Source organism: Chiloscyllium punctatum, chromosome 1, assembly GCF_047496795.1.
Source record: "Chiloscyllium punctatum isolate Juve2018m chromosome 1, sChiPun1.3, whole genome shotgun sequence".
NCBI lineage: Eukaryota > Metazoa > Chordata > Chondrichthyes > Orectolobiformes > Hemiscylliidae > Chiloscyllium > Chiloscyllium punctatum.
The window spans coordinates 25,566,127-25,638,215 of record NC_092739.1 but is presented as its reverse complement, the minus strand read 5'-3'; the positions used below and the strand labels follow the sequence as shown (position 1 = coordinate 25,638,215).

Here is a 72,089-nt window from a genome sequence, read left to right as displayed (position 1 = left end):
TTGCCCTTTCTTGAGAAAGGATGTATTTGCATTGGAGGCAGTTTAGAGGAGGTCCAGTGGATTGATTCCAAAGGTGAGGTGTTTATTTTGTGAAGAGAGATTGAGCACTATAGGCCTTTATTCTCTAGCGTTTTGAAGGATGAGTGGAGGTCTAATTGAGGTATGTAAGATGCTGAAGGGGATTGACAAAGTAGACATAGTTAAAAATCCTGAAGTAGGGCTGATGCCCGAAACGTTGATTCTCCTGTTCCTTGTATGCTGCCTGACCCGCTGCGCTTTTCCAGCAACACATTTTCAGCATAGTTAAAAATCACACAACACCAGGTTATAATCCAACAGGTTTAATTGGAGGCACTAGCTTTTGGAGTACTGCTCCTTCATCAGGTGGTTGTGGAGTATATGATTCTAAGACACAGAATTTATAGCAATAGTTTACAGTGTGATATAATTGAAATTATACATTGAAAACTGCCTGGATTGTTTGGTAAATCTCTCATCTGTTAGAATGACCTTTTTTCATATGTAAATCTTAAAACATTTTTTTAAAAGTTACATTCTCAAGTGTGGAAGTGACCAAGTTGATAGATGAAGGAAGGGCTGTTGATGTCATATACATGGACTTTAATAAGGCATTTGATAAGGTTCCCCATAGTAAACTAATCGAGAAAGTGAAGTCACATGGTGTGCAGGGTGGGCACAGCCTTGGAATTAGAGGGGGTCAATTTAGAACGGAAATAAGGAGACATTTCTTCAGCCAGAAAGTGGTGGGCCTGTGGAATTCGTTGTCATGGAGCTCAGTGGAGGCCAGGACATTAAACGTCTTCAAGGCAGAGATTGATAAATTCTTAATCTACCAAGGAATTAAGGGATATAGGGAGATTGCGGGTAAGTGGCGTTGAAATGCTGATCAGCCATGAATGAACGGTGGAGTAGACACAATGGGCCGAATGGCCTTACATCCACTCCTATTTCTTATGGTCTTAAGAGCGGGGAAGAGAGAAAATATTAACAAGAAAATAACTTACAAAGCAATATGAAACCTTCTTTTTCCCAAAATATCTTGTGGTTGGTTTTGTTCCCAACAATACAAAGCTATTGAAATGCCTGATTGCCATGGTCTTGTCTCGAATTTTGCTTTGACATATGCAGCTCCTGACTAGACCTTGATAAAACAGTTTCCTTTTAACATACTTTGGGGTTGAACCTCAGTTTTGTAACAATGTATCATGTAGGATAATTGTGTAGGATATTTATTTATCATGTAGGATATTTATTTATTTAATGACCATACATGAAGATAAACATGACAAACTCTGACTGAGCTATCACTGACCAGATGGCTGACATTGATCAGCAAATGACGAATTGTAGCCTCAGGTTAAAAAAAACATAGTGGTGCAGCAAGGTCAGACCTTTTTATTAATCATTAAAGATCAACTGATCAAAATGGAAAGCAACATTGCAAATATAGTGGATTATCTTTCTTCAAATTTGTCAATCTTGCATAATGTGGCTCTGTTGAAATGATGGAAAACATTTGCTGATCTGAGAGGTCACTGATGATTTTTGGCAAATCAACTGCAAATACTGGTTTTCTTGTAAAAGAAAAATATTTGTTGTGATTTGGCAATATCAAACGTTCACGCATATTGATGTCTTCATTGTACTTTATATTAAATTAAGCCCAATTTTAATGAATTAAGATGAAACTATGGGAACACCAATGGTACCTCTTTTCTGGGGTACCTTTTCTTCACTGAAGAATGTTGTAGAAATGTGGAAGGAAAGCATGAAATGATGAACAAGGCCAGTGTATCTGTTGAGAGCAGCTTTCTACATTTTCAAACAGAGTTCAAGATGTTGAGATGAAATTCTTGCTAGGCAGTGGCAAGATGCTGATTACAGGGATTGTCGCTAGTCATCACCCTCATCAACAGCAAATCTCATTTCATTAATGTGAAGCTTCCTCTTATACCACCATCTGGGAGGAAGCTAGATGATGAGAATTCCCAACATCAAAGTCTGGTGACTCCAGCTTGCTGCTTGGACTACCAGCTTAGACACCCAACATCAGCATTTCAAAGCATGCTCCAAAACTGCAGCCACTTGTACTCCTCTGGGCACTGGCATCCAACACATGCCAGCCTGCCTGCATCACCAAGGCACACCTCTGATCCACTGCTAGTATGCTTCCGCACTGTATTGTGCATGTTGATTCGCACCACAATTATCATTGCACTCAGCTCACAGACGGGACAGTCTGCATCTTAAGACTGCTTGCTTTCTTTCTATCTCATTCAGTTAGCATCTACACAGAATTCCTACTTTGTGTTGTCTTGCCTTTCCTTGCTTTGACAGTTTGCCCCGTCAGCCGGAGCACAAAGACTCATAGTACTGTGGTATTTCTTCCCAGACATGAAGCCTGGCAGCTTGTCATGGGATACTGCATGTACTTCAACCAAATGGCCACTCCTCAAAGCAATGTCAAGGGAAACACCTTTTAGTCAGAATCCTGACATGGTAATTCCAGGTCACCCTCCAATTTCTGACCTTGGACACTATCAGGCCACTTGGATAGACTCAGGTCTCTGTCTACGTAGGAGGCGAAGAGCCAGATGTCCGGCACTTCACCACCTATCATGGCTCCTTCTGTTCAATTGTGGGCTGTTTTCCCATGCACTGAGAGAACAGGAGGGACTGGATGAGGTGGAAGTAGGTGGTATAGCTGTCACTGCTGGTGCAGGTAGGGGAAAGGTATTGAACTGCCTGAGCAAGTCAATGGATAGAGTAGAGGGCTTACAGGGTTAGCAGCATGGGTGGAATGGATTGCGAGGGTGAGTTGGTGACAGTGACTGAGGGAAGATGTTGCAGGCAAGTGAGAATGGTAGTGCATGGACCTTGATGGGAGGTATGTACAATGGCAGATGCAAAATGAGTGTGAGGTAGCAGGTAGAAGATGGTGGTATTTACGCTCATAGAGTGAGAAGATCGTTGATTTATTTCTTATAATACTGGGCATTCTTTCTGATGGTTGAGACTAGTGCAACCTGGGTGACAACTTTGCACCAGGCTGGCAGGATCTGGTGTTGTGACCTGCATTGACAGTCCTTGGGGTAGTGGACTTGCTCCCCTGCACCACCTATGCACAGCGACTTCTTGTTTCCTGTCCAGAAAGTGGGCCACCAATAAGCCTTATCTGCCAAGACGAGGGCAAATGCCACAAATGATGCTTGTTTGGCTATGTAATGGCATCTGAGAATGTGCCATTCAGCATGTCCATTCTGTTTTTTGATTTAATAAGGTCAGATAAGAGTCTGTGAGGGTTATTTTCATTAGAAGAAAGGAGATTGAGGGGGAACCTGATTGAGGTCTACAAAATCATGCAGGGTATAGACAGGGTGAAAAGAGATAAGCTTTTTTCCCAGGGTAAGGGATTCAATAATGAGAGGTCACACATTCAAGGTGAGAGGAGAAAAGTTTAAGGGGGATACAAATAGAAAGTACTTTGCACAGAGGGTGGTAAGTGCCTGGAATGCATTGCCACCAGAGGTAGTAGAGGAAGGCATGGTAGGTTTGTTTAAGGTACATCTGGACAGATGCATGAGTAGGTGGGAAGCAGAGGGATACAGATCCTTAGGAATTGGGCGATAGGTTTAGATAGTGGATTTGGATCGGCACAGATTTAGAGGGCCTTTTCCTGGGCTGTAAATTTTCTCTGTCCTTTGTTCATATCAACTCCACTTTCCCACCTTCACCTCATCAACGTTGACTCCCTTGCTAGCTACTAACCTCTGTCTTAAAATTGCTACTGTCCCCACCTCTGTTTCTCTCTTGTGGAGAGTTCCAAAGACATTTGACTGTCCGAAAGAAAAGATTCTCCACACCTCCATCTTAATTGGACAATCCTTAACTTTTAAACTCTCTCACCCTAATTCTAGTCTTTCCCAAAAATGGGAAACTTCCTTTCACCATCTACATTTTCAAGTCCCTTCAGGATATTATAAATTTCAATACAATGAAATTTTCATTTCTCTAAACTCCAATGGAGTAAGGCCAAGCCTGTTCAACCTTCCCTCATAAGGGAGAGCTCCAAATCCAGGTGTCAATTGAATGAACATTCCCTGAACTGTCTCTAACACACTTACTTATAGAATGAAATCAAAACCATACACAGTATTCTACTTCTAGTCTCACTAACATCCTGCATTAGTATAGCAAAATATTTCTACTTCTTTAATCCATTGCCCTGGCAATAAATTAGAGCATTCTATTTGCCTTCCTAATTACTCACCTGCATATTAAGTTTGTGTAATTCATGTGTTAGATAAGCCAGATCCCTCTGTAATTACTCTCTATTTAAATAACATGCTGCTTTTAAAATTTTTCTTGTAAAAAATGGACAAGATCACAATTTGCTTTATTATACACTACCTGCCAAAGAAGAAGAATGTCAACAAGGGACAGTTTTAAGAAACACCTATGTTGTTTCTGATTGCCACTAAGGGACCATATAAGGGCCTTAGTTGGTAATGGATTAAGGAACTCCCGAATGGACAATCTCACCCAGAAATTAACGATTGAGTTGGTGAGAAGGAAGCAATTCAAAAGGGCCAGTTAGCCCAATTATTATCCCGCTTTCCATCTTTCTCATCAGCTTCCAGGAGGGGATTGTTCAGTCCTCCTTTTATTTTATTTTATTTATTTTTTGCATGTAACTGCCTAGGGTACAGGGCAAGAATACAGCAAGGAGTTGCTGGTTAATAAAACTGATAGGCTGGAAAATCTAGAAGCAGTGGAGCTATATAGCTGCTGGTTTGCTTATGTGACAGACTTGCACTTCCAGCTCTTATTCAGAGAGCCAGCTATCATTGCTTTTTGGATAGTTTCTAATTCTTTGGAAGTCACTTGTTTATTCATTTTGATCTGATCTTGCTTACCTTTGTGGCAGCACAGGAACAGTTTATAATGATGAGGTAGTTACACAATGGTAACGTCAACGGGCTAGTAATCTTGCGGCTAATATTCTTGGAACATTGATTCAAATCCCACCATACCAACAATCATTGACTTTTGTAAAAACCCAGTGGCAGAGATAGATCCCCTTGAACCCGACTACAGTGGACTAAGAGATTGCATGTCTTCCTTCCAGAAGAGAAAGTCAAGTGCTAACTATGAGGAATACATTTTGTGAAGAGAATGCAATGGCCATATTTGTGGCATGTGACTGATTGTGATATGAAAAATATTTGAATATGTTGAGGGTGAGTGCAAATATTGATTGTTCAGATAGGAATGTAAGGAGGTGACTGAGGGAGAGTAACGAATGGAGCTATTAACCATGTAGGTTTGAGGAGTGCTGTACAGAAGAGTGCTGGGGAAGTCAGAGCATGAACATGTTACAGCACTCACCTTCCCTGCTCTGTGCCCGTGTTAATCAGCATGGCAAGGCAGCAGTAATAAGTGCCTGGTATCTTTGACTGAGGGGACAAAATGCTAAAAGGCAATGCAAAGTGAAGATGCTGTGAGCATCCAGATGGGCTCTGAGTGAAATAGCACAATGACAGTGAGCAATGAGCCAGAAGATGCAGTCTGGTCAAGTCTATGAGCTGGGTACATATTCCTGAGCCAGAGTATGAGCTGTGGCTTTGCAATGATAGTTGCTGCTGTAGCATTGAATTGAAAACATTTCCTGTAAGTTGATTGGAAATGTGCGATGAGGATTCTTAGACATTTGCACATGTCAAATGCGAACATCCATAGACATGGAATGCATGTGATTGGTATCCCTTGGGACATGCCATGTGATATTGATGCCAGGTTTCCAACATGGAGGTTGTTTGGAGCAAGTGGTCAGCTGAATTGACCAGGTACATGTCCTGGCTTCCTTGTAAAGCTTTTCCATGCCTAGTTTGTTTAGCAAGTTTAGTAAGATGGGTGGCTAAATATTAATGAGGCGAGTTGTGGCATTAACAAGTCATTTAATATGTGTTAATCTGATCAACTGGCATTTCATTGCTACTCAGTAAGAATCTTGCCAGGCCACTTGCAAACAGCAGAAAAGGTGGAGTGAGATGATGTTAATGTCAGGGTGGGCCTTGCTGCACTGGCCATCCAATTGTGCCATACATCTCACCATGGGCTTCCCTGGCCATCTTTCACATTCCTATAACAATTCTGCCCTTTGAGTCAATTCTTAGAACTGATTAGGAAGTTACATAGTTGCTGTGTGAATCCTTTGGAAAGTGTTGTGTCAAAATGTCTTCCTAATCTCAGAAAATTGCACTCTAAAATCCAATAGAAAATCTAAAGCATAATAATAGTTGACACTTTTTGTTGACCACCTTTATGTGTTATTATCAAAGGAGACTGAACATGAAAAAAGATTTTTAGAAAACTTCAGCAATTACAGTGTTAACCTTGTCAATAATGACAAACTGGAACAGGACGCCATTTTCACCTTACTCATCCTGAGTACTATTGATTAATTGTCCAGTTCCTGGAACCTGCAATTAAAATATGCCAACAGATATGATGCAATACATGGTGCATTTAAAAAAAGTCTGATTTATATTATTGAAACAACAGTAATCCCCAGACATTTGAATATTTGTCAGTTTGTAAGTTGCAGTTTATTGCAAATTTGTATGTGTTGCAATAGTGAAGGGTGATACTATTGTTCTAATTATTAACCAGATTACATATGCAAGTGGTATTGTTAAATATTAACTAATTGATAAAAATTGATCATGTGGCAACCAACTCTTCCAATCCCCATCCTCGATTTCCCAAGTCCAGTGGCTGAAATATATAAAAAAAGAATAATACTGGAGCAAGGCTTTGAGAGAAAAGACAAGTCGTGGGAAACCAGCAAAGAGAACACAGTACTTTAGCACCATGAAACTGACTTTGGTGCTTTTGTTCTGCATAACAGTAGTTCAAGCACAGTCTGATGACTATGATTATGGTTATGATGACACTCAGACGGGTCAGGCTGAGACACCAAGTGCTGAGTCACCAACTGCTAAGGTAAGAAATGGGAAAAATGCTGTGCTGTATTGTGATTTATAGTGATTCTCTGCACAGTGCACACATTTGTGCTCTAGCATTCTTTTGCTAAGTTCAAACATTTATTTGTTTCTAACATTCAGAAATAAGGACCGTATTTCTCTCCCATTGTTGATCAAGTTGAAATCCACAGAATGAGTAATAAAAGAGTACTAGTAGGATGCCCCTATATGAGTTAAAATTGCCTATGTCCTGTGGCTCAGTTAACATGGCATTATACATTTGTACGAAGGAGATAAAGCTATTCAGTAATACACAATGGCATCTGAAATAATGTAAATTTGATTTTGAGTCTGAGGTCACTATCAGATATAAGTCTCAACTCACAAAGTGTTCTCACTTTTGCACTAGAGGGCATAGATTTAAGGTGAGAGGGGCGAAATTTAAAAGGGACCTAAGGGCAACTTTTTCACACAGAGGGTGGTGCATGTACAGAATGAGCTGCCAGAGGAAGTGGTGGAGGCTGGTACAATTACAACATTTACAAGACATCTGGATGGGTACATGAATAGGAAGGCTTTAGAGGGTATGGGCCAAGCGCTGGCAAATGGAACTAGATTAGGTTAGGATATCTGGTTGGCATGGATGGGTTGGACCAAAGGGTCTGTTTCCATGATCTACAGCTCTATGACTATGACTAAATAAAATTGAACATTCAAAAGTTTGCAGTGGCTGTAATTATCTCCCATGTGTCAAACATAAGTGCAGAGTTCAGTCCCTCAAATAAACTGAATAATTCCTTAATTAAAATAGGAATCGCATGTGGATTCATTAATCCTTCATGGGCTAGTATCATGGAACTTAATTTCCAGCCTAACACTATAACGTCAATAAATAGCCTATCGACTAGCAAGCTAACATTAAAAGTTACATCAACATTATAATGCTAGCCAGAAGATTTTTCCACATATGTTTAACTAGCTGAGGCTGCTTTGAGATTTTCCTTAATAGAGGTAATAGCTGAGCTGGCTTTGTAACTCAGTGCCAGTGATTTACTGAATTGTCAAAGCAAGTGTTGGTTTCATATATCAAGACAAAATGGGCTCAATTGTCAGAGTTAAAGATCACACGATACCAGGTTATAATCCAACAGGTTTATTTGAAAGCTTTCGGAGCATGCTCCATCGTCAGTTACCTCATGGGGCAGGATCATGGAACACAGAATTTATCGTAAAAAATCAATACAACTGATGCGATGTATTGCACAAACGTAGATTGCCTTTAAGTCTTAATCACTTTAGAATGGGGATGCAGGTTTCAATTGATTCAAATGCAAATCCAAGAATTTCTTTCAAGTCACAGTCCTGAGTTAACTTAAGGTTTTATCAGTGGATGAAAACAGGTGCAATCTCAGCTCAGACAATGCATAAAAGGCATGAGGTTAGAGTCTGTCTGTATCCCAACCTTCAGTCAGATGCACACCCTCTCACAGGCATATACTCCGTCACACTATCAAACACACACAAGGCACGCATACACTCACACATACCCTATCTCTCTCTCTCTCACACACACACACACACAGACACGTACACACACGGACACACACACACATTAACCCTCTCCCTCACACACATATACATGCATGTGCACACACATATGTCCATGGGGTGCATTTGCATTTTCAGATCTATATTTGCAGATACATTCTATTTTGTTCCAAAGCACACAATCTTTAGGCAGTCAGTCCATGTGACATTTTATAAATTCCTACTTTGGAAATAGAACCAGTCTGACTCAAGGTTGGGATACAAACAGACTCTGATCTCACACCTTCAGTGCATTGTCTGAGCTGAGATGTCACCTTTTCTCATTCACTGATAAAACCTTAAGTTGTCTCGGGACTGTGACTTGAAAGAAATTTTAAGATTTACATATGAATCCTTTGAAAACTGCATTTCCATTCTAAATGTTTAAAGGCTGAACAGCAATCTAGGTTTGTCTAGTATATCGCATCAATTGTATGACACTTTGATCTTTTACCATAAATTCAGTGTCCCATGATCCTGCCCCACTAGCTCCCTGACAAAGGACCCATGCTCCAAAAGCTTGTACTTCCAAATAAACCTGCTGCACTGTAACCTGGTGTTGTGTGATTTTTAACTTTGTCCACCCCAGATCAACACTGGTATCTCCACATCAATTATCAAAGCCTTTCTAACTCTCAGATTTTTGTTGAATTAAAATTAATAAGTAAGGAGTCAGAAAGCAGTCAGCAATGTGATGCTTTCATGTAGCTCAATGTTCTTTTCCATATCCTGCAAAGATAGTACATAATCCTCGTGGAAACAGACAATATTTTGGAGACGAAAGCATCTACAAAAGAACTCAACCACTTCCCAGTGGTAGAAGAACTTATGAAAGAAAAACGCGCTATAGAAATCAGCCCACTCCATCCACACAACGATCTGCCATTGTTGAGGAGAATATAAACTTGGATGCAGGAGAATGTACTCATTTAAATCCGGAAAAGGTAAGGCCCGCCAATTTCCAGGATGTAGTGCAGGATGTCAACTGAATCTAGCATCTAGAAAGCTTTACCACCAGGATGGAGCTCTCAAGCTTGAGTTGATGGGTGGTGGGCCTGTGGGGCTAACTTTACCAGCAATGACCAATTGAGTGGCTGCTGCCAGCATTACCATCTACAGTACTTGAGGATAGTAGCCCACTTTTTAAAGCTGGACCACTTTGCATTATCTGGCAGCAATGGATTTTCATTGCACTGCAGCCAATAAAGGGTGGTGGGCCCTCAACATCAGACTTGACACCAATACCAAACCTGAACTCACCTCCCCTAGTGATAGTGAGTGTGAGAGACCTCATGAGTTTTTTTCTGATGTTTCAAATTTTTCAGAAAGTCTTCAGTCGCTTACTCCATCTTGTGACTCTATCCATTTATCCTGTCTACATCAGCATTACATCAGCAGCTCGCAAATCAGACGGTGGTGCTGCTTATCTGTCATTGTTTCAGGATTTCCTCGTAATCCACCCCTCACCCGCCAAACTCCTGTACCCCTGTAATTAGACAGTGTACAGTCTTCTTCAATTGAACAGCTAGTGTACCTTTAGCCATAATTGGTCTCTTGGTCAAAACTTGCATCAGACATGTGCTAGTGTGATGTATGGACAGGAACTGGAACTGCTTCTGGCATCAGAGCAAAGATTCGGCCAGGGTCTGTCTGGCAGATGAGCTGAAACACTGTTTATGTTTGCCTAGGGTGGTTTGCCTGGATGGCCTTTGATATGGAGACGATATGGAGTTGAAATCTCATTTTAGGTTTAAATAGGAAATTGCTGGCAATATGATAGATCCTGAGGGAATAACTGCAAAAATGGATTGATTTAGTGGCATGGTGATAACATTTGTGGGTGATGATGGTGGTTTCAGTCTTCCCAAAGGGAAGAAAGTGTAGTTTAACCATTGATGGATGTCGGACAAACAGTATGAGACACTGGAGAGAATTGGTGGAGAATGAAGCTTGGTTGTCAAGGTGGTCAGGAACACTGCAGGTGTAAATGTACAAAAAGCTAGTTGAAAGCCAACGTAACTGGCTGGGGAGAGTCTGTATTACATTATTGTCAATGTCAGTCAAACGGTGTCTCACGTTTCTTCACCTCAGTTCCTTCATTGTGCTGACCTAGGAATTTATATCTTCCTGTCATTGTGCATCACATTTGGAGACTGATGCCTTTTACACAAAGTCACATGAAACTTTGCATAGGCGTCAGAAAAAAACTAGATCCATGCCTCAAATTCTTTAAAATAACAGAATTTCCCAAAGACTCAATTGCCTGAGCAGTAGTGTATGCTAGTAAAATGCTCTAACAAGGAATCTAAAGGTCTCCAATTAACTTGTTCATGGCTATTGCCACTGCATCTTGCGAATCAAAGGCCAACCTCCAAGAAGCACTTGAGGGCTCATGCCCCCAACATGTGAGACATGATTTGTTGTCCATAAGCACAAAGTAGGAATACAAAAGGGAAGTGATGATGGGCCAATTCATCAATATTTTGGCATTGCACAGATTACTTTGTTGAAGCATCTGCCTAGCAATGTCACTAAGACTGCTATCGGTGCTCTTGGGGCTGTACTTTGAAAGATCCAAGAGAGATAGACAGGAAGGACGTTGAGGAGTCAAGAAAGTAAGTGCTTTTCCTGTCACAGGAGTGACAAAGGGAATTTGTGCTTGGCAGCCTATGGATTTCTGTGTGGAGCTAGTAGCCAGGAGGACTGCAGTTTTGACCAGTGTGGATTCTGAGTGAAAGGCCTTGCCAAAGAAAGGGTCCTAGTGAGCATTTGGCATCTGGCAATGACCTGAACCCAAAAATACAGGAAGGCTTGGGATAGGTCAAGCAGAGCACAGTTTGGTTGAACTCTGTCTTGCTTGCTGCTATCTGGAGAGGGGTGACTAACATGGCCCAAGTATCCAGATTACTAAGTACCTGTTTACCTAATTAGGACCAGAACAGTTGAAAGCTTTGTATTTGGAAGTGATATGAGAGATGCAAAAATTGTGAGTTAGTTATCTTTTATCATTTAAATAAACTGAATGTCATTCCAACTAAAAGCTAAAAACTTTTTACCCAATAATACAACAAGCAATTCAATTTTCCTGATCTTTCTGATATAAACTTTCTCATATCCCTTTATCGATTTCCATTTAAGGGAACATTGTGTCCAACTGGCTGTGAACTGAGGACTAGGCTTCTGAAGGAGGAAAAGGATATAAAACAAGCCATTGATAACTTAGCAGTGGAAGTTTCAAATCTTACTCAGTCTACAAAAACGATGCATGTTTACATTGAAAATGTAGATCGTGAAATGCAATGGCGAGAAACACAGTACACAGGTACAGATTCCCTCTATTTTAGGGAGCAATCCATTCTGCCAACATCGGATTGTTCAATCAATCCTGGAAAATAAATCAGTGTCGCGGTACCAATGGAAAGTTTATACAATTCATAGTAATACATGTATGTCTCTGCAGGGAATTATAAAGTACTGGATTCATACAATACAGAGCTGGAAAACTATTTTGCATTAATAAGTAACACAGTAAACAACCGCATGCTTTCATCAACCATCAATACGATGCATTCTGTTTTGGAGATTCTCAACCAAAAGCTGCGTGTTCTTAAAGGAGCAGTATTGACACAAATAGATCACTGTAAGATGCCGTGCACTGTTACTTGTAATATCCCAGTGGTATCAGGAAAAGGTAAAGATTTGTCATAACGTTCAACTCCTTTTTATTGCTATATTTCTCCATTTTTTCACATTACAATATGAGTTTGCATGCATCTTTATTTTGCAGAATGTAACGACATTTATGAGAAAGGTGGTACAGAATCTCAAATGTACTTAATCAGACCAGACCCGTCTAAAGCACCCTACAAGATTTACTGTGACATGGTAACAGCAGAAGGAGGTACCTATCTTGTACATCATAAAATATTATTTTCTAGCAAATTATTTTAGCTTCTGTATGTCATTTAATTATATGAATGACTTATAAGAGACTTAGATAACTTCCAAATACTTTTTTGATTTGTAACAATAAAAATGTTTTCCAGGGTGGGCACTGATTCAAAACAGACAGGATGGTAGTGTTGATTTTGGCAGATCTTGGGATGCCTACAAAAATGGATTCGGTAATATTGCATTCGATTCAGGAAAAGGGTTTTGCGTTACCCCAGGTGAGTTTGTTAAAATTGCTCATAAACATTAACGACTTGTTCAAAAAAGCAAGACAAAGCTTGCTGCAGTATCAAGTCCAACGTAAAATGAAAATTTTCAAGGAAAATCATTACAAAATAAAGGTTCAATTGTAGTCATTTAAAACAAAAATCTTTCTTGAGGTATAGGTAGCACTGGCTACAGTAACATTTATTGCCTATCACTAATTGTCCAGCATGTGGTTAAGGGTCACAAATAGATAAGTGTGGCAAAATTTCTTCCTGAAAGGATATTAGAGAACCAGATAGGGTTTGCAACAATCAACAGTGGTTACATGTTCACCATTAGGCTAACTTTTATTCTAAACTTTTTTTTAAAGTTAAAATCAAATTTCACCACTGCCATGATAGGATTCAAACCTACCTATGCTATGGTTGTCAGATCAATGACATTACCACTATGCCACTGTCACCTTCTGTTTTGAGCATAAATTTGTCCTCATATAGTCCTTGAGCCCCACAAACAGACTCGAAAGCTTTGTAAATTCTGTTTTAATTCTGTCTATAGGAGCTATTTTATAGAAAATTTTCTATGAAGTCCTGAAAATAAATTGGCTGCTTTCCGAATCTCACGTCCACAAGTTTTCCATGACCTGGAGAAAACAAACAGAAATGTATAAAATCAGGGGTATATCTACAGTAAACAAGCATTTAGGTGTGTTTAATCCTCAGGGGATTGGCTACGTGGGTTTCCTCTGGGTGCTCCGGTTTCCTCCTACAGTCCAAAGATATGCAGGTTAGGTGGATGAACCATGGGAATGCTCTTTGGGGAGTCAGTGTGGATTCAATGCGCCATTTGGCCTACTTCCACACTGTAGGCATTTTCAGATTCTATGGTGAGAAATCTATTAATGTTTTCAGCTGATACCTGGTATTCACAAATAGCCAGTTGAACGTATGATATGGAGGAGCCGGTGTTGGACTGGGGTGGACAAAGTTAAAAATCAAACAATACCAGGTTGTAGTCCAACAGGCTTTATTTTTGGAAGCACCAGCTTTTGGAGCACTGCTCCTTCATCAGGTAGTTTTGGAAAAGGTGCATTGAAGGTGAAGGCAGGGCAGGTATCAGTGGGGAAGCACTTCGGGCCCAGCGACCATAATTTTATTAGTTTTAAGATAGTGATGGAAAAGGATAGATCAGGTCTAAAAGTTGTAGTTGTAAATTGGAGAAGGGCCAATTTTGACTGTATTAGGCAAGAACTTTCAAAAGCTAATTGGGGACAAATGTTCACAGGTAAAGGGATGACTAGAAAAGGGGAAGCCATCAGAAGTGAGGTAATGAGAGCCGAGAGAAAGTATATTCCTGTCAGGGTGAAAGGGAAGGCTGTCAGGTATAGGGAATGCTGGATGTCTAAAAAAATTAGAGTTTGATTAAGAAAAAGAAGGAAGCATATGTCAGAGTAACGATCCGAAAGCTAGTGTGCTTCCAATTAAACCTGTTGGACTATAACCTGGTGTTGTGTGATTTTTAACTCTGCAAGTATAAGTCTGCAAATACAAATTCACCCCAAAGACTTATATGTGTGTATGTGTATGCATGAGAGAGAAAGAGAGAGACAGAGTTAGTGTGTGCATGTGAGTGTGTGCGTGTGATTGTGAGTGTACGTAAGAGGGTATGTGTTTGTGTTTGTGCAAGTTTGGTCAAATGTGTGTGTGAGTGTGATGGAGTAAACGACTGTGAGTGGGTGTGAGTGTGGGACATGTATGTGTGTGCGTATGAGGGAGAACGTGTGTATGAGAGAGGGTTTTTTGAGAATGTGAGTATGTAAAAGTGTATGAATGTGTGCTTGTGTGTGTGTGAGAGAGTGGAAAGTGTGGTGTGGTCACCTGTAGTGTGACATGAACCTAAAGTCCCAGTTGATGCCATCCTCATAGGTACCAAACTTGGCTATCAACTTCTGCTTGGCCATTTTGCGTGGTTGCTTGTCCCAAAGTCTGCCTTGGAGGATGGTCACCCTACCATCAAGACCAAATGGCCTGGTCTGCTGAAGTGTTCCCTGACAGGGATGGAACACCCTGTCTGGTGATTGTTGTGCAGTGTCGATTCACAAGTTGTCATAGTGTCTGGTCTTGCCAATGTACCATGCCTTGGAGCATCCTTGCCTGTAGCGTATGAGATAGACAATGTTGGCTGAGCCACATGAGTACCTGCCACGTACATAGTGAGTGGTGTCACCATGTGTAATGATGGTATCTTGTTGACAGTCTGACACGTCTTGCAGTGGTTGCCATGACAGGGTTGTATGATGTTGTGGTTGATGAGGGAGAACGTGTGTATGAGAGAGTGTTTTTTGAGTATGATGATGTTATCCTGAAGGCTGGGCAATTTTCAGTGAACAATTGTCTGTTTAAGGTTTGGCAGTTGTTTAAAGGCGAGAAGTTGAGGCATGGGAAGGTCTAGGCAAGGTGCTCATCCTCATGTGTTGCTGGCTGCGAAGTACATGGCATAGTGGATAAGGGTAGTGGACAATGTATCTATGTTTACCTACCTTTTCAAGTTCTGATGGACTTATCCGACATTTTTCAGGACTCCTAATTTTTGCTTATAATTACCATCATTTTAATTTTTATCTTTTTATATATTCTCAGATGATTTATATTTGGAAGGAGATCAGCTCCTAATACTCTACTTTTTTTATTTGTTCATGTAACATGGACATCATTGGCTTCAGCCAATATTTTTGCTTATTCCTAATTGCCCTTGAGAAGGTACTGGTGAGCTGTCTTCACGAACCATTACAGCCCACAGTGTTGTTCGGGATGAATAGTGTTAGATGCAGGGTAAATGTAGGGTGTGGATGGGTGCGCTTCGGCGGGTCGGTGTGGACATGTTGGGCCGAAGGGCCTGTTTCCACGCTGTAAGTAATCTAAAAAAAAACTTGTAATGAAGTAATAGGTACAAATGGTACTTTTGTTTTGACATTAGTATCTGGTAACCTTAACTCTTCAAAGCAGCGCATGGCTTTGCAAATAGATCAGAAATGTAAAGAATTAAATCGAAATTATAAAATATTGTGCAAGTCAATTTCAATGCATATACTTTGTTTTAGCTATTGTTAATGTTCTTGCTTTCTCTCCTGAAGGTGTTGACTGCCTCCAATAATGTGTTTTGGCAATTTATTTATTTGAAGGAAGCATCACAGATGAGATAATCTTATTTTTATCAGATGTTCTTTCATTTACATTATCCAGTGGTTTTCCCTCCTGAACCCAGGAAGTGCAGCACTAATTTTAATGTGTATCAAATTCAACCAAAAGCTGACTCATGCTAAGATACAATAATGGCAGGGCAAGACTTCTCACTCATTTTAAAAAGTGGAAATATGTATTAGTGAGATCCATCTCCTCAACTTCCCTTCTGTCCCAATGAAAAAGTTGACTTCTTCAAGGGATTTGGCTCAATTTTTTAATTGTGAAATATTATAATTTTTACTGCACGCGAGCGACTTTGCTGCAAGCGGAAATGCTGCTGGCTATGCAACTGTGGGAAGATGTATCTGAAGCTAAATTTAATCTTATTCTCACTAGACATCCCCATTTGTACATTTCTAAGGATTGGCCAATAGATTATTAAGAGAATAAACCCTGAAAGAATAAGCCAACTGAGATCTTTTAACACAGCCCCAATCAGGAATTGAGAATAGGGTAAAAATCCGATCTGGGTGAAAATCCTTTTTGTGTATTAGAGCGCAATATACTTTATTCTTTCTGCCGTTCTATGGAATCAAAGTTGTTCTGCTTCTAAACTTTCTTGCAGGTGAATACTGGCTGGGAAATGATCGAATCAGTCAACTGACAAGATCTAAGCCTACAGAGCTCTTTTTTGAGATGCAAGACTGGGAGAATGAGCAACTTAGAGCGTATTATGCCTCATTTACTGTACAAAATGAGGTCAACAATTATCGCCTGTCAGTTAATGGCTACTCAGGAACAGCTGGCAATACTCTTTTGGAAGGGGCTAAAATGCTCATCAGCATTAACAGGACAATGACAATTCATCAGAACATGAAGTTCAGTACATATAATAGAGACAACGATGGATGGTAAGTCTTGGGATAGAGGTTGTGCTTATTTCTTTCACTATTCAAGTTTTTAACCAGTTTTGCCTGGGTTTAAAAGTCTAAGAGGCAAATGTTGCCTTTGGTATTTAAATTCAGAAGTTTCCTTGCCAACACATATATCCAAAATGTAGGTGCACCAGCAATATTCCAGCAGTTAATTTTACCCATTGGAAATAGAGCAATCAGCTTCCTATATTTTTATAGCCTGAAATTCGCCTTTGATATTTCTTTGTCTCACTACCAATCATACAATGTTAAAAATATTCAAAATACTCATCCTTTAATTTTGCCTTTGAACACCTTCCCTATTCTTTTCTCTTTGCATCACCGTTCCTCATGTGAACCACCTTGTGATATTTTGGTACCCACCTTTTATTTGGGAGCAAATTGACAAAGTCTGGAGCTAGGGCCAGTGGAACTGTGGCATGACAGAGCTGGGGGATTTTTGATTTGGTACTTACAAGATACTTGCTCAGCCTAAATTGGAACTGGGTATGTGTAATCACATTGCTTTGATTTAGATGAAGTTATCTGACTGACCCTCAGCTAAGAATTGATTATTCTGGATTTATTATGAATGGATTAGTGACTTTTTTAAAACTTGCACAAAATAATTCTATCTGAACATGTTATTTAGTTCATTAACAGAGCAAAATTTCTCTTTCCAAGTTTAGCAGTGCTTTTATGTTACAACCTCAGTGTTGGTATATGTAGCAGCTGCAAAAGGTACAGGATGTAATTTGAGTATCAGAACCAGAAACAAAAAATGCAAGAGATATTTGGGCAGGTTGGGAAACATCTCTGGAGAGCGAAAAGTTTGATTTTTCAAGTCAGGTATGACTCTTCATAACATAAACAGAATCTGCTTTGGAATGTGATTCTGTTCTCTGGGCAAACGTATTGATTGACCCTCTTGAAAAGTCCAATCTGAGGTGCTCTAGCTGCAATTAATATCAATTTAAAAATTCAAATAAACTTGGTAAACATTCTAGCATAATGCATCTTACATTTTAAAATTTTATTTCTTTGCCTTTTTAAGTGGCCTAAGAATTAACCCTAATGTAATGCTTGCCTATTTGAGTGGTAACACTTAAAGCATTTATCATGCTTGGATTTTTCAGTTTAATTTCAAAATCTAGAGGGCTCATGGAATTCTGGATAAGTCAGAAATATGGCCTTTAAAATTATGCCACGCAATAGTAACATATAGTTGTGTAAAATGTCAAGGTGAAATTTAAAATAGAGGTGAACCAATTTAAAATAAATAATTCTGGACCTCTGTTTATAAAATCCTATCAAACTATTAGCAGTAGTATCGGGGTGGGTGGCACAGTGGTTAGCACAGTGGTTAGAGATCTGGGTTCAATTCCCGCCTTGGGTGACTCTCTGTGTGGAGTTTGCACATTGTCTGTGTGGGTTTCCTCCCACAATCCAAAAATGTGCAGGTTAGCTGAATTGGCCATGCTAAATTGCCCGTAATGTAGGGGAATGGGTCTGGGTGGGTTGCGCTTCAGTGGGTTGGTGTGGACTTGTTTGGCTGAAGGGTCTGTTTCCACACACTCTAAGTAATCTAATCTAATAGCAGATAATACATCTGTTTCCAAAAGAACAAAATCCACTAAGGAGTTATATTGGTATGTGTTACTAAAAACCGCATTAACACATTGTCTATTGTAATCTTGTCCTTTCCTTTCCTTTTACTAATCTAATGGTAATTTGTACCATTTCAATGTATTTCAACACAAATTGGGGATCTGACATCATTTTACCATTGACAGGGAACCTGGAAACCCAGACAAACAATGTGCCAGAGAAGATGGTGGTGGCTGGTGGTATAATCGCTGTCATTCTGCAAATCCAAATGGGAGATATTATTGGGGCGGAAATTACACAAAAGCTTTGGCAAAACATGGCACCGATGACGGGATTGTGTGGATGGACGCAAGAGGATCTTGGTATTCTATGAAGAAAATGAGCATGAAAATCCGGCCATCAGTCTCATCAAGTGGTGCACAGGAGCAAATACCTCAATCATTCTTTGAACCCAAATCATAGGATAAAAAGCCCAGAAATGCTTTAAACAAAAATAAATTTTATGAAGATTTCATACTTCTTTAAAATTTCTAATCTCTCAGTATGCTATTGAGAAGATTATGGTTTGAGTATTCAAGTCTAAAATGTTTGTGAATTCCTGAATGCATTAAAATATGTAAACCATTAAAAGATTGGACAGATTTTTACCATAACTTTGGGATCTCCACTTTGGTATGAAATGAAGAGTCATGTATTCAGTTTTAGCAGTGAGACTGGCTGCACAGCTTTCCAGGATTTGCCCTCCCTATTGACCGCCTCCAGGTTTGTATCCAACTAGAAATGATGGGTAGACTCCTGTTCTGCTGGTCCAATCAGAGAACTGGGAACTGGACTCTTAACAGTTCTGTCTGGAAAGGTGGGTACTCATGGAAGTACCTCTAAAGAGAGACCACAATGAAAACCCTTTGGTTGGAATGTTTGGACCATAGGGGCTACCCTTTCTTCATGTGGCATCTGCAATGAACCATGGAATCTATCGGTCCAATGGCCCCTGGGATGCCATAGAGAGATGCCTCCAGAAATGGTGGGTAGGCCATTTTGAAACAAGAAAATCATTGGAAAGAATCAATCCCAATTGGTCACCCAACACTTAGATTGACTGCTTGCGTCTGCAAGTTTTCAGGAGCAGGAAAATCGACGTTTCAGACCGGAGCCCTTCATCAGGATTCCTAATGAAGGACTCTAGCCCAAAACATCGATTTTCCTGCTCGGATGCTGCCTGACCTGCTGTTTTTTTCAAGCAACACACTCTCAACTCTGATCTCCAGCATCCAGAAACCTCAATGTCCCCTCTGCAATTTTTCACCCTTCTTCACTGTGGAGGGTATAGATCAGGGAGATCTCTCATAAAGCTTTCTCCTATTCTCTTATCTTGCGTCCAAGTCTATCACTGTGGAACAGTGGGTAGACTCAATAGGTCAATATGCCCATTGGCAAAATGATTTCCATTGTTGATTGAATGTTGAAGATGGAATCTTGTATTTGCAACAGCTCCCATTATAACTGAAACACCAGGCAGGGCATAGGCAATCTTGGATCCATAGTCATTTTTATATTGGTCCAATTTCACACTGCATTAGTTTTACAGTATATGAATAGGCATCCAATCTGAATCTACACTACTCATTCTAGAAAACTTGTGTTAAAATAATGAATCTTTCAAGCTACCACCCTTCACTAATGGGAAAAGTATTCAGTTTGGTTTTGTTTTTCATTCTTTCATGATGTGCAGATATCTTTGGCTTGTCCAACATTCTTTGTCCATCTGGAATTGCCCTTTAACAGGTGACAGTGAGCCACTTTAGAATCATAGGGTCATACAGCATGGAAACAAACTCTTTGGTTCAACTCATCCATGCTGATCAGGAATCCCAATTTGACCTAGCCCCATTTGCAAGCATTTATCCCATAACCCTGTAAACCCTTCCTATTTGTATATTCATCCAGATGTCTTTTAAATGTTGTAATTGCACCCATCTTTACTGCTTTTTCTGGCAGGTCATTCCATATGTGCACCAACCTCTGCATGAAAAAGTTGCCACTTAGGTCCTCTTAAATCTTCACCCCTCACCTTAAACCTATCTCCACTAGTTTTGTTCTCCCTGAGCTTTGAAAAACATTCCTTCATTATGAGGTCAACCTTCAGCTTCCAATACTCCAAAGAAAAAAGCTCAAGTTTATTCTGACTCTCCCCATAATGCCAACCCTCCAGTCCTGGCAACATCTTTGTGAATCTTTTCAGCACTCTGTCAAGTTTCACAACTTCCTTCTTGGAGAAGAATGACCAGAACAAGATGCAGTATTCCAAAATCAGCTTCACCAGTGTCCTGTACAGCCACAATGTGACATCTCAACTCCTATTATGACAATGAAGGCAAGCGTGCCAAACACCTTCTTCACTACCACGTCTCCTAGCAACTCTAGTTACAAGCAACTGTGCACCTGCACCAGTAGGACTCTTCATTTGGCAACACTCCCTGCAGTCTATCTGGTGTAGGAACATCCACAACTCTTTGGGAGGGAATTTCAACTTTTTGAAGATAATGAAGGATTGATGATTTGGTTCTAAGTCATGGCTTGAGAAATGGGCTGCTGTACCTGTTAGGGAGGCCTACACTCATTGGCTGAGCAGCCTGTCAATCTGGATGGTCTGTACCCGAAGCAGCCAATCCAGTACACAGAACATGCCTAATGACAAGATCATCAGCCAATGATTGTTATTGATGTTGTTAACTATCCAGCTAAGGGCATGTTGTATGTGCCACCAGTGCTGACTTCAGTGACTTTCATCATGAGCATTGGTCATGTGTGGCAAGGCTGTGATGGGGAGTCATCATGATAGCGTTTGGGAAGTCATCTTGCTTCAACATGATGACTGAGACACTTGCAGCAAAGGAATGGCAGGGGAAGAAAGCACCATGACTGGTGCTAGGTAGTGGGCATCCAGCCAACATGATTTGGGTGTGGTCACACACCAATACATGCTGAATGAGTGATAACCAATTTGATTTCATTACACCTCCCCAGTGATATGTGGGCTTGCAATGTTCTTATCAAGGCTCTCAACACAATGGTGAAGCAACTGCCCTGGCAAAGCCAAAGTTGCATGGCTGTTTTATCCTCCCATGTCTGTTTATTTAAATCCCCTTTCCTGGTGTACTGGGCCTCTGTGTCCTCTTAGATGGAAGGCAATGAAAGGCAAATTAAAAGATCTCAGCAGCAAAAATGGAAATTGCTGGTGAAACTCAGTAGGACTGGCAGCATCTGTGGGAAAAAAGGCAGTGTTTCACATTTTGAGTCCAGCTTGGAAGAAATGGCATTTATGCTGAAGATGAATTTGGGTGGAGGAGCATGGGTGTAGGTGCAATGAGGGGTGAGCCCAGAGACAGAGAATGAGAGGGAGAAATATGAAGGGGATTGTCGACAGCAGGCCAGGCTGGACGAGAAGCTGAATAAGTAATAATGAGAGCTGAGAGTGGGAAAGATTAGGGGAGTTGTGCTGAGTGCAATCCATGTCATGACAGGACCAAGCAGTGGGGGTGGGTAATGCAAAATGGAAGGATGGAATCAGGCTCTAAAGTTATCGAACTCAAATTTGTATCTGAGAGGGTACAGGATCCACAAAGTGGAAAGTGAGATGATGTTCTTCAAGCTTACACTTGCTACAACATTACAGCAAGCCTGAGGCAGAAAGCCTGATGTGGCAACATGGTGGTGTGTTGAAGTTGCAGGCAACTGGAAACTCTGGGTCACTTTTGTGGGCAGAGTGCAGGTGTTCTGCAAAACAGTCACTCAGTCTGCATTTTATCTTTCCAGTGATGAGGAGACCACATTGTGAGCAGCAAATGCAGTAGACTAGGTTGAGGGAAGAACAGGCAAGTCGCCACTTCACCTCCAAGGTATGTCTGAGGCCTTGGTTATAGAGGAGGGAGGAAACAAACGAGTGGGTGTTACACCTTCTGCGATAGCATGGAAAGATGCTGTGGGGATCTGACGGTGGGGAGGTGTTAGGAATGGTGGTGGAGTGGAACAACATTTTCCAGAAGCAATGGTGTTTGCAGATTGGTAAAGGAGGGAGGAGAATATATGTCTGGTCATGGCATACTGCAGGAGTTGGCAGAAATGGTGGCTAATGATTGTTTGGATTTGGAGGCTAGTGGGGTTGTAAGTGAGGACCAGCGCGACCTATTGCAGTATGGGAAGAAAGGGAAGGGGTAAGTGATGAAGTGCAGGGGATGGTTGAGGGCCAGTAAACAATGGTGCTGGGGAATCCTTGGTTGAGGAAAAAGATGGACATTTCTGAGGAGCTCCTTTGGAAGTTGGCATTGTCAGAAAAGGTCAGCCTAGAAGGATCAAATCTGTAGAAATTGAGGGAGATGGTTTCCTTGATGGCTGTTCTCTCACTGCTCTGAAATTGTAAACTGAGGACCTGGTTCAACCACCAGCTCTTTGGTAAATGCAGTCACTTCAGACACTGCAGTTGGTTGAGAGGGAGGTGGAAGTTTTTTATGAAAATCCTAAGTGGGTAAAATCTCTTGCAGAAAGCTGGTCTCCGACTCCTCTCTCTGTGAGCTGTTTGTGTTCCATACCCCTCTTGTCTGTGAGTTAGCGGCAGGAGAAAAAGAAATGAAACTGTTTGAATTACGATTAAAAGCAGGAGAAGAGAAAAAGAACAAAAGGCTTTCGCAGAACAAAACAGAAAAGGGCAGAATCACTTTGGCAGAACAAAAAGCAAGAAAGAGAGAGAGAGAGAAAAGAAAGACAGAAGGAGAAAGAGGAAAGGAAGAAAGTGAGGGAATTCGAACTTCAGAAATTGGCACTTAGACAGGAAAATCAGTATAAAAGGATGGAGATGAAGGCTGAAGGTAAGCTTACTGAGGAAGAGAGTGAGGGTAACCAAAGCCATGGCATCCAAAGGCCTGGTGGGAATCTGTCTAAATATATTCAAGCATTGCCTAAATTTGATGAAAAGGATTTAGAAGCATTTTTCATCTCATTTGAAAAAGTGGTCAAACCAATGCAGTGGCCAGTGACCATGTGGTTAGAGCAGAGAGTTAAAACAGCAAAATTGGCAGCTGAAATAGCTGATGATTATGAGTTGGTTCATAAATCAAAGTTTGGCTTCCAAAATCAATTTCAATCCATGAGGAAAAGAAACTGGGGAAAAGAGAAATCCTCATATGGAAAGGGAAAGTTAGGTCTCAGTGAAGACCATAAGGATAACTTACCACAGGTTAAAAAGGAAACCTTTGAAGGGGAAAGAGAAGTTAAAAAAAACTCTAGCAATAAAGTAGGCCAAATGAAATCACAATGTTGGTGGATGAGGAAAAGCACTAGGAAGCCAAATATAGGAAAACAGGATAAGTCAGTGAGTTTTATTGGACTGATAATGGAAAGCACAGTGGGCTAAGAAGCTGCACTAGAATGTACAACCTGGTCAGAGGTTGGTTAAAGAGGAAGTACTAGATCTTCTTAAAGCACATGGAACACAGAACATAGAATGTTACAGCTCAGAACAGGCCCTTCGGCCCTCAATGTTATTCTGACCTGTGAATCCATTCTGAAGTCCATCTAACCTGCATCGTTCCATTATTATCCATATGTCTGTTCAATGCCCATTTAAGTGCCCTTAACGTCAGTGAATTTACCAATGTTGCAAGCAGGCCATTCCATGCCCCTATTACTCTCTGAATAAAGAAACTACCTCTGACATCTGTGCTAAATCTATCACTCCTCAATTTAAAATTATGTCCCCTCGTGTAGACTTCACTATCCGAGGAAAAAGGCTCTCACTGTCCACCCTAGCTAACTGTCTGATGATCTATTACATCTCGATTAAGTCACCTCTAAATTTGCTTCTCTCCAATGAAAACAGCCTCAGTTCCCTCAGCCTTTCATCACAAGACCTTCCTTCCATACCAGGCAACATCCTAGTAAATCTCCTCTGAATCCTTTCCAAGGCTTCCACATCCTTCCTATAATGCGGTGACCAGAACTTCACCCAATACTTCAGGTGTGGCCTTACCAGTGCCTTGTACAGCTGAAGCATGACCTTGTGGCTCTGAAACTCAATCCCCCTACCAATAAATGCCAACACACCATATGCCTCTGGGTGGCAACTTTCAGGGATTTATGCACCTGGACACTGAAATATCTCTGTTCATCCACACTGCCAAGAATTTTACCATTAGCCTAGTACTCTGCATTCCTGTTATTTCTTCCAAAGTGAACTACCACCCACGTTTCTACATTAAACTCTATTTGCCACTTCTCAGTCCAGCTCTACATCTTATCCATGTCCCTCTGTAACCCACAACATCCTTCGGCACTGTCTACAACTCTGCATATCTTAATGTCTTCCGCAAATTTACTAACCCATCCTTCTACACTCAGGTCCAGATCATCGATAAAAATGACAAACAACAGTGATTAGATTACCTACAGTGTGGAAACAGGCCCTTCGGCCCAACAAGTCCACACCGCCCCGCCGAAGCGCAACCCACCCATACCCCTACATCTACCCCTTACCTAACACTACGGGCAATTTAGCATGGCCAATCCACCTGACCTGCACATCTTTGGACTGTGGGAGGAAACCGTAGCACCCGGAGGAAACCCACGCAGATACGGGGAGAACGTGCAAACTCCACACAGTCAGTCGCCTGAGGCGGGAATTGAACCCGGGTCTCTGGCGCTGTGAGGCAGCAGTGCTAACCACTGTGCCACCGTGCCACCCACAGATCCAAAACAGATCCTTGTGGCACACCACTGGTAACTGAGCTCCAGGATGAACATTTCCCACCAACCATAACCCTTGTCTTCTTTCAGCTAGCCAATTTCTGATCCAATTCACTAAATCACCTTCAATCCTGAAACTCCGTATTTTGTGCAATAGCCTACCGTGTGGAACCTTATCAAACACCTTACTGAAGTCCATATACACCACATCAACTGCTTTACCTTCATCCACCTGTTTTGGCACCTTCTCGAAGAACTCAATGAGGTTAGTTAGGAACGGCCTACCCTTCACAAAACCATGTTGACTATCCCTAATCAAATTATTCCTTTGCAGATGAGTATAAATCCTATCGCTAATAACCCTTTCCAACACCTTACCCACAACCAAAGTAAGGCTCACTGGCCTATAATTACCAGGGTTGTCTCATCTCCCCTTCTTAAACCACATTTGCTATCTGGCACTACTGTCTTCTGGCACTACTACTTTTTTTTTAAAAGATCAAAGCCAAAGGCTCTGCAGTCTTCTTCCTGGCTTTCCAGTGAATCAGAGGATAAATCCCATCCGGCTCAGGGATCTTATCTATTTTCAGATCTTACAAAATTGCTAAAACATCCTCTTTGTCAAGCTCAATCCCATCTAATCTAGTAACCTGTATCTCCATGTTCTCACTAACATTGCCCTTTTCCAATGTGAATGCTGAAAAAAGTATTCATTAAGAGCTTATATTCTCAGATTCCACACACAACTTCCCACTACTATCTTTGATTGGCCCTAATCTTACTCTAGTGATTCTATTATTCCTGATATACCTATAGAAGGCCTTAGGGTTTTCCTTGATCCTATCCACCACCAGCTTCTCTTGTTCCCTCCCTGATCTTCTTAGCACATTCTTTAGATCTTTTCCGGCTAACTTATAACTCTCAAGCCCCCTAACTGAGCCTTCATGCCTCATCCTCACATAAGCCTTCTTCTTCCTCTTGGCAAGAGCTTCAACATCTTTAGTAAACTATGGCTCCCTCTCTCGACAACGACCTCCCTGTCTAATAGGTATATACACTTATCAAGGACCCGCAGTAACTGTTCCTTCAATAAGCTCCACATTTCAAGTGTGTCCATCCCCTGCAGTTTCCTTCCCCATCCTATGCATCCTAAATCTTGCCACATCATAATTGCCTTTGCCTCAGTTATACCTCTTTCCCTGTGGTATATACCTAACCCTCCCCATTGCTATTGTAAACATAATCGAATTATGGTCACTAACACCAAAGTGCTCACCTACCTCCAAAGCCCTGGCCAGGCACATTCCCCGGTACCAAATCCAATTTGGCATCACCCCTTGTTGGCCTGACTACATACTGTGTCAGAAAACCCTCCTGCACACATTGAACAAAAATTGACTCATCTAAACTACTTGAACTATAGTAGTCCAAGTCAATACTGGGGAAGTTAAAGTCCCCTAGAACAACTACTCTGTTATTTTTGCTCCTATCGAGAATCATCTTTCCTCGACATCCCTGGAACAATTCAGAAGCCTATAGAAAACTCTCAACAGGGTAACCTCTCCTTTCCAGTTTCTAACCTCAGCCCAAGCTACCTCAGTTGCTGAGTCCTCAAATGTTATCTCAGCTGATGTAATACTACCCTTGATTCACAAGGCTACACCCCCCTCTTTTACCATCTTCTCTGTTCTTGTTGAACCATCTAAATCCCAGAATCTGCAACAGCCATTCCTGTCCATCCTCTAGCCATGTCTCTGAAATGGCCACAACATCGAAATCCCAGGTACAAGTTCACCCACCTTCTTCTGGATGCTCCTGGCATTGAAGCACACACATTTCAAACCAACATCCTGACTGTCGGTGCACTCTTGTGCCCTCACTACCGTCAACCTCTTGTACATTGGAACTAAAATTCAGGTTTCCATCCCGATGTCGCATTAGTTTAAACCCCCCGAAGAGCATTCGCAAATTTACCTCCCAGGATATTGGTACCCCTCTGGTTCAGGTGAAGACCATCCTGTTTGTAGAGGTCCCACCTTCCCCAGAAAGAGCCCCAATTATCCAAGAAGCTAAAACCCTCCCTCCTGCACCATCCCTGTAGCCACGTGTTCTGCTCTGCTCTCTCCCTGTTCCTTGCTTCACCAGCATGTGGCACAAACAACAAACCAGTGGTAACAACTTTGCTTGTTCTAGCTCTAAGCTTCCACCCTAGCTCCCTGAATTTCTGCCTTAGATCCCCACCTTTCTTCTGATCTATGTCATTGGTGCCTATGTGGACCACGACTTGGGGTGCTCCCCCTCCCCCTCAAAGATCCCAAAAACATGATCAGAGACATCACGAACCCTGGCACCTGGGAGGCAACACACCAATCGTGAATCTCTCTCGTTCCCACAAAACCTCCAATCTGTCCCCCTAACTATGTAGTCCCCAACGACGAAAGCTCTGCTCCTCTTCCCCCTTCCCCTCTGAGCAACAAGGACAGACTCTGCGCCAGAGACCTGCGACTCATTGCTTTTCCCTGATAATCATCCTCCCCTCCCCCAACAGCTTCCAAAATGGCATGCTCGTTGTTGAGGGGAACCACCACAGGAGACCCCTGCACTGCCTTCCTGTTCCCCTTCCTACCCCTGAAGTAACCCATCTACCTTCTTCAAATGGCTGTGGAGTAACTACCTCCTTGTAACTCCTCTCAATAAACCCCTCTGTCTCCCGAATGATCCGAAGTTCATCCAGCTCCAGCTCCAGTTCCCTAACATGGTTCTTGAGAAGCTGGAGTTGGGTGCACTTCCAACAAGTGAAGTCAGCAGGGACACTAGAGGTGACCTCCCACATTCTGCAGGAGGAACATTCAATTGCCCTAACCTCCATTCCCACTATTCTAAATTCCCAAATAGACAGCTGAAAAAATAAAACATGAAAGAAAACACTTGTCACCTTACCAACAGACGCACAGAACTTTTAAGGTATTTGACGCACATATACTTGTGAAGGTAAAGTTTACTTGCATAGGCCAGGAGCAGCAAGTAAAGAAGTTACAATATGAAGAGATACAGGTTCCTCTCAATCTTTGATGGTGAAAGATGAGGAGATATGTGTCTCTGAATAACTATTACCAGAAAAAATGCTAGGAACAGAATTTCAAGGTGAGACAAGAAGTGCTCAGTTATGTAAAGTGAGATGTCCAGTGAAAGGTGGAGAAGTCATGGTAGGAATACTGGACGAACTCTCAGCTCCAGGACTACAGTTTGTCCCTACTAACAATAAAGCTGGTTCACAGCTATGAGTGCTACCTACTGTGGTTGAAAAGTCAGTGGAAGCTCAGGCAACTGAACTATTACAGGAAGCATGTCCTGGGACTTTTCCTAATTGTGTGGTAACAAGTTCACAAAGTCATCAGTTGAAACAGGAGAGATCAAAGAGTACCGATAAGCAAGTTGAAGTGGAATTAGCAGAGACTCTGTTTGGTCAAATGGTTGAGACAAAACAGGAGCAAATAGATGACAAAGCAGACATCTTTAGTTCAGAGAAATTAACAGAGTTACAGCTAAAAGATGAGAAACTAAACCAATTATTTCAAAAAGCACACATAGATAGACAATCTAGATGCATCCTGGTATGCTGCTATCTTAAAAATGATGTTTTAATGAGAAAATGGAGACCATCAAATTTTCAGGCAGGTGAAAAATGGGCAGAAGTCGAAGAGGTAGCAAGTTGCAAAAGGCATTGCAAGATTTACAATTAAAAATCCCAACTTCAAAGCCATAAATATTTTCTTCCAATCCATTGTCAAATTGGGGCTAAGCTCCAAAAGCTGGAAGTATCCAAAACTTTAAAAAGGAAAGAAAGAAGTTGGAAGAGGTGAATTAATAAGTGTTATTGAAAGTTTATAAGTACCAACAAGTAAGATCTTTGTTGAAATGCCAACATGCAACACATAAAAACTATCAACATTGTTATTGGTGCAACATGTTTTAAAAATCTTCATTGAGCTTTACATTGCCAAAATCATATTTTACATCTTTGTTATGCAACTGAATTGCTGGTTACCATAAACCAGCTTTGAGCCCTTTGTGTTTGACACTAATAACCCTCACATAAAAAACTGCTGCCCACAAACCAGCAGCTATTAGCAAATATATGATTTGCATTCATAACATATTAACAATAACAAATTGTATTTAGCATATTAAAACATTTCAGGGCAGCTCATGGGTGCATTATAAAGCAAGGATATGACACTGCATTACATAGGAGATATTAGGATAGATTACTAAAATTCTGGTCAGAGAAATATGTTATAATTTATTATAGCAGGAAAGCATCGTGCAGAGGCAAAGCGGTTTATGGAACAAACTCAATACCCAGGCAGCTGAAAACACAGCTGGTAAAACAACTAAAGTCAGCAATGCTAAAGAGATCAGACTGAAAGAATTACAGATATATTGGATAATTGTGAGGCTGGAGGAGATTACAGAAATAGGGTGGTGTGGGACCATGGAGGGATTTCAAAGCAAGAAATAGAATTTTACAATCAAAATGTTGTTTGACTGGGAGATCAATAATGTTGTTTAACTGGGAGATCAGTGAGCACAGGGATGATAAATAAAAGGGATTTGGCATCAGTTTGAAAACAAACAGCAGAAGTTTGGAGATATACTTAAGTTTATGGAGCTGAGAATGAGAGAGGCTGGCCAAGCATGTGAGAATAGTCAAGTCTCGAGGTAAGAAAGGAATGAATATGAATTTCAGGAGAAGTTGAGCTGAATCGGGGTGGAGTCAAAAAGTGTGGTGCTGGAAAAGCACAGGCACTCAGGCAGCATCCCAGGAGAAGGAGAGTCGATGTTTCGAGCATAAACTCTTCAACATCTTCACCCCCACATTCCTGATGGTGAGTTTGTGCTTGGAGCATCAACTCTCTTGCTCCTTGGGTGCTATTTGACTGGCCATGTTTTTCCAGGACCACACTTTGGAAGCATATTGTGAAACCTGAAAGGGTTCAGAAAATATTTAAAAGGATATTGCCAGGGTTGGAGGGTTTGAGCTGAATAGGCAGAGGCTGTTTTCCATGGAGCGTCAGATGCTGAGGTTTACAAAATCATGAGTGGCATGGATAGGATAAATAGACAAGGTCTTTTTCCTGAGGTGGGGTATCCTGAACTAGAAGGCATAGGTTTAGGATGAGAGGGGAAAGATATAAAAGGAACCTAAGGGTCAACTTCTTCACAAAGAGTATACTGCCAGAGGAAGTGGTGGAGGCTGGTACAAATGCAGCATTTAAAAAGCATTTGGATGGGCATATGAAGAGGAAGGGTTTAGAGGGATATGGGCCAAGTGCTAGCAAATGGGACTAGATTACGTTAGGATATCTGGTCAGCATGGATGAGTTGGAGCGAATGGCCTGTTTCTGTGCTGTACATCTCTCTATGACAATCGTATTGCCAGTGGGTTTGAGAAAGACGGTGTTGTGGGTAGCGCATGAACTATCAGTAGGAGGTCATTTTTTCTGGAATGTTTCCAGACTGTGTGGTAATGAGGACACAAAGTCACCAATTAAAACAGGAGAGGTCAAAGCGTGGCAATGAGAAAGTTGAAATGGAATTAGCAGAGACCTTGTGTGATCAGATGGTTGACACAAACCAGGAGCAGATAGGTGACGAAGCAGAAATCTCTAGCTAAAATGAATTAACTGAGTTACAGCAGAAAGATGAAAATTTAAAGTGATTGTATCAAAAGGCACACATGGAAAAAGTATCCAAATGTATCCCTGAATGCTACCATCTTGAAAATGATGCCCTAATGAGGAAATGAAGACCATCACGCATTCAGGAAGATGAGAAATGGGCAGAAGTTTATCAAGTCGTATTGCCAGTGAGCTATGGAAAGGAGGTGTTGTGGGTGGCAGGTGAGCTATCACTAGGGGGTCACTTAGTAGTATGAAAATCTCAAGCTAAAATACTTTTTTACTGACCCGAATAGCACAAGGATACAGTTGAATTTTGCCAGACATGTCAGGTAATTGGAAAACTAGAGTCTTAATTAATTGCATAGGACCACTACCTGAAACAAAAAGTGGGAATCAGTACTTGTTAACAATAATGAATATATCCACTGGATTTCCAGAGGCCATTACATTACATAATATCACAGCTAAAAGGATTGTCGAAGAGTTACTCAAATTTTCCACCAGATACGGACTGCCCAAAGACATACAATCAGATCAAAGGTCAAACTTTACATTAAAATTATTCAAGGAAATTATGAATAACTTTGGAATAAACAATTCAAATCTACTGCAAAACTTACAGAATCGCAAGGAGCACTAGAAAGGTGGCATCAGACATTAAAGACCATGTTGAGGCCTTATGGTCAAGACTATCCAGATGATTGGGATGCCTTTTGCTTCAGAGATGCACCAAATGAATCAACTAAATTCAATCCATTTAAATTAATCTTTGCCTATGACGTGAGAGGATTGCTAAGATTGATTAAGGAGAAATTGATAAGTCACAATTTAGAGACCACATATTTGAACTATGTGTCAAACTTTAGGGAACAGTTAAATAGAGCAGGGCAGTTGGCTAGACTGCATTTAAAGCCTCACAGCATACAATGAAACAGGAAGCGGACAAGGTGTTAGTGTTACTTCCAGTGATAGGTGAACATTTAAAAGCAAGATTTGGTGGACCTTATCAAGTCAATAGGAAATTGTGTGAGGTGAACTTTTTGATAAGAACTCCACACAGAAAGAAATCTCACAGAGTGTGTCATGTGAATATGCTCCAAAGGTATTTTGATAGGGAAGGAAAGCCAAAGGAGACTATGTTATTGGTTGCAACCCAGAGGGAGGAGCCAAGTTCAGAGGATTCTGAATTGGACATTCCTCAAATTAAATTGGACAATAAGAAAGTTGTCAAACATTGCGAAAAGTTACTGAGTTACCTTCCAAAGGAAAATCAAAATGACCTGAAAAAGTTCTTACTATCACATGGGGAGATCATTGGAAATAAGCTGGGAATTACTAACCTAATTATGCATGATGTAGATAAAGGAAATGCTGATCTGATTAAGCAACCTCCTTATAGGCATAACCCTCTAAACTTGGCACAAGTTCAAAAGGATGCTCCAAGATAACATTATTGAAGTGAGTTACAGTGACTGGAACTTATTCATAGTAAAACCAGACTATGGCAAAGTCAATGCAGTTATAAAGACTGATGCTTTTCCAATTCTGCCCTTAGAAGATTGTGTTAAAAAGGTGGAACAAGCAACTTATATTTCTAAATTGGACTGGCTCAGAGGATACCTTTGTCAGAAAGAGCAAAGTGAATTTCAGCTTTCATAAAGCCAAATGGGCTATATCAGTTTAAAGTCATGCCTTTTGGTGTGAAAAATGCGCCAGGCAGATTACCCAATTGTGTCGGATATATTGATGAGGTGGTAATTTCTATTCATACATGGAAGGAACACTTGCAACATTTATCAGATTTGTTTAATGAACTTCGGGAGGCAGCATTAGTGATTAACCTGGCTAAAAATGAATTTGCCAAAGCCCAAATCACCTTCGTGGGCCATGTTATCCGATATACACAAATGGCCCCACGGACTGCAAAACCAAAGGTAATTGGGGAGTTTCTCATACCATCGAAAAAAGGGACAGCACTATGATTCCTGGGGTTGAGTGTATTTTATCGGAAATTAATACCACTTTTTAGCAGTGTAGCTACTCCACTCACTGAACTGCTAAGGAAAGGCAAAAAGTTTCAATGGCCAACAAACTGTCTGAAAACATTTGACAGCCTGAAAGCTGCGTTAACCACTGCCCCAGTATCAGCCACATTAATTATGCAAAGCCATTCAAGGTGGCTATCACTGGAAGTGATGTGGTGTAGGTGCTATGCTCTCACAAGAAGACAATAGCAAGATAGAAAGACTTACTGGATATTTCTCCAGGAAACTGAATATTCATCAGCAGAAATAATCAACAGTTGAGAAGGAGACTTTGAGCTTGGTGTTGGCATTGCAGCATTTCAATGTTGATGTTACCAGTAATATTCCTCAGACAATCATATACACTGACCATAACCTGCTGAAGCATGTGGAGAAATTGAAGGACAAAAATGCTAGCCTGTTTAAATAGACCTTGTTGTTACAGTCAATTTGAAAATTGTGCATGTGGCAGGACAAAAATTGTGATTGCCGACAATTGTTGAGATTTGAATGAGAAACAAAGGCATTCGGTGGCAAGGAGTAAATGGACTAAAATAAAATGAAGTGGTGCATGTTTGCATGTTATATGCAATGTAGTATATATGTGTATTGTAGTATACTAACAATGTATGATTAAGGGGTTTGAAGAATGAAGCCATCTTTAGATATTGATGTTTATTTAAGGGGGGAGATAGGATGATGCTACTTCTTTACAAGGTTATGTTGTCCTTGGTTTTTTTTTCAGAGGTGTTATAAAGGCAAAGGTTCCAATATGTCTGGGTTTATATACTTGAAGAAGCTTTTAAGTGTGTTTTTTTTAAAAACACATGTACAATGAAAGGGAGTGGCCCGTTCTCCCAGTTTAGGGTTTGGCTTGGTTTGGCTGAAAATGTGTTGCTGGAAAAGCGCAACAGGTCAGGCAGCATCCAAGGAGCAGGAGAATCGACGTTTCAGGCATGAGCCCTTCTTTGACTACGTTCAGACCACATGGACTCCATACATTCAGACCACACGGACTCCGGACTACATTCAGACCACACGGACTCCGGACTACATTCAGACCACACGGACTCCGGACTACGTTCAGATGCAATCTTCTTCCTGACCTCTCTGCCCCCCACCCCCACTCCAGCCTATCACCTTCACCTTATCACCCTCACCTTAACCTCCTTCCACCTATCGCATTCCCAATGCCCCTCCCCCAAGTCCCTCCTCCCTACCTTTTATCTTAGCCTGCTTGGCACACTTTCCTCATTTCTGAAGAAGGGCTCATGCCTGAAATGTTGATTCTCATGCTTCTTGGATGCTGTCTGACCTGTTGCGCTTTTCCAGCAACACATTTTCAGCTCTGATCTCCAGCATCTACAGTCCTCATTTTCTCCTTGGTTTGGTTTTAGCAAGCTAATTTGTTTACAGCTACTAGTTGGGTTTTAACTGGGAACCCAGAGAAACAGCTCAATGCTGATTCTCTCGCTGTCATCTCTCCTGTAAAACCTGTGTTTGATTTTACCTTTTTTACCAAAGGGGTGTTTATGGGATGTTGCAGGTATTTTGAACAGCATAATTAAGTTCCATTTTTGTGTTGATTGGGTTGGAATGTGACAGAATACTGCCCATGTGCTTGAATGAGTACACTCCCAATACCACTCAAGAAGCTTGACACCCTCCACGACAAAGCGACCCACTTGACTGGAGCTCCATCCACCACTTCAACTTTCACTTTCTTCACCATCAATGCATATTGGCAGCAATGTGCACCATCTACGAGATGCTCAGAAGTAGCTCACCAAGGTTGTTCCAAAAGCACCTTCCAATCTCATAACAGCTACGACTTAAGAAGACAAGGGCAGTAAATGAATATGAAGATCACCACCTGCTTCTCCAAAACTAAATGTGATTCTGTAATTGGATCACACTTACTAAACAGCCCCAATTGTACTAACAATTACATTATCAATCTACAAAGATTTTGATCAGAATTGCAAGGTGACTCACTTGTGCTTGATACAAGTCACATTTATTTGTACACAGACCCCTGCCCTCTTTGGAAAAGGAACATATTTAGCCCATTAAGGTGTGTCATGGTAAATGGAGAATGGTTGTGACAGCTGGGTCCACGTGGGATGTGGGCATTGCAAGCTAAGATTTCTTCATCAGTCCTTAATCTTCTTGAACTAAATCTGGAGCTACATGGAGGTCAGGCCAGATAAGGACAGCAAATTTCCTTCTCCAAAGGATATTAGTCAGCCAGATCTTTTTATGTTAACTGATGATGGCTTCATGGTCACCATGATAAGGTTTGAATCCAATCTCAGAGTTTATTCATGAATCGAATCTAAATTTCATGAGTTGCCGAATGGAATTTGAATCTGTAACACTTGAGTTTGCCCAATAATACTACCACTACGCCACATCACACCTTGAAGGAAACTGTTGGTTAGAATACTCAAAAGGAGTTGCAAAACCTTTGCATACAATTATCTTCTCCTTATAAGACCATAAGACCATAAGACCATAAGACATAGGAGTGGAAGTAAGGCCATTCGGCCCATCGAGTCCACTCCGCCATTCAATCATGGCTGATGCGCATTTCAGCTCCACTTGCCAGCGTTCTCCCCATAGCCCTTAATTCCTCTAGACAACAAGAACCTATCAATCTCGGCCTTGAAGACATTTAGCGTCCCGGCTTCCACTGCACTCCGTGGCAATGAATTCCACAGGCCCACCACTCTCTGGCTGAAGAAATGTCTCCGCATTTCCGTTCTGAAATGACCCCCTCTAATTCTAAGGCTGTGTCCACGGGTCCTAGTCTCCTCGCCTAACAGAAACAATTTTCTAGCATCCACCTTTTCAAAGCCATGTATTATTTTGTACGTCTCTATTAGATCTCCCCTTAATCTTCTAAACTCCAACGAATACAATCCCAGTATCCTCAGCCGTTCCTCATATGCTAGACCTGTCATTCCAGGGATCATCCGTGTGAATCTCCGCTGGACACGTTCCAGTGCCAGTATGTCCTTCCTGAGGTGTGGGGACCAAAACTGGACACAGTACTCCAAATGGGGCCTAACCAGAGCTTTATAAAGTCTTAGTAGTACATCTCTGCTTTTATATTCCAACCCTCTTGAGATAAGAGACAACATTGCATTCGCTTTCTTAATCACAGACTCAACCTGCATGTTTACCTTTAGAGAATCCTCGACTAGCACTCCCAGATCCCTTTGTGCTTTGGCTTTATTAAGTTTCTCACCATTTAGAAAGTAGTCCATTCCTATATTCTTTTTGCCAAAGTGCAAGACCTCGCACTTGCTCACGTTAAATTCCATCAGCCATTTCCTGGACCACTCTCCCAACCTTGCTGTTCTCATAAATCTCTCTGTCTCAGGTTGTCCGTAGTGATATTAACATCCAGGTAATTAGTGTTAAGTGGCTTTTTTTTCTGTTTCAAGGGGCATTATATTTAAAACAAACATTTTTTTTAATTTATGTATTCCTTTGTATGATCATCAGACATCCCAAACACTTCCTTGCAAAGGAAATACTTCTGAAGTGAAGTCAGAGACAATTAGGAATGGGCAACAAATCTTGCCTTTACCAAAAAGCGTTAAAAAAAATGTAGAAATGCAATTAATTTGTATCCAAACAAGGAAGCAAGAATCAATACTGGCCAAGACACTGGGGTACCTCCTCTACTCTTCCTCAGATGAATGCCATAGAATATAACAGGGCAAAAAATGTTTTGGTTTAATGCATCATTTGAAAGAAAGCACCTCCAACAGCGCAACATTCCCTCAGTAATGCACTAGAATGTCTGCCTGATATTATCTCAAGTTAAATATAAATTCTGTGTATCAGGGCATTAGGAGACTGGAACAGGCTCATGGTAATGCCATAGATCTGCTTCCTAAAAAGTGTAAGTTGCACAGCATGGGGCCGATTCAGGTTGACTGAAGATCAATCGATAGATAAGATGAAATTCAATTAAATTGATAACATGAGACACAGTAGAGATAGGCTTTCAACAATCTATCAGTTATATTAAAGCAGATATATCTCAAATTGCCATGTATTTAATACTGATATGCAACAAAACAGAATTCCAAAGAAGTCTTAGCTTAAAAACAGTTCTTGATCCTGCCTTCTCATTGACCAATCTGCCTTCAAACCCAAACATTGAATGTAGCATGAAACTGCACAACAAAAGTGACTCCATAATCTTTGAAGTCCAGAGCATGATTGCTACTAATTGGACTGAAACCTTCACATAACATCCAATTAAGACTAATCCTTTCGCCACTTACGTCCTGCTTTTCCAGGAGTCAATGAATACTAAGACTGAGGACAATTTTTGGTGGGTTATGATATTGAATCTGTTGTCACAATTGAATCCCACTAGGTCTATTGAATCAAATTGCTTTTTAGTCTTCATGGCTTTGTACCATTTTGAAGATATTGGACCTTGAATGCCCAATTACACAACTGGCATGTGTTCTTGATTGTAGTTGAATGAAAAATGAGTGAACAATGAAGACATTGTTCATGATTATCTGTTAGATGAAATATGATTACCCATTTATTTAATGTTGGTGCAGATCTTTCAACAATTTATTCAAGTGTTCCAATATTCCAGATGAAACATCCAGATGAGAGGTCAATTTTTCTGTGCAAGTCAAACATAACACTTATACTAGTTAACAACTGAAACTGAAACTCTTGGTCTAACTTGAAGCTTTTGATCGAGTTTTCACTCTTACCACCTTAAGGGAGTAGTCGCCACCTTTGAAAGGGACCCATACCACTCCATTTTCTATTTCATATGGCATGTTGTTACGGGGATCATACAGTCCCCCATTGTAATAAATTCCATTTAGATTAGCCGATTGACAACTGTTGTACCACCAACCTCCTCCATAAAATTCTGCACAGTTCTCCTCCCATTTATCATTATCTCTGTCATAAGTACTAAATTTCATGCTTGCATGGGAGGTATGTTCACTATCCAGAGATATTCCTGATATTAATGCATCCCCAGCATTTCCTCCATAGTCAGCAATGTTCAGCCTATAGCTATCTGATTCAGATCCCACAGTTACAGTGTATTCAGCAAACACCTCATTCCCCGACCAGTCCTCTAGCTCTACACGAAAGATGCTTTCCTTCTGTGTCAGTAAATGGAGGACTTCATTTCCCAGCCAAATATCTCCATGGCCTTGATCATCAATGCTACCAAACCCTTGTTTGTACTCAGCCCAAGATCGGTTAAAGTGAACTGATCCATCCATTCGCTGCTGAACCAATACCCAACCACCCAGTCCAGTGCTCTGATCACAGTAAACTGTCACTACGCCAGCAGAGCCAGTAGGTTTTATCTTGAATAAACCATCTTCATCACCAAATGCATGCTTTTGTATGATGTCATTGCAATCTGAAAACAAATGTTAAAATGCATGTTAAATTGGACATATTGAAAGTAGTTGAACAGCAGTTTGAGTTGGACACAAATAAATAAGCCATTGTTAAACATATATTCCCTGTAATCTGGTTGTCAGCATCACAAAACACACTTTCCAGAAGGCTTTTTAGATATTTTTAAACAATTAAATTCCATACTCAACAGACATTTATATACCTTATACCTTATCAGCTTATGAATTTTTTTTTACTGTGTTTGCAAAACAAGTTACAGTCATCAATCAGGATTGCCTATCCATGAACAATGTATAACACAGTTCATTGATTTGATCTGCATAGTGATCCGTGGGGAAAAAAGGCAACAAATTTTAACTTAAGTTATAATTAATCATACCTTTGCCAATGTAGTCTTCAATCTTCCGTACTTTAAAGCTAGGGGCATGCAAATTCGGAAATTCCTCTCCAATTTCATCATCAAAAGATGAGTTTGAATCCAAAGTAACTTGGGTGGTATTGGAGACTTTTGAAAAACCCTTAGAATCCTTTGTATTGGTGGACTGATGGCCACAGCTACCATTAACAGATTCAGTATGAGGTGCATTGTCTTTGGAACTTGTCACCTCTTCAGTTGAAGCGCAGGTATGTCTTCTGTTGTTAGTTGTTATAGAATTGTTAAAATGCCCTAAAGTTGAATAATTGAGGAAATCACTAGAACGGTTGGCCTTTTTTTGAGTTAAATTAACAAAAGAGCCCTTACTTCTTTGCTGCAATGATATTTTTTTTAAATTTATTTGTCCTGAATTGAGGAATGACAAATAAGAAAAAGCACCTTGATTGACTGTCTGTATGTCATTATGTTTGGTGAAAGTTTGATTTATGACAATTTTAGAACCAGATACGGAGTGGTTTGTTTTTGTGGCATAAGAACTATATGAAGAGGTTGATTTGGCTGAAACATTTGTGAAAAGTGGCTCTTCAATTCTGTTATCAAGGCTATCATACTTTAGGGATGTATAGGTTTTCTCTGTGCTATTTAGTCCATGGGTTAAGGGCACAATGCTACCCTTCATGCTAGTTGTATGAGTGTCTACACCTTTGATAGTGGATATAATGTTTGGAGTCATTGGCGTAGAAGTTAAGAATGAATCTTTGTAAAAGTCAGGATCTAGATGTGAAGTTGCATGTGGTACATCATTCTCTATGGTAATTAACCTAGTGTGGACATCCTCCCAGAACCTAGGATATTCATGATCAATATCAAATTTGAAACTAGTTCCTTTCTTAGATTTCTTCATCAAATTCATTTTCAGCTTATGTATTGGCTTGACATCCACAATCCTGTCCAGTTTTATGCCTGTCATTGATTGAAGCAATTTCTCCATTTGGGCATTGCTCTCTTTGTTGACTTCGTAAACAACTGCTGTCGCACAAGACCCTTTGCAAGATTGTGTCTTGATGTCAATGTCAACCTAACAAGAAGAAAGAATATTCAAATCAAGCAACACTAATTATTAATGGGAAGAATGAGAGTTTCTATTTTACTCCTTGCATCCTCAAAGCTTTATAGCCACGGAATTCCCAAAGAGCAACTTGATAGTGAAAGGAATAGTGAAAGAGATAACCTGGGCAGCACGGTGGCTCAGTGGTTAGCACTGCTGCCTCGCAGCACCAGAGACCCAGGTTTGATTCTTGCCTCAGGCAACTGTCTATGTGGAGTTTGCACATTCTCCCTGTATCTGTTTGGGTTTCCTCCCACAATCCAAAGAGTTGCAGGTCAGGTGAATTGGCCATGCTAAATTGCCCATAGTGCAAGATGCATTAGTTAGGGGTAAATCTAGGGTAGGGGAATGGGTCTGGGTGTGTTACTCTTTGGAGGGTTGATGTGGACTTGTTGGGCTGAAAGTCCTGTTTCCATACTGTAGGGATTCTAATCAAGGATTCTCTTGGATGAATTACATTACTGAGTCATTATTGAAGGCCTACAAAAATCAGCAGCGTATCAATCAGCTGTTTAAAGGAAAACATGGACTGACTTTAAGATTATTGAGTGAAATTATTCTTTGACAGTAATACAAAAAAAAGTTGGTAGTGAATTGGTCACCCATTTTACACAATGCCCACTGATTTTTCCCATTAACTGGCCTCAAGAATAAAGAGACAGTGGATGCAAAATTAATTGTAAGCAGCACGAAACAGACAGCCAAAGGAAGGCCTTTACACGGAGACTTGTGAGACAATGGAATTCACTTCCAAGGTTAGTGATTGAAACAGAAGCATGTTTACATTGGGTGAATTGGGGATGAAGGGAATGTGGACCAAGAGATATTGAGAACAGGGTGGGGAAATGTAATTGACAATTAGATAATTATTATTATAAATTATTGGATCAAATGGCCCATTTTGTCATTTTAATCTTTGGCCCTGCTTTTCACAGAACAAGAGTGATTCTGCATAGCAGAAAGGACTCAAATCTGGGATTCATATTCTCTTTCCAGAACCCCCAATTTTCACTGGTGATGATTTTAACACCCATTCCGGACAGCTCCATTGCAAATGATACACCTCTGAGCACTGTGCAGATTTAATGGAATTCGGCCATATTTACAGGGTTAGATTAGGTTAGATTCCCAACTGTATGGAAACAGGCCATTTGGCCCAACAAGTCCACACTGACCCTCCAAAGAGCAACCCACCCAGACCCATTCCCCCACCCTATTTTTACCCCTGACTAATGCTAAATTGTGTATTGTGTTAAGTGCATGACCAATTCACCTGACCTGCACATCCTTTGGACTGTGGGAGGGAACTGGAGCACCTAGAGGAAACCCACTCAGACACGTGGAGAACATGTAAACTCCACACAGTCAGTCGCCCAAGGCAGGAATCAAACCTGGGTCCCTGGCGGTGTGAGGCAGCAGTGCTAATCACTGAGTCACAATGCCATCCTTATGAGTTATGGTTCAATGTCTCTCAGAGCAGCTATGAACCAGAGTCTAGGTTTGGGAACCTTCTGAAAGTTTATGTCATGTTTCTTACCTTCCACCTTATAGCTTATGTCAGTTCAATGGCAACTCCTTCCCATCACCCATACCCATGGAACCTTATAGTTCACATGCCAATACTATAACACATGGCCCACCCACTCCCATGCCCTTAAACAGCATTATGACGCTTGATTGAAAACACAGACTCTTATAATAGGATAATGTGAATAAGTCTGTCTGTACAGGTCCAAAAGAACTGTTGACTTTGACATCTCTGAGGTAATAATTTGTTTTGTCTATAATCTGTTCTATCATTGTCTCAATGTCAATTTGCATAAGATTAAGAGGTGTCAGGTGCTTAAAGTTTCTAGATAGATAGATAGATAGAACAGTACAGCACAGAACAGGCCCTTCAGCCCACGATGTTGTGCCCACGGATCCTCATGTATGCACCCTCAAATTTCTGTGACCATATGTATGTCAAGGAGTCTCTTAAATGTCCCCAATGACCCTGCCTCCACAACTGCTGCTGGCAACGCATTCCATGCTCTGTTATTGATACTTCAAAGGTTGGTTTTTTTGACACATTTGTCAATCACTATTGTTGGAAAACCACTTTTTCTCGAGATCGTTACTTTTTTGAAAGTTGCTTTCACTCATTCCAGTGTAACTATGATTGATGAATTGGCTCATCATATAATGCACATTGGGAAGTTAGCATGGGGAATATAAGGGTGTGTGATGGAGGCATGAATTGGCATTGAGTTGGCATGAGTGCATAGAGTGCCTAGTGGATGTGATGGGGCAAGAACTGTAGTGCCTAAGATGTAACCAAACACCTGGCCAAAGTCTCAGAGAATCAAGGCAAATTGTGAAAGGGATAATAACCATGCTACCCCAGTACTCAGCAGCTTTCATTGCTACTTCAGGTCTGTTTCTGGGTGTAGTGGGCCTGCCTCTATCCTGCACCCATGTGGTTGGACTGAAACAGGGTGCAAAAGAGCCTATATACTAAGATGATATTTCTACACAGTTGGGAAATTTCCTAAATCGAGCTACCTGTCTTGGCAGTCAACATCTAAACATTTACGCCTTTCTATGTCTTCCTTAACTAAAATGAAATCCTTGAAACCCAGTTCCAAAAACATCTTATGAAAATAAAAATGTATTTCATGGTCCTTGGTCCAAACATATTAATCAAATGATGGGGTATTATCTATGTTCATTGATAACATATATTACACACAGTTAATTATAATCTGTTATATTTTGTGCCATTTACATGTGGGAGAAGTGTAAGATTTGCAAGAAGACCATAGAGGTTTTGAATGTTTAAAGATCAGAGCTGACGTTATTGTTTGACAAGTTAGATCTCATACTGAACTCTGACTTGATGGATTTTCTTTTTACTTTGATGACTGCTAAATAAGAGCCCATGGTGTTATGAACAAGGTTCTGGCATGAATAGAATGGTTGGCTGACTGGCAGAAGGCAGAGAGTGGACATAAAGGGGTCTTTTTCAGGATGGCAGCCATTGATTAATGAAGTTCTTCAGGGCTCCTGGTGGGACCACAAATGTTTGGCTTATATGTTAAAGTTATGGACAAAGGAAATGAAGACATTGTTGCTAAGTTTGCAAATGGCACAAGGATAGGTGGAGAGACAGATAGTGTTGAGGAGACAGGGATGCTGCAGAAGGACTTGAACAGGATAGGAGAATGGACAAAGAAGTGGCATCTTATTGTTATAAAGTTGGTGGGGCCAGGTTAAATGAGTCACTCAAAATAGAGCGCATGGAATATAATGTGGGGAAGTGATAAGTCATGTAGCTTTGGAAGAAAACATAGAAGCACAGATTATTTTTAAATATTGAGATGGGAAGATGTTTATATTCAGAGGGATCTTGGTATTGTTATACATAAGGCATAGAAAGCTAACACATAGGTACAAAAAACTAAGATAGAAAACAACATTTTCCTTTGTTATCAAAATTATTATTTATTATTCACTTATTACCAATGATTCAATGAAAAAATCCCATCGTCACCTTCGTAGGGCAACTATTGGATGATTAGCAATAAATATTGTTCGGTCAGGGTCACTAAATGTTGAGAACCAATTAACAAGTGGCTGCCAGTTTTAAGGAAATTTTCTCCCTGGATGGATTTCAACACTGCCAAAGCAATTCAATGTTCAGAAAAACTGGAAGTTTGAACAGAAATTGTGACAAGGATTTTTGAAAATCCCATTCAATCAATTCTGCCAGGTATGATGTTAATGATGAAGAAAGAATCCTCAGTATTCTTATATAACCGACAGACTTTCATACCTGCAACTTTCAAAATGAAAAACTTACACTGTCAAAATAAGTAATAAATAGACTGCAGCGGTTCAAGAAAACAGCTCACCACTACCCTCTCAAAGGCAAGTAGGGACAGGTAATAAGTATTGGCCCAGCCAACAATGCCCACACCCCACAAATGTGTGAAAAAAATCCTTACCTCCAGTCTTAAGACAACCTTGAATTGTTCTAATATGTTATTTTTTAGTCGTTTTAACCTGAGATTTTGATCTTTAGTTTTGTTCTGCAAGATGGTAAGTCTGGAATTCAGATAATCCACCAACTGATAATAAGTGTCCCCAAGTCCTAAAAAAATGACAAACAAATTCTTGTAGCTGGATTTTCATAGAGTTCTGCATGTGTATATTTAAAATAAATTAATAGTTTGAACAAAATCCAAATGAACTTTGAAGTTGCATTTCTTGAATTGAAATTGAATGGGACTGGAATTATGAGGGGAAATCCTCAAAGAATGTGCTATTGTGATCATTTGAGTTTGTCAATCAATTTTAATTCATGTGGAGATTAAAGCTGAAATCTTTAAGAAATATGAGCAGAGGAACCACTCACCACCCATACTGCTCAGAGTCTGTCTGATTCTGTTGACAGCTTCAGTCACAGTAATATAAGTGTTCCTAAATGCTGTGGAATACATGTCTAACATTCGTTGAAGCTCTTGGATCCTGTTATCATTTTGTTGATTCTCAGTCTTGATTAATCCCTGCATTCTGCACCCAGATGGACATTTAGAGCCCTATTGAATTAAGGCAAAATTGTAACATATTTTAGCTATTTGTGATATATAATTTCTCAAAAAAAAGAAATGACAACTGTATCACTTACCCAGTCACCATACGTACAAATCTGCCATTTCTTTTCTGGACACTGTGTAGGTTTAAATTGGTCACCACTTTGAGGATCTCGTGGCTCAAAGGAGGACTGGGACTGAATCTTCAATCATAATAAATAAAAAGGGCATTGTTTTCATATTCAACACTGATTTGCAAACATTGACATGGTATGTTCTCTTGAACAATGGGAGCTTATGTGTGAAAATAAAATGCACTCATCAATAACAGATGCCATTGCTTTACTAAACTTACAATCATGATCAGACAACATTTATGGCTTTGCATAATAAAATGTAGGATATTCTTCTAAACATTGGAGATATTTTCATGTTTTCACTGTTCAAAACAAGCATTTAAAAGAACCTATTTAATTACAGACAGAACTATGGTGGGATATACTTCCATCGGGCAAATTTACAGAAACAAGGGGAGCTTACATCTTCTTTGACTAGGTGTCAATAGAGTGGAGCTTATCACTTGCCTGCTGTTCCTTCAAAAATTTCATAATTTCAAAATATGAGCATTAAATATATATCTTATGATTTCATGCTAGTTTGGAGTGAAGTAGCTTGAAGTTATACTAACCGGCAACCACCTGCCAACTATACTGAGTTAAAAAACCAAGGTGCATGGCACAAGGAAATAGACTCCATGATGAATAATTTATAATATTAGGAAATAGCAGGTGAGAGTGTCCACTTCCTCCTCTCTGATCTTCTGAAGAAGCTTCAGCCTACCACCTTGGCTTTGTACCAGAGTGGAGTTATAATGCATTTGGAACCAAGTCAGATTGTTACGAGATGACCTTCGGTTTTTGTCCCTACCTCAGGATACTTGATATTTCTATGGAACCTCGCTTCCATGTTCTACCACAATTTTCACATCAGCAGACACCCCAAACTACATTGTATGTGTGGAAATAGCTGTATAACTGAAACCTTAGCAACACATTGGATAATAATTGCATATGTTTTAAGCTCTCTTCACTGGAGATGATAATAATGACATAAGATATGACAATAACTTTTAATTAAATATTTTGTTTTCCATGGAGATAATGTCATTACACTCAAATAACAAGAAAATGTTTTCCTTCAAAAGTTGATTCTTACACTTTCCAAACCTACATCCTGTTGCAAATGCCAATCACAAGGACCAACCTACAAAGGAATATAGCACCCCATTTCACTTCATTACATTCACCTAATTCAATACAGATTAACAGCGAACATGTTTCAAAAAGAGCAGTACTTCTGAACTGTTGCAGTTCACAACTACTTTCTAAATTTGCTACTAAGGAGTCATTAGGTTGGCCTACACCCAAGATATAAATCAGAGCCCATGGACCTTCATAATGTTTCCTCTGTCTATGATTTAATCATAAGGAAAACTTACCCAATCAACTAACATGAAGCATACAAACAAACCAAAAGCTTGTTCAGCTCTCATCTTTCTAGCTCTGCAGCAAGGCTTTGAGGAAATGTCACTTTTCTCTCCCTTACCAAATTTCAAACCTACAAAATCAGAATCAGTCAGTGTTAGTGGGAAGCCTGTTTACCTGAATTGTGGAGAACCTGTTGATCATTTACCACCCATGCCTTTCTGACATTCTTGGTTTTTACTGATGTTTGTTGACACACCAAAGGTCAATAGATGCTAAAGTCTGTGAAACCTTTAAGCAAATACAACATGGAATTTATGTGGCAACTCCACAATGCTTTTAATATAGATGCCTCCACATCAAGTGTAGGTAATAGCAGAGTGGTATTGTTTCTGAATGTATAAACCAGACATCAATGTAATGTTCTGGGAAATTGGACTTGAAATCCATCATGTGCAATTTTAATTGACAATAATTTGTAAGTAATAAAACAAATAATGACCATGAATTGGTCGAGCAGCAGAAGAAATATACTCCAAAATGATCTATAAATTAAAGTTCCAGTACAGCTACAGCACTGACATCTATCCAACAATGTGGAAAATTACAAATTAAAATTACTCTTGATCATCAGTAAAATGATAGAAGGTGTTATCATCTGTACTATCAAGGAGCACTAGCTGAGCAATAGCCTGCTGATTGATGCTCAGATTGGGTCACTCCAGGACCACTCAACAAAAAGAGCTGAGGTGAGATGAAAGTGACAGCCCTTTTACATCAAGGCTAATATTTGACTGAGTGGAGAATCAAGGTGATCCAGCACAGCTGGAGTCAGTGGGAGTCAGTTCAAAAACTCTCCGCTGTTCAGAATCATACCTATCCAAAAAAAGCCAGTTGTACATAGAACAATACAGCGCAGTACAGGCCCTTCGGCCCTCGATGTTGCGCCGATCAATGCCCACCTAACCTACACTAACCCACTATCCTCCATATACCTATCCAATGCCCGCTTAAATACCCATAAAGAGGGAGAGTCCACTACTGCTACTGGCAGGGCATTCCATGAACTTACGACTCGCTGAGTGAAGAACCTACCCCTAACATCAGTCCTATATCTACCCCCCCTTAATTTAAAGCTATGCCCCCTTGTAATAGCTGACTCCATACGTGGAAAAAGGTTCTCACTGTCAACCCTATCTAACCCCCTAATCATCTTGTACACCTCTATCAAATCACCCCTAAACCTTCTTTTCTCCAAAGAAAACAACCCCAAGTGCCTCAGCCTTTCCTCATAGGATCTTGTAGTTGCTCGAGATCAGTGATCACAGCTCCAAGAGACCACTGCAGCAAATCCTCAGGGTAGTGTCTTTGACACAAATAATCTTCATTGTTTAATCAATTACCTTTCCTCCATTATAAAGTAAGAAGTGGAGATAGAGTCAGAGTCATGGAGTCCTACAGCATGGAGACAGGCCAGTTGGCCCAAACTGATCCGTGTTGATCAAAATGCCCATCCATGCTCACCCCCATTTCCCCTTCTAAACATTTCCTATCCATGTATTTGTCCAAATGTTTTTAAATGTTGTGAATGTACCCATCTCAATCACTTCCACTGGCGGCTCATTCCATATGCGTACCGCCCTCTGTGTAAAAAGTTACCCCTCATGTTCCCTTTTATTGTTTCCACTCTAACCTTAAACTGATGCCCTCTAGCCTTTGATTCCTCAACCCTGGGAAAAGACTGAGTGCATTTACCTTCTCATAATCTTATGCACTCCTATAAGATTCCCACCTTAGTCTTCTAAGCTCTAAAGAAAAAATCCTAACTCATCCAATTTCTCTCTATAACTCAGACTGAGTCCTATAACTGAGTCCTATAACTCTCTATTACTGAGTCCTGGCAACATCCTTGTAAATTTCTTCTGCACTCTTTAAAAGATTGGAGCGACTGGGCTTGTATACCCTTGTGTTTAGAAGACTGAGAGGGGATCTGATTGAGACATATAAGATTATTAAAGGATTAATAACATGCTTCCTATAGCAAGGTGACCAAGACTGAACACAAGACTCCAAGTACAGCCTCACCAAAGTCCTGTACAACTGCAACATAACTTCCCAACTTCTATACTTAATGACCTGACTAATGAAGGTCAGTGTGCCAAAAGCCTTCTTCACTGCCCTGTTCACCTGTGACTTCACTTTGTTTGCCAGTAATTGCACCATGTCCCATTCATGACTCATCAGATACTGAAGCAGTCATGCCAAAGATGCAAGACCTGGGAAATATTCGGACAAGTGGCTGGTGAGATTTGTGCCACAGAAATGCCAGGCAATGACCATCTCCAGCAAGATGTATTATCACACCTTGACACTAAATGCTATTACTATCACTGAATCCCATCATGGGGATTCCATTTACCAGAAACTGAAACTGGACTAGCCATTATTACTGCATTGGCTAGAAGAGCTGATCAGAAACTAGGAATACTGCAATGAGTAACTCACTTCCTAACTCCTCAAAGCCCATCCTCCATCTACAAGGCACAAGTCAGGAGTGTGATGGAATATTCCTCACTTGCCTGGATGGTTGCAGCTCCAAAAACACTCAAGAAGCTCGACATCAACTAGGGCAAAGCAATCCACTTGTTTGGCACCACATCCACAAGCATCCACTCTCTCCACTGCCAACAGTGTAAACTATCAATAAGATGCACTGCAGAAATTTACAAAAGATCTTTAGACAGCACCTTCCAAACCTGCAACCACTACCATCTAGAAGGACAAGTGCAGCAGATAGATGGGAACACCATTACCTTCACATTCCCCTCCAAGCCACTTACCAACCTGACTTGGAAATATATTGCCATTCCATCACTGTCGTTTGGATAATATCCTGGAGTTATCTTCCTAAAGGCATTATAGGTCAACCCACAGCACCATGGACGGTTCAAAAGGCAGCTCACCACGACCTTCTCAAGGGCAACAAAATCTCTGCTGGCCAGCCAGCGACACCCACACTCTATGAGTTAATTAACATAGAAAGTACAAGATGCAAGGTGCCTGGTGTCACTAACTAATAGTTAGTGCCATCAGAACGAAGCTCTTGAATCTCCATTCACATTTCAACCCATAACTGCACAGCCCTAGAGGAGAACCTTTGACATACAAGTGTCCATGTTATAGGAGAGATTTGTTTTTATCACTATTAATACGTGGGACATGGACGTTCCTGAATTTTGTCTTGTAGATGGTGGACAGGCTTTGCAGAGTTAGGACGTGAGTTACTCGCTACAGTATTCCTAGCCTCTGACCTACTCTTGTAGCCATTATATTTTTTTAGATTAGATTAGATTACTTACAGTGTGGAAACAGGCCCTTCGGCCCAACAAGTCCACACCGCCCCGTCGAAGCGCAACCCACCCATACCCCTACATCTACCCCTTACCTAACACCCCTTACCTGCACATCTTTGGAGTGTGGGAGGAAACCGGAGCACCCGGAGGAAACCCACGCAGAGAATGTGCAAACTCCACACAGAGAGTCGCCTAAGGCGGGAATTGAACCCGGGTCTCTGGCGCTGTGAGGCAGCAGTGCTAACCACTGTGCCACCGTGCCGCCCACGGTGGCAAGCCCTACTGACATTCTATATAATGGTAACCTCCAGGATGTTGATAGTAGGGTTCAGTGATGGCGACACCATTGAATGTCAAGTGGTGTTATTTTTGGAGAAGATCATAGCCTGGCATTTATATGGTGTAAATGTTACTTGTCACTCATGAGTCCAAGCCTCGATATTGTCCAAATCTTGCTATCTTTGAACATGGATTACTTTAGTATTTGAGGAGTTGCAAATGGTGCTGAACATTGCACAATCATCGGCGATCATCCCCACTTCAGCCCTCATGATGGAGGGACAATATGTGCCATGCCTACCACCATAAGGTCAACATGGGAAGGGTGAGGGCAGTAACAAATTAAAAATACTAGATATGAATGCACGAAGCATTAGAAATAAAATGGATGAGCTTGAAGCTCTTTTGGAAATTGGCAGATACGATATTGTGGGGATAGCTGAGACGTGGCTTCAAGTGGACAGGGCCTGGGAAATGAATATTCAAGGCTATATGTGCTATCGTAAGGACAGACTGACGGGCAGAGGGGGTGGGGTGGCCATGTTGGTAAGAGATGACATTCAGTCCCTTGCGCGGGGGTACCTAGAATCAGGGGATGTAGAGTCAGTATGGATAGAGCTGAAAAGTTCTAAGGGTAAAAAGACCCTCTTGGGAGTTATCTACAGGCCCCCAATCAGTAGTCTGGATGTCGGATGTAAGTTGAATCAGGAGCTGAAATTGGCTTGTCGCAAAGATGTTACTACAGTTGTTATGGGGGATTTCAACATGCAGGTAGACTGGGAGAATCAGGATGGTATTGGATCTCAAGAAAGGGACTTTGTGGAGTGCCGAGATGGATTCTTAGAACAGCTGGTGCTGGAGCCGACCAGGGAGAAGGCAATTCTAGATCTGGCATTGTGCAACGAACCAGAATTGATCAGGGACCTCGAAGTGAAGGAGCCATTGGGAAGTAGTGACCATAATACAATAACCTTCAATCTGCAATTTGAGAGGGAGAGGGTGCAATCGGTAGTGACAATATTTCTGTTGAATAAAGGGAACTATGGAGCTATGAGGGGGGATCTGGCCAAAGTTCAATGGTGCAATACCTTAGCAGGGATGACAGTGGAGGAACAATGGCAGATATTTCTGTGTATAATGCAGAAGATGCAGGATCAGTTCATTCCAAAAAGGAAGAAAGATCCTAGGAGGAGGCATGGGTGGCCGTGGCTGACAAGGGAAGTTAAGAAACATATAAAGTTAAAAGAGAAAAAGTATAACTTGGCAAAGATAAGTTGGAAAATGGAGGACTGGGAAGCTTTTAAAAACTACAGAGGATTACTAAGAAGGAAATACGCAGAGAAAAAATGAGGTACAAAGGTAAACTGGCCAAAAATATAAAGGAGGATAGTAAAAGCTTTTTTTAGGTATGTGAAAGGCAAAAAAATGGTTAAGACTAAAATTGGGCCCTAGAAACAGGGGAATATATTATGGGGAACAAAGAAATGGCAAAAGAATTGAATTGGTACTTCAGATCTGTGTTCACTGGGGAAGAAGCAAGCAATCTCCCTGAGGTAACAGTGGCTGAAGGACTTGAACTTAAGGAAATTTATATTTGCCAGGAATTGGTGTTGGAGAGACTATTAGGTCTGAAGGTTGATAAGTCCCCAGGGCCTAATGGTCTGCATCCCAGGGTACTGAAGGTGGTGGCTCGAGAAATCGTGGATGCGTTGGTGATTATTTTCCAGAGTTCAATAGATTCGGGATCAGTTCCTGCAGATTGGAGGGTGGCTAATGTTGTACCACCTTTTAAGAAAGGTGGGAGAGAGAAAGCAGGAAATTATAGACCAGTTAGTCTGACCTCAGTGGTGGGAAAGATCCTGGAGTCTATTATAAAGGATGAAATTACGACACATCTGGATAGTAGTAACAGGATAGGTCAGAGTCTGCATGGATTTATGAAGGGGAAATTATGCTTGACTAAACTTCTGGAATTTTTTGAGGATGTAACTCTGAAGATAGATGAGGGAGATCTAGTGGATGTAGCGTACCTGGACTATCAGAAAGCTTTTGATAAAGTCCCACATAGGAGGTTAGTGAGCAAAATTAGGGCGCATGGTATTGGGGGCAAAGTACTAACTTGGATTGAAAGTTGGTTGGCTGACAGGAAACAAAGAGTAGTGATAAACGGCTTCATTTCGGAATGGTAGGCAGTGACCAGTGGGGTACCGCAGGGATCAGTACTGGGACCGCAGATTTTTACAATATATATTAATGATATAGAAGATGGTATTAGTAATAACATTAGCAAATTTGCTGATAATACAAAGCTGGGTGGCAGGGTGAAATGTAAGGAGGATGTTAGGAGATTACAGGGTGACCTGGACAGGTTAGGTGAGCAGACAGATGCATGGCAGATGCAGTTTAATGTGGATAAATATATGGTTACCAACTTTGGTGGCAAGAACAGGAAGGCAGATTACTACTTAAATGGAATCAATTTAGGTAAAGGGGCAGTACAAAGAGATCTGGGTGCTCTTGTACACCAGTCAATGAAAGTAAGCATGCAGGTACAGCAGGTAGTGAAGAAAGATAATCGCATGCTGGCCTTCATAACAAGAGGGATTGAGTATAGAAGCAAAGAGGTTCTTCTGCAGCTATACAGGGCCACACCTGGAGTATTGTGTGCAGTTCTGGTCTCCAAATTTGAGGAAAGACATTCTGGCTATTGAGGGAGTGCAGCGTAGGTTCATGAGGTCAATTCCTGGAATGGCGGGAATACCTTACGCTGAAAGACTGGAGCGACTGGGCTTGTATACCCTTGAGTTTAGAAGACTGAGAGGGGATCTGATTGAGACTTGAGATTATTAAAGGATTGGACACTCTGGAGACAGGAAACATGTTTCCACTGATGGACCAGAGTGTTGAACCAGAGGACACAGCTTAAAAATACGGGGTAGACCATTTAGGACAGAGATGAGGAGAAACTTCTTCACTCAGAGAGTGGTGGGTGTGTGGAATGCTCTGCCCAGAGGGCAGTGGAGGCCCAGTCTCTGGATTCATTTAAGAAAGAGTTGAATAGAGCTCTCAAGGATAGTGGAATCAAGTGTTATGGAGATAAGGCAGGAACAGGATACTGATTGAGGATGATCAGCCATGATCATATTGAATGGTGGTGCAGGCTCGAAGGGCAGAATGGCCTACTCCTGCACCTATTGTCTATTCAGCTTTAGCCATCGCTTGGAACTCTGTGTGCTTCTGCAGAACCACATGTCTTGGCAGAGAACAGCAGGCCCTTACAGCTCTCATTCAGATCTTTTGTGGTTCACCTCTTGTCTTCAGTGATGGAAATCTCCTGCCATGCCTGGTTGGTCACTGTGGGCAGATTCTGCTGACCAGTCAAACACACTATCCTCAACCAGGGTCTGAAGGCCCTTTCCGCTGCAATGACACTAACCTCTTTGTGATATTTGGGCAACACGATGAAGAAAACACAAGGGTATGCAAACTTTCAGGTTTGATTGGTGTCACATATAGTTTCTGTTTGCTTTCATACAGGACCAATGTTCTCTTGTTCAGTGTGGGTGTAAATCTGCTTCCCTGTCCACCCACATGGCCACAAAGAACACAAGGAACAATGTCTGCCTAAGCCACAACAGAAACTACCCAGAATGCCTCAGCCTTGACCAAACAGGCTAACTAAGACACCAGGCAGCAGACAGGAGATGACTCAAGTCACTTCCAGACTGGGGAATACACTTCCCGAGACAGCCCGACAATAGACTTCCTAGCCCTCAGTAAATACAACTGCTCCTGAAGCCCTCAGGGCAACCAGGCTCCTCACACATACTGGAACTCAACAAAGGGTGCCCAGACTGAGATGCACCAAGGTAACTCACCAGTGACCAAGCTACAATGGAAACCCACCAAGGCCAAGAAGAAAGACATTCGCACCTATTCTGACACAGGATCATAATCTCCTGTTTCAATTACGGATTGATTGCTACTCCCTGACAGCTGATTGTTCTCCCATCGGTTCCATTCTTCTCTTGATCAATCTGTAATTCACACCATTGTACTGTATTCCTATAAAAACTACCTGCACTTACTGCTCAGGGAACAGACTGTCAGTTCTGTGTCAGCCTCGTCAATTTCTCTTCCAGCAATATCGCTTGTAATAAACAGCTTGTCAATTTCACCCGATCCACACTTGTGTGGTCTCTGTTCAATTGAGTAATTTCTCCAACATTCAGTAATGCCGATTATTGGCTATTGGAAGGCTATATGAATGCACGGTGCTCTGATGTCTACTCTGGCCACTCCAACATGGCAAGCGGTACTCCCCAAATATAAATTACTGTGCTGACTCACTCTCTCTAACTCACATACTGGTCTGCGATGACCTTATGCAGTTCTGAGACTTCTGGTCAAGGATCATTTGTGGGGCCACGCCCTTAAAGATAGGTGGAAAGGGATGAGGTGGAAGAGACATGGGTCCTTCCTACATTGTCTGACAATTATCTCCTGAGGCACTATACTGATCTGAGTGAACAATATTGCAAATAGTTAACGATGACACTTTCATAACTGTCTTGTGAAGCTTTTCCAACCTTAGCTTTCCAGACTGCACTCCTTTATGAAAGGGAAATTATATTCCAGTAATCTCTAAACTTTCTAATCGGAGGCCATGATAGACCAATTCTTCCAGTGTAGGCAACCATTCTGAGAGGTAAAAACAATGACTGCAGATGCTGGAAACCAGATTCTGGATTAGTGGTGCTGGAAGAGCACAGCAGTTCAGGCAGCATCCAAGGAGCTTCAAAATCGACGTTTTGGGCAAAAGGAAGGGCTTTTGCCGGAAACGTCGATTTCGAAGCTCCTTGGATGCTGCCTGAACTGCTGTGCTCTTCCAGCACCACTAATCCAGAACCATTCTGAGAGTTAATATCTGCCTGACCCCTCTCATAGACATCTTCTCCCAAGATCAGCAATTTTTCTAGGTTCTCCCTCCATGGATTGATTGCTGACACAGAGTCCACCTTCATTTGACAAACAGCTGCAACCTTTTTGTACAGGTGTATTGTTACATTATAATCCTTCACGAGTGCAATGATTGTACCAGTCAGCATTTCTTGTGCATTTTCTCCTTTCAGAGAGAGTAACAGTTGACCACCCATCCACACAAGAAATATCACAACCATTTCTTTTTCTTAGATTATGAACATCAACAGAGGGTTTCCTTCAAGGCCCAGTCATAGGAAGTTAGTGACTAAATGCAGCAGCTTAAAATCAGAAGGATACAATGAATAAGTGAGAAAGGCCTGCTTCAATAAATATATTATTTCTGACATACATGGTACAAGTTATGCATTCAGACCAAACAAATATGGTGAAGAAGGATTATAACCACAATAAATACTCAGGATGATACCTGCAAGATAAACTGATTCAAAGGTTACTCATTATTGCATTATGTTTTGAACTGTGAACATATTATTTTGTGAATAGCATTTCCATAATCACAAAAGCACAAGAATTATTATGCTCTATCAATTTCTTAACAGTTTCCTGTGTTAACTTATCATTGTAGCCTTCAAATCCTATTGAAAAGCAAGTATGGCATCAACTCTTTCTGAGTTAATGAATACAGTATTTATTGTTTATTTTTCAAAGTTAATTTCACAAATATACTTGTGTAAGAAAGTAATATTCTTGGTTCAGACATGCTAATCTGCAAAAATGTCCTTTCAGTTTTAATTGATGCCATGAACTAAATAACTGACTCAACTACATTGTTCATGGCACTCATTAATTTACAGTCCTTGAGCCTTCCAGCAAAAATACAAATCAGGTTCTTTTAGCTTTTTCATGTGTTAGGGTAAATCCAGTGATTTACCAGAGGGCAATTAAGAGGCAAACACATTGTTGTGAAGTCACATGTCAGCCAGACCAGTTAAGGATAACAAGGTTCCTTCCCGAAAGGACATCAGTGAACCAGATGGGTTTTTCCAACAACCAGCAATAGTTTCATGGTCATCAGTAGACTCTTAATTCCAGATTTTTATTGAAATCAGATTCCACTATCTGCATGGCATGATGTGAACCAAATCCCCAGAACATAGGCTAGGGTTGTTTTCTCTGGAGCGTTGGAGGCTCAGGGGTGAATTTATAGAGGTATATAAAATCATGAGAGGCATGGATAGGATAAGTAGGCAAGATCTTTTCCCTGGGGTAGGGAAGTCCAGAACTAAAGGGCAGAGGTTATGTTGAGAGGAGAAAGACATAAAAGAGACCTAAGGGGCAACGTTTTCACGCAGAGGGTGATGCATGTGTGGAATGGGCTGCCAGAGAAAGTAAAGAGGCTGGTACAATTGCAACATTTAAAAGGCATCTGGATGGAGATATGAATAGGAAGAGTTTAGAGGGATATGGGCCGAGTGCTGGCAGGTTGGACTAGATTGGGTTGGGATATCTGGTCGGCATGGATGAGTTAGACTAAAGGGTCTGCTTCTGTACTGTACATCTCTATGACTCTAACATGACGAGGGTCATGAGGTTAATAGGTTATCAATAATGCAACTAGAACATCGCCACCCATACACCTTACTTCCTACTGTACACAGTACTCCAAATATTGTTTCACCAATGCTTCTTTTTATTTGCAATTTCACCAATTGCAAGAACATGTCTTTATGTTTATACTCCATTCATGTAGCAATAAACACCAAAATTCCATTTACTTTCCTTATAATCTGCTGTAACTGAATACTAACGTCTTGCACCCTGTATGGACGTCGCTCTGTACTGAATTGTTTTGAAGTTTCTTTCCATTTAGGTAATAAATTACCCCTATTTATTTTTCCAACTAAAATGGATAATCCTCTCACTTATTCATGTTTAATTCCTCCTGTCAAATTTTGGCCTATTCACCTAATCTATCAATTTGTAAAATTCTTATTTCTTCAGTGCAACGTGCTTTCTTACCTGTTTAGTGTCATTACAAAATTGGCTCCAGTATGTTCTAACCTGCGTCTGAGTTATTAATATACATTGTAAATAGTTGGGCCCCAAGGATCAAACCCATGGCTCCCTACTAATTACAGCTTGCCAACCAGAAATAAACCCATTTATCCTGACTCTCTGCTTTCTATTGGTTAGTTAATCCTCTATCCAAGCTAACATTTTAGCCCCAACCCCATGTGATCTTACCTTGTGTCTTAACATTTTGTGTGGCATCTTACTAAATGCCTTCTGGAAGGCCATACATGCTACAGTCACAGTCCCCCATCGAATACCTACATTGTGGAAGCAAGCTATTTCGCCCATTGAAGACACACCAAACATGCGAAGAATATCCTATCCAGCCCCATCTCTGCATCCTATTCTTGTAACCTGGCATTTCTCATGGTGAATCCACCAAATCTACAAATCTTTAGACTGTGGGAGAAAACCGGAGGACCCAGAGAAAACCCATGCAGACACGGGGAGAATGCAGAAGCTCCACACAGACAGTCACCCAAAACTGGAAGCAACATGAGGCAGTAGTGCTAACTATTGAACCACTGTGCCACCCATCTTGAAGAACTCTGGTAATTTAGTCGAACATGATTTACCCTTTATATTACCATGCTGACTGTGATAAGTTGCATTTTAACTTTCCAAGCTTCCTACTATTATGTTCCAACAATTTCCCAATTTATCAATAAGTTATGCTTAGTTTGGCAGTACAGTACAGGCAAAGACTTTTGCTCGTCGCTAACAGAAATAAATCAAATCCTCAAAATGATGACCAGAGCAGATTTTCATGAATATCCTCATATTTAAAGAGAGGAGTTTCTTTTGTTTGCCACATGGGATTGACCAAGTGAATCATTGGTTTCATTCCCTGTTCAGTTTGTTTATGACTGAACACTTTAATTTGGGCATGAGGTGCTCATATTACTGTCTTTACAAGATGAGTCACTGAAAGCATGACTCAATGATCCATACAGAGTAGTTAGAAAAGACTGGTAAATTAAATGATTAAATTTACATCCCAGACTGAAATGAAAAGAATTGGCTGTGGCACATCAATATGTTTAAGGAGGAGGGGATGTCTTAGCAAATATGTCAGGTAGTATGGACAGTGAATGATGAATGAAAACAGGAAGGATGCCTTTTCCAAATCAAAATACTGACAATCCAGTTAGCTAACACTGCACTATTACACAGTGCCAATTTTAATGCAAGAAGTATCAGGATTAAGTGTGATGAACTTAGAGCAAAAATCACTACTTGGGACTACGATGTTGCTGCCATTACGGAGACTTGGATATCACAGGGGCAGGAATGGTTTTGGATGCTCCAGGGTTTAGATGTTTCGAAAGGAATAGGGTGGGAGAGAAAAGAGGTGGGGAAGTGGCAATGTCAATCAGAGATAGCACCACAGCTGCAGAAGGGGAGGTGGCCAAGGAGGGTTTGTCTATTAAGTCAGTATTTGGTGGAAGTCAGAAACAGGAAAAGAGCAGTCAGTTTATTGGGAGTTTTCTACAGACCCCTCAATAGCAACAGGGACATGGAGAAGCAGATTAGGAAGTAGATTTAGGAAAGTACAGAAGTAATAGGGTTGTTTTCATGGGTGACTTCAACTTCCCTAATATTGATTGGAACCTCCTTAGTTCAAATAGTTTGGATGGAGCAGATTTCATCAGGTGTGTCCAGGAAGTATTCCTGACTCAATATGTATATAAGCTACCTAGAAGGGAGGCCATATTGGATTTGTTGCTTGGCAATGAACCAGGTCAGGTGTCAGATCCCTCAATGGGAGAGCATTTCAGTGATAGTGATCACAACTCCCTCACCTTTACTATACTCATGGAGAGGGATAGAAGCAGATGGTGTATGGGAAAGTATTTATTGGGGGAGGGTGAATTACATGTTATTACACAGGAACTATGGAGCATAAATTGGGAGCAGATGTTCTTGGAGAAATGCATGACAGAAATGTGGAAGTTGTTTAGGGAGCACTTGCTGCAAGTGCTAAACAGTCCACTGAGGCAAGGAAAGGATGGTAAGGTGAAGGAACCTTGGATGGCAAGAGATGTGGAACATCTAGTCAAGGATGGCAAGAGTTGGCAACATCTAGTCAAGAAGAAGAAGGACGCTTACTTAAGGGCAAGGAAGCAAGGATCAAAAAGGCTCCAGAGGTGTACATAGTAGCCAGGAAGGAGGTGAAGAATGGACTTAAGAGAGCTAGAAGTAGGCATGCAAATGTCTTGGCAGGTAGGATTAAGGAAAAACTCAAGGCGTTTTACATTTATATAAGGAACAAGAGGATGGCCAGAGTGAGGGTAGGGCTGATCAGGGATAGTGGAGGGAACTCGTACCTGGAGTTGGAGGAGGTAGAGGAAGTCCTTAATGAATGCAATGCTTCAGTATTCACGAATGAGAGGATCCTTGTCATTTGTGAGGACAGTGTGAAACAGGCTGATACACTCAAACAGGTTGATGTTAAGAAGGAGGATGTGCTGAAAATTTTAGAAACATGAAGACAGGTAAGTCTCCTGGGCAGGACGGGATACAGGAGAAAGTGAGGATTGCAGATGCCGGATATCAAAGTCAAAGAGTGTGGTGCTAGAAAAGGAGGGGGAATGAGAATACCTCTAGGACACACAAACGAAACAACCCACTGCCCTTGACTGACCAATATAATTTCCCCTCCCACTCTGCCGAGGACATGCAGGTCCTGGGCCTACTCCATCGCCAAACCCTAACCACCTGATGCCTGGAGGAAGAAGGCCTCATCTTCTGCCTTGGGATCCTCCAGCCACATGGGATCGATGTGGATTTTCCCAGTTATTTCATTGTTTTCTCCCTTGTTCAAGAAAGGGAATAGGCATAACTCTGAGAATTACAGACCAGTCAGTCTTACATCAATGGTGGGCAAATTTTCAGAGAGGTTTTTGAGAGATAGGATTTATGATTATTTGGAAAAGCATAGTTTGATTATAAATAGTCAGCACAACTTTGAGAGGGGCAGGTCATGCCTCAAAAGTCTGACTGAATTATTTGAGGATGTGACAAAACACATTGAATAAGGTAGAGCAGTGGATCAGGTGTGTATGGATTTTAGCAAGGCATTTGATAAGATTCCTCATCTTAGGCTTATTCAGAAAGTAAGAAGGCATGGGGTACAGGGAAATTTGGCTGTCTGGATACAGAATTGGCTGTCCCATAGAAGACAGGTTGGGAAAGGAAGGGAAGTATTAACCTGGAGCTTGGTGACCAGTGGTGTTCAGCAGGAATCTGTTCTGGGACCTCTGCTTTTTGTGATTTTTATCAATGACATGGAAGAGGAAGTGGAAGGGTGGGTTAATACATTTGCTGATGACATGAAGGTTGGTGGAGTTGTGGATAGTGTCGAGGGCTATTATTGTTTGCAACAAACATTAACAGGACGCAGAGCTGGGCTGAGAAGTGGCAGATGGAATTCAACCTGGAAAAGTGTGAAGTCATGAATTTTGGAAGGTTGAATTGAATGCTGAATACAGGATTAAAGACAGGATTCTTGGCAGTGTGGAGGAACAAAGTGATCTTGGGTTCCATGTCCATAGATCCCTCAAAGTTGCCATCTAAGTTGGTAGGGCTGTGTAAAAAGGCGTACAATGTGTTGACTTTCATTAGCAGGGGGATTGAGTTTAAGAGCCACAAGGTTATTCTGCAGCTCTATAAAGCCCCGGATAGACCACACTTGGAATGTTGGAATATTGCATTCACTTCTGGTTGCCTCATTACAGGAAGGATATGCAGAGGAGATTTACCAGAATGCTGCCTGGACTGGAGGGCATGTCTTATGAAGAAAGTTTGAGGGAGCTAGGGCTTTTCTGATTGGAGTGAAGAAGGATGAGAGGTGACTTGATGGAGGTGTACAAGACAATGAGAGGCATTGAAAGAGTGCATGGACAGAGACATTTTCCCAGGGCAGAAGTGGCTATCATAGGGCGGCATAATTTTAAGTTGTTTAGAGTCATAGAGTCATAGACATGTGCAGCACAGAAACAGACCCTTCGGTCCGACTTGTCCATGCCGACCAGATATCCCAACCCTAGCCCTACCTGCCAGCACCTGGCCCATACCCCTCCAAACCCTTCCTAGTCATATACCCATCTATATGCCTTTTAAATGCTGCAATTGTACTAGCCTCTATCATGCTTACACCTCTTCCCACCCTATCTCTTGCAAAAATGCCATCCCATATTCCCAATTTCTCCGCCTCCGCCGTATCTGCTCCCAGGAGGACCAGTTCCACCACAGAACACACCAGATGGCCTCCTTCTTTAGAGACCGCAATTTCCCTTCCCACGTGGTTAAAGATACCCTCCAACGCATCTCGCCCACATCCCGCACCTCCGCCCTCAGACCCCACCCCTCCAACCGTAACAAGGACAGAACGCCCCTGGTGCTCACCTTCCACCCTACAAACCTTCGCATCAACCAAATCATCCACCGACATTTCCGCCACCTCCAAAAAGACCCCACCACCAGGGATATATTTCCCTCCCCACCCCTTTCCGCCTTCCGCAAAGACCGTTCCCTCCGTGACTACCTGGTCAGGTCCACACCACCCTACGACCCACCCTCCCATTCTGGCACTTTCCCCTGCCACCGCAGGAACTGTAAAACCTGTGCCCACACCTCCTCCCTCACCTCTATCCAAGGCCCTAAAGGAGCCTTCCACATCCATCAAAGTTTCACCTGCACATCCACCAATATCATTTATTGTATCCGTTGCTCCCGATGTGGTCTCCTCTACATTGGGGAGACTGGGCGCCCCCTAGCAGAGCGCTTTAGGGAACATCTCCGAGACACCCGCACCAATCAACCAAACCGCCCCGTGGCCCAACATTTCAATTCCCCCTCCCACTCTGCCGAGGACATGGAGGTCCTGGGCCTCCTTCACCGCCGCTCCCTCACCACCAGACGCCTGGAGGAAGAACGCCTCATCTTCCGCCTCGGAACACTTCAACCCCAGGGCATCAATGTGGACTTCAACAGCTTCCTCATTTCCCCTTCCCCCACCTCATCCTAGTTTCAAACTTCCAGCTCAGTTACTGTCTCCTTGACTTGTCCGACCTGCCTATCTTCTTTTCCACCTATCCACTCCACCCTCTCCTCCTTGACCTATCACCTTCATCTCCTCCCCCACTCACCCATTGTACTCTATGCTACTCTCTCCCCACCCCCACCCTCCTCTAGCTTATCTCTCCATGCTTCAGGCTCACTGCCTTTATTCCTGATGAAGGGCTTTTGCCCGAAACGTTGATTTCGCTGCTCGTTGGATGCTGCCTGAACTGCTGTGCTCTTCCAGCACCACTAATCCAGTATTTGGTTTTCAGCATCTGCAGTCATTGTTTTTACCTTGTCCTCTGGCAGCCCATTCCACACACACAACACCATCTACATAAAAAAGTTGCCCCTTAAGTCTCTTTTGTATCTTTCCCCTCTCACCCTAAACCTCTGCCCTCTAGTTCAGGACTCCCCACCCCAGGGAAAAGACCTTCTCTACTTACCCTATCCATGCCCCTCATGATTTTATCAACTTCTATAAGGTCATCCCTCAGCCTCCGATGCTCCAGGGGAAAAAGGCATTAGTCTATTCACCCTCTCTCTGTAGCTCAACTCCTCCAACTCTGACAACATCCTTTGAAATCTTTTCTGAACCCTTTCAAGTTTCCTTCCGATAGGAAAGAGACCAGTATTGCACGCAATATTCCAAAAGTGAACCAATGTTCTGTACAGCCACAACATGACCTCCCAACTCCTATACTCAATACACTGACCAATAAAGGAATGCATACAAAACTCCTTCTTCACAGTGCGATCTACCTGCAACGACTTTCAAGGAGCTGTGAACCTGCACTCCAAGGTCTCTTTGTTAAGCAACCCTCCCTAGGACTTTACCATTAAAAGCATAAAGGTTTGCTTTCCCAAAGTGCAGTATCTTGCATTAATCTAAATTAAACTCCATCTGTCACTTCTCACCTCATTTCCTCATCTGGTCAAGATCCCATTGTAATCTGAGGTAACCTTGTTCGTTGTCTACTACAACTCCAATTTTGGTGTCATCTGCAAATTTACTAACTATACCTCTTAAGCTCACATCCAAATTATTGACATAAATGATGAAAAGTAGTGGACCCAGCATCGATAGTCACGGGCCTCCAATCTGAAAAACAACCCTCTACCACCACCGTTCTACCTTTAAACCAATTCTGTATCCAAATGGCCAGTTCTCCCTGAATTCCATGTGATCTAACCTTGCTAACTAATCTCCTATGGGGAACCTTGTCGAACGCCTTACTGAAATCCATATAGGATCACGTCTACCGCTCTGCCCTCATCAATCCTCTTTGTTACTTCTTTAAAAAGCTCAATCAAGTTTGTGAGACATGATTTCCCATGCACAAAGCTATGTTGACTGTCCCTAATCAGTCCTTGCCTTTCCAAATACACGTACATCCTGTCCGTCGGGATTTCCTCCAACAACTTGCCCACCACCAATGTCAGGCTCACCGGTATATAGTTTTCTGGCTTGACCTTACCACCCTTCTCAAATAGTGGCACCACATCAGCCAATCTCCAGTCTACCGGCACCTCACCTATAACTATCAATGATACAAATATCTCAGCAAAAGGCCCAGCAATCACTTTCCTAGCTTCCCACAGAGTTCTGGAGTACACTTCATCAGGTCCTGGGTATTTATCTACTTTTATGTGTCTCAAGTCATCCAGCACATCCTCCTCTGTCATATGGACATTTTTCAAGACATCACCACCTATTTTCCTACAGTCTATATCTTCAATGTCCTTTTCCACAGTAAACACTGGTGCAAAATACTCATTTAGTATCTCCCCATCTCCTGCGGCTCCACACAAAGGCCATCTTTCCTGATCTTTGAGGGGCCCTATTCTCTCCCTAGTTACCCTTTTGTCCTTAATGTATTTGTAAAAAGTCTTTGGATTCTCCTTAACTCTATTTGCCAAAGCTATCTCATGTCCCCTTTTTGCCCTCCTGATTTCCCTCTTAAATATACTCCTACTATTCTAAGGATTTGCTCAATCTATCCTGTCTCTACCTGTCATATGCTTCCTTGTTTTTGTTAACCAAACCCTCAAGATCTTTAGTCATCCAGCATTCCCTATACCTACCAGCCTTTCCTTTCACACCAACAGGAATATACTTTCTCTGGATTCTCGTTATCTCATTTCTGAAGGCTTCCCATTTTCCATCTGTCCCTTTACCTGCGAACATCTGTACCCAATCAGGTTTTGAAGGTTCTTGCCTAATACCGTCAAAATTAGCCATCCTTCAACTAAGAACTTCAAATTTGAGATCTGGTGTATCCTTTTCCATCACTATTTTAAAACTAATAGAATTATGGTCGCTGGCCCCAAAGTGATCCCCCACTGACACATCTGTCACCTGCCCTGCCTTATTTCCCAAGAGTAGTTCAAGTTTTGTACCTTCTCTGTATGTACATACACATACTGAATCGGAAAATTTTCTTGTACCCACTTAACAAATTTCTCTCCATCTAAACCCTTAACACTGTGGCAGTCCCAGTCTATGTTTGGAAAGTTAAAATCCCCTGTCATAACCACCCTATTATTCTTACAGATAACTGAGATTTCCTTACAAGTTTATTTCTCAATTTCCATCTGACTATTTTGGAGGAAGGTTATGGGGAGATGCCAGAGGCTGGTTCTTTACAGAGAGAGTGTTAGATGCATCAGACACCTCATCTATTGTATTTTTATTCCTGATGAAGGGCTTTTGCCCGAAACGTCGATTTCGCTGCTCGTTGGATGCTGCCTGAACTGCTCTTCCAGCACTACTAATCCAGTATTTGGTTTTCAGCATCTGCAGTCATTGTTTTTACCTCATCTATTGTGTCCATCGTTTTCACAGTGGTCTCCTCTACATTGGGGAGACAGGATGCCAACCTGCGGAACATTTCTGAGAACATCTCCAGGACACATGCACTAAACAACCCCACCACCTTGTGTCCGAACACTTTAACTCCCTCTCCCACTCCACCAAGGACGTGCAAGTCCTGTGTCTCCTCCACCGTCTAATGCTAGCCTGGAGGAGGAACACCTCATCTTCTGATTTGAGACCTTCCATCCACACAGAAAGGCTCTCAATTTCACCACTTTCCTCATCTCTCCTCCCTCCACCTTATTCCAGATCCAACCCACCAACTCGACACCACTTTCTTGAACTGTCCTACCTATCCATCTTCCTTCCCACCTATCTGCTCCACCCTCTGCTCCAACCTATCACTATCACCCCCCCCCCCCGCGTTCATCTACCTATCTTCATCTTCCTAGCTACCTTCCTCCCAGACCCACCACCCCACAACCCATTTATCTCCCAGCCCCCTTGCGTCCCACCTACATTCCTGATGAAGAGCTTATGTTCGAAACATCGAGTGTCCTGCTCCTCAGATGCTGCCTGACTTGCAATGCTTTTCCAGTGCCACACTTTTCACTCTTAAACTAATGGTAATCTGTTACCTTACGACTATGGAATAAGTAATTTCTTGTTACTCATCTCGTTGCTGGTTAATCCTTCACCGTTTAAACCTAGCAAGCCCTACATACTAGTATTGTAAGAAATGTTGGTGGCAGCATGGCTACCCAAAGAAATTGCTAGCAGAACCAGGAGCCTGCTACAGGCATCTCCCACAACCACCTGCTGCTCATGAGCATTTAAGAATTGGCATAAAATGCTGGTCCAGCCTACAATGCCCATATCTTGTGAATGAAAAGAGAAATGGAAGAAAATTGGTGGTGTACCAATGGCCTGGAGGAAGTGGCACGCAGCAGTCAGGTGATTGCGACCTCTGCACCAGTTGTCCACCAGGGGAGTGACAGCCTACTGGTATTATTCCTGGATTATTAATTCCAGAGAGTGTTCTGGTCTGCTGGGTTCGAATCCGGCAATGGCAAATATTAGAATTTGTCTTGAATGAAGAATCTTGAATTAGAGTCTAACCATGACTCCATTGTCAGAAAAACCATCTGGTTGATTAATGTCCTTTACGGATGGAAACACCCATCCTTACCTGGTCTGGTCTACATGTGATTCCAGATCCACAACCAATGTGGTTAACCCTTAACCACTTCTGGGCAATTAGGGATGGGCATAAAATATTAGCCCACACAGAAATGCCCTCATGGTCGAGAGTGTGGGGCTGGAAAAGCACAGCTGGTCAGGCAGCATCTGAGGAGCAGGCAATGTTTCAGGCATAAGCCCTTCATCAGGAATGAGGCCAGTGGATCGGGGTTAAGAGACAAATGGGAGGGGGTAGGTAGCTGGGAAAGCGATAGGTGGATGAAGGTAAGGCAGATGTTGATAGGTCAGGGGGGCAGAGATGTACGGGTCCGGAGGGCGGTACCAAGTTGGAGGATTAGTACTGGGGGAGGGGAAATAAGGAAGCTGTTGAAATCCATATTTATCCCTTTTGGCTGCAGGGTCCCAAGGCAGAATATGAGGCTTTTCCTCCTCCAGGTGTTGGACGGTAACAGCTTGGTGGTGGAGGAGGCCCAGGACCTGCATGGCTTTGATGGAGTTGGAGCCGTGTTCAGTCATGAGGCGGTGAGGTTGCTGGGTGAGGGTGTCCCAAAGATGTTCTCTGAATCCCTTGGGGCCTTGGTTGAGGTGAGGGGAATGGTGTGGGCACACGATTTGCACTTCCTGTGGTGGCAGGGAAAGCTGCCGGGTGTGGGGTGTGGGCTGGTGGGGGGTGTGTAGCTGACGAGGGAGTCGCGGGGGGTATGGGCTGAGATAGGTGGGGAGGGAAATATATCTCTAGGGGTGGGGTCTGTTTGGAGGTGGCAGAAGTACTAGAGGATGATGCTTTGTATGCGGAGGTTAGTGGAGTGGAAGGTGAAGGGGTGTCTCTCCTTGTTGCATTAGGAAGGGTGGTGTTCAATGGTGTTGGCACGTGAAGTGGAGGAGGTGCACTGGGGGGCATCATCAGCCACATGGCAAGAGAAGTTGCAATCATGGAAGAAGATAGCCATCAGGGACTTTCTAAGGTGAAATTGATCATCCTGGAAACAGATGCGGAGGAATTGGGAATAAAGGATGGTGTTTTTGCAGGAGGTAGGGTGTGTTCTAGGTAGCTGTGGGAGTCGGTGGGCTTGTAATATATGTCTATTGTTAGTCGGTCGCCATAGATGGTAATGGAGAGGACCAGGAAGGGGAGGGAGGTTGCCAAGATGGTCCAGGTGAATTTGAGGTCGGGGTGGAAGATGTTAGTAAAGTTAATGAACTGTTCAAGCTCCACGTGGGAGCGGCGCCAATACAGTCATCGATACAGAGGAGGGACGGGTAGGGACAGGTGTCGGTGTAACTGCGGAAGCTGGACTGTTCCACGTACCCGACAAACAGGTAAGCATAGCTGGGTTCCATGCAGGTGCCCCTGGCTGCCCCTTTGGTTTGGAGGAAGTGGAAGGAGAAGTTGCATTCTAATCTTGACTCTAACATCCAGCATCTGTAGTCCTCACTTTCACCGATGGTGAGGACCAGTTCACCCAGGCGGATGAGGGTGACAGTGGAAGGGTACTGGTTGGGACAGAATGAGATTAAGAAACAGAGGGCTTGGAGACCTTCATCGTGGTGGATTGATGTGTACAAGGACTAGATGCCTATGATGAAGGTGAGGCGTTGGGGACCAGGGAAATGAAAATCTTGGAGGAGGTGAAGGGCATGGGCGGTATAACGAATGTAGGCGGGAAGTTCCTGGACTAAGGGGACAAGAGGTATCAAGGTAGGAAGAGATGAGTTCAGTGGGACAGGCGCAGGCTGAGACAATGGGTCAACCGGGGCAGTCAGGTTTGTGAATCTTAGGAAGGAGGTCGAATTGGGCAGTGCGAGGTTCATGGACCATGAGGTTGGAGGCTGTGAATGGGAGATCCTCCGAGGTTGTGGATGGTCTGGGAGATGATGGTTTGGTGATGGGAGGTATGGTCATGATCAAGGGGGCAGTAGGAGGAGGTGTCTGCGAGTTGGCACCTAGCTTCAACAGTGTAGAGGTCAGTGCGCAACACTACTACTGCACACCCTTGAATCTGGCTTTGATGGTAAGGTTGGAGTTGGAGTGAATGGAGGGCTGCGCGTTGTGACGGTGGGAGGTTGTAGTTGGTGAGTGGGTGGACAGGTTGAGGCAGTCGATGTCACGGTGGCAATTTGAAATGAAGAGGTCAAGGGCAGGTAACACACCAGCATGGGGTGTCCAGGTAGATGGGGTGTGTTAGAGACGGGAGAAGGGGTCCTCGGTGGGTGGGTGGGCGGGTGTCTTGGTTAAAAATGTGGGCATGGAGGCGGAGGCAGCAGAAGAAATATTCAAGGTGGCAGCGTGTGTCAGACTCATTAAACTGGGAGTGTAGATGGACAAAGGTGAGGCCTTTACTGTGGACTAAACATTCGTCCTCAGTGAGGGGGAGGTCTGGGGGAATGGTGAAAACACGGCAGGGCTGGGAGCTAGGACCTGGAGTCTGACTCAATTTAAAAGTGGGGGCAGGGGCAGTTGCTTGAGCGGGGTGGTTATAGGGTCAATAGTGACGTCACCAATGGAAGTGACACTCACAAAGGGGGCAGAAGTAGTGCTTATGGTTGTGTTAACAGGGGCAGAAGTGGCGTCACGAGCAGTGAGGGCAATGTTTTGGTTAGGTACTCGGCTGTTGATGTCACTAGTGGCAGAAGTGAGTCAACGAGTGAGCCTTCCAGTGGGGTGGAAGTGATTGCCACGGCAGCAACTGCGGGGGCGGACATGACGTTCAAGGTAGGTATCGCGTCTGTGCTGGGGAATCTAGTGGTGCCGGTGGATCTCTTACACAAACTAGGACCCCTTCTCCCACCTCCAAGACCTCCCACCAGCCCACACCCGACTCCTGGCACTTTTCCCTGCCACCACAAAGAGCGTAAAACCTGCACCCACACCACTCCCCTCACCTCCGTCCAAGGCCCCAAGGGATTCTTCCACATCCATCAGAAATTTACCTGTACCTCGACCAATGTCATCTACTGCATCCATTGCACCCGATGTGGTCTCCTCTACACTGGGGAGACAGGACGCCTTCTTGTGGATCATTTCAGAGAACATCTCCGGGACACCCACACCCACCAACCCCACTGCCCCCCTGCCTTAACACATCAACTCCCCCTCCCACTCCGTCAAGGGCATGCAGGTCCTGGGCCTCCTCCAACACCAAACCGTTACCACCTGACGCCTGGAGGAGGAAAGCTTCATATTCCGCCTTGGGAACCTTCAACCACATGGAATAAGTCTGGATTTCAACAGCTTCCTCATTTCCCCTTCCCCCATGTTACCCCAGCCGCAAGCCTCCAACTCGGCACCGCCCTCCTGACCCGTCTATCACTGCCCCCTCTAACCTATCACCTTCTCCCTCACCTTCATCCATTTATCTTTTTCCCAGCCACCTACCCCCAATCCCACCCACTCCTCCCATTTATCTCTCATCCCTGACCCACTGGTCCTTTTCCTGATGAAGGACTTATGCCCAAAACATCGATTCTCTTGCACCTTGGATGCTGCCTGACCTGCTGTGCTTTTCAGCACCACACTCTTGACCATGAAGTCATTGCTGTGTGGGCTAATATTTAATGTCCATCCCTAATTGCCCAGAGGTGGTTAAGAGTTAACCACATTGGTTGTGGGTCTGGAATCACATGTAGGCCAGACCAGGTAAGGATGGGTGTTTCCATCCTTAAAGGACATTAGTCAACCAGATGGTTTTTCCGGCAATCGACAATGGAGTCATGGTTAGACTCGAATTCAAGATTCTGAATTGAATTCAAATTCTAATATCTGCCATAGAGTCATAGAGTCATAGGGATGTACAGCATGGAAACATACCCTTCGGTCCAATCCGTCCATGCCGACCAGATATCCCAACTCAATCTAGTCCCACCTGCCAGCACCCAGCCCATATCCCTCCAAACCCTTCCTATTCATATACCCATCCAAATGCCTCTTAAATGTTGCAATTGTACCAGCCTCCACCACTTCCCCTGGCAGCTCATTCCACACACGTACCAGCCTTTGTGTGAAAAAAATTGCCCTGTAGGTCTCTTTTATATCTTTCCCCTCTCACCCTAAACCTAGATCTTCTAGTTCTGGACTCCCCATAAGACCATAATGGACCATAAGACATAGTAGTGGAAGTAAGGCCATTCGGCCAATCGAGTCCACTCCGTCATTCAATCATGGCTGATGGGTATTTCAACCCCTTTTACCCGCATTCTCCCCATAGCCCTTAATTCCTTGAGACAACAAGAATCTATCAATCTCTGCCTTGAAGACATTTAGCGTCCTGGCCTCCACTGCACTCTGCGGAAATGAATTCCACAGGCTCACCACTCTCTGGCTGAAGAAAGTCTCCGCATTTCTGTTCTGAATTGACCCCCTCTAATTTTAAGGCTGTGTCCACAGGTCCTAGTCTCCTCACCTAACGGAAACAATTTCCTAGCGTCCACCCTTTCTAAGCCATGTATTATCCTGTACGTCTCTATTAAGTCTCCCCTTAATCTTCTAAACTCCAATGAATACAATCCCAGGATGCTCAGCCGCTCCTCATATATTAGACCAACCATTCCAGGGATCATCCGTGTGAATCTCCGCTGGACACGTTCCAGTGCCAGTATGTCCTTCCTGAGGTGTGGGGACCAAAACTGGACACAGTACTCCAAATGGGGCCTAACCAGAGCTTTATAAAGTCTCAGTAGCACAACGGTGCTTTTATATTCCAGCCCTCTTGAGATAAGTGACAACATTGCATTCACTTTCTTAATCACAGACTCAACCTGCATGTTGACCTTTAGAGATTCCTCAACTAGCACTCCCAGATCCCTTTGTACTTTGGCTTTACGAATTTTCTCACTGTTTAGAAAGTAGTCTATGCTTTTATTCTTTTTGCCAAAGTGCAAGACCTCACATTTGTTCATGTTGAATTCCATCAGCCATTTCCTGGACCACTCTCCCAAACTGTCTAGATCCTTCTGTAGCCTCCCCACTTCCTCAGTACTACCTGCCTGTCCACCTAACTTCGTATCATCTGCAAACTTCGCTAGAATGCCCCCAAGTCCATTCATCCAGATCATTAATATATAATGCGAACAGCTGTGGCCCCCAACACTGAACCCTGCGGGACACCGCTCGTCACTGGCTGCCATTCTGAAAAAGAACCTTTTATCCCAACTCTCTGCCTTCTGTCAGACAGCCAATCCTCAATCCATCCCAGTAGCTCACCTCGAACACTATGGGCCCTCACCTTGCTCAGCAGCCTCCCGTGTGGCACCTTATCAAAGGCCTTTTGGAAGTCTAGATAGACCACATCCACTGGGTTCCCCTGGTCTAACCTACTTGTCAGCTCTTCAAAGAATTCCAACAGGTTTGTCAGGCACGACCTCCCCTTACTAAATCCATGTTGACTTGTTCTAATCAGACTCTGCTCTTCTAAGAATTTAGAAACCTCACCCTTAATGATGGATTCTAGAATTTCACCAACAACAGAGGTTAGGCTAATTGGCCTATAATTTTCCATCTTTTGTCTTGATCCTTTCTTGAACAAGGGGGTTACAACAGCAATCTTCCAATCATCTGGGACTTTCCCTGACTCCAGTGACTCTTGAAAGATCTCAACCAATGCCTCCACTATTTCCTCAGCCACCTCTCTCAGAACTCTAGGATGTAGCCCATCGGGGCCAGGAGATTTATCAATTTTAAGACTTTTTAGCTTTTCTAGCACTATCTCTTTTGTAATGGCAACTCAGCCCTCTGACTCCCTTTAATTGTTGGGATATTACTCATGTCTTCCACTGTGAAAACTGACGCAAAGTACTTGTTAAGTTCTCCTGCTATTTCCTTATCTCCCATCACTATGCTTCCAGCATCAGTTTGAAGTGGCCCAATGTCTACTTTTGCCTGTCGTTTGTTTCTTATGTATTGAAAGAAACTTTTACTATCATTTCTAATATTACTGGCTAGCCTACCTTCATATTTGATCCTCTCCTTTTTTATTACTCTCTCTGTTATCCTCTGTTTGTTTTTGTAGCCTTCCCAATCTTCTGATTTCCCACTGCTCTTGGCCACTTTATAGGATCTCTCTTTTTCTTTAATCCATTTCCTGACTTCCTTTGTCAGCCATAGCTGTCTAATCCCTCCCCAGATAATCTTTCTTTTCTTGGGGATGAACCTCTGTACAGTGTCCTCAATTATACCCACAAACTCCTGCCATTTTTGCTCTACTGTCTTCCCCGCTAGGGTCTGCTTCCAGTCTATTTTTGTCAGTTCCTCTCTCATGCCCTCATAATTACCTTTATTTAACTGTAACACCATTACATCCGATTTTGCCTTCTCTCTTTCAAACTCCAGACTGAACTCTACCATATTATGATCACTGCTTCCTAAGGGTTCCCTTACTTTAAGATCTTTTATAAAGTCTGGTTCATTGCAAAGCACTAGGTCCAGAATAGCCTGCTAGGTAAAAACAATGACTGCAGATGCTGAAAACCAAATACTGGATTAGTAGTGCTGGAA

At 42.2% G+C, this 72,089-nt stretch overlaps 2 protein-coding genes across 2 annotated transcripts; one reads left to right on the top strand and one right to left on the bottom strand.

Moving 5' to 3' along the window:
• Positions 1-6,830: 6,830 nt before the first annotated feature.
• On the top strand, positions 6,831-19,109 carry fgb (fibrinogen beta chain). The gene is made up of 8 exons (XM_072581479.1): positions 6,831-7,026; positions 9,332-9,538; positions 11,733-11,916; positions 12,055-12,285; positions 12,382-12,495; positions 12,641-12,763; positions 16,560-16,845; positions 18,642-19,109. Exons 1-8 carry the CDS (start codon positions 6,895-6,897, stop codon positions 18,916-18,918), a joined length of 1,554 nt encoding a protein of 517 aa, XP_072437580.1. The 5' UTR covers positions 6,831-6,894; the 3' UTR covers positions 18,919-19,109.
• A 17,609-nt stretch (positions 19,110-36,718) lies between these two features.
• Positions 36,719-46,010, bottom strand: LOC140483227 (fibrinogen alpha chain-like). Its single transcript, XM_072581354.1, has 6 exons — positions 45,886-46,010; positions 44,483-44,590; positions 44,210-44,393; positions 43,800-43,945; positions 38,709-39,783; positions 36,719-38,327 (listed from the first exon to the last, which is right to left on the bottom strand). Exons 1-6 carry the CDS (start codon positions 45,937-45,939, stop codon positions 37,621-37,623), a joined length of 2,274 nt encoding a protein of 757 aa, XP_072437455.1. The 5' UTR covers positions 45,940-46,010; the 3' UTR covers positions 36,719-37,620.
• Between the last annotated feature and the right edge of the window lie 26,079 nt (positions 46,011-72,089).

Excerpts from the sequence above, each read along its gene's own strand:
- LOC140483227 (XM_072581354.1), bottom strand. The coding sequence starts at position 45,939 with ATGAGAGCTGAACAAGCTTTTGGTTTGTTTGTATGCTTCATGTTAGTT. Across the intron at positions 44,394-44,482 it reads TTTGTACGTATGGTGACTGG|GGCTCTAAATGTCCATCTGG; the intron begins GTAAGTGATACA and ends TTAATTCAATAG. Across the intron at positions 38,328-38,708 it reads TGAAGACTACATTGGCAAAG|ATTGCAATGACATCATACAA; the intron begins GTATGATTAATT and ends ATTTGTTTTCAG.
- fgb (XM_072581479.1), top strand. The coding sequence starts at position 6,895 with ATGAAACTGACTTTGGTGCTTTTGTTCTGCATAACAGTAGTTCAAGCA. Across the intron at positions 7,027-9,331 it reads CTGAGTCACCAACTGCTAAG|ATAGTACATAATCCTCGTGG; the intron begins GTAAGAAATGGG and ends TATCCTGCAAAG. Across the intron at positions 11,917-12,054 it reads GCGAGAAACACAGTACACAG|GGAATTATAAAGTACTGGAT; the intron begins GTACAGATTCCC and ends ATGTCTCTGCAG.